Consider the following 72,089-nt stretch of genomic DNA (forward strand, 5'->3'; position numbering starts at 1 on the left):
TGTCTGCATTTAGAATTGAATTCCTTCTAGCCTCTTGCTAATTGTACAAAATATAGGCTAATAATACCTACCTCATAGGGCTGCTGTAAGGAAGAAATTTGACACCACAGTAAAGCTTTAAACAGTTTGCTTTTATTAACGTTATTAATATTACATTAATAATTAACATTATTAATAATGCATTAATGTTACATTCCAAAAGTCCATGGAAACATGTATAAATACCTAACACATGATAGACTATCAATAGCTCTCTTTGTATTATTTCTTTACTTTATGGCTTTGAAAGTAGTCATATTTCTATGATTTTCTATGAGGGATATTTTTATTACTGTCTTTGAGGGATATTATCTAAGAGAAAAATGAAACCTATTATGACATTATCAGCATGTTCGTCAACAGAAGAAAAAGAAGATAAATTGTGATACATCCATTGTTATATTGCCTACAGTGTATTTGAAAACACTTTGGTGTTAAACAGTATTATATATGTGTATGTAAATTAGCTTAAATTCCTGGTGGGTAATTAACCAATGAACTGCCGTAACTTGAGGGCCAGACTGTAGAAATTTCTAAATAAGGCTTTGGAATCCCAAATCTATGACAGAAGAATGATTAATTAGAATAAGGGATGTTAGGAATAATTTTAATCTATGAAATAACTGATAGTGACAATCCATGGCTCCCTAGAAAGTATAAATGGACTAGCAAGAAGGACCTCAGTTCCAAGGTCAGGTGACAGCAGCCTTGCAGACTGGCATAGGGAGGCGGAATTCAAGAGCATAGGAGAGACTGTTCAACCTTACAGGCTGTGGAAGTTTGAATAGTGGCCCTCCCAAAGACGTCCACATCCTAATTCCTGGAACCTTTGAATATGTTACCTTATGTGGCAAAAGAAATTTTGCAGAGATACTCAAGTTAAGTATCTGGAGATTGGGAGATTACACTGGATTATCCAGGTGGCCTCGATGTAATCATAACAATTCTTATAAGAGGGATACAGGAGAAGGCAGAGTAAGAGGAGAAGGTGAAGCGGTGGTGGAAGCAGAGATTGGAGCAATGTGCTTTGAAGATGGAGGAAGGGGCCACAAGCCAAGGCTTACAGATGGCTAGAGAAGCTGAAAAAAGCAAGTACATGGATTCTTCCCTTAAAGCCTCTGTACAGAAAGACCCTGTCCTACAGACACCTTGATTCTAGCTCTTGAAGATTTATTTTAAACGTCTGACCTCCAGCATGGCATAAGAATAAATTTCTGTTATTTTAAGCTGCTAAATTTGTGGCAATCTGTTATAACAGTAACAGAAAACTAATATATAAACTCATATTGCTCTTTGAATAATGTTTGACTCTATACTTTTAATTGGCCTCATCTATAGCCAACCAACATTGGTCTTAGTGGGTGACATCACCACTTGAACTTGATTATGCACACAGTGAGATGGGCACGACAAGCAGAGAGAAAGTGTAAAAAAGGCAGAGGGTGCTCAGAGGGCAGAATCGCCCCATTGTTTCCATATTCTTCTTGACTCAGAGAATGATACAGACACTGGCTATGATAGGCCTTGTTTGAGGGCAGTTAAGCGCAGGATGAGTCCTGAAAACCAATGTTAGGTCGTTCACAATTTTGCCTTGTTCAGTGCTATTGAACCGTACAGCTAGTGTAAGAAACCTGTGTGTAAGTGTGCACATGTGGGGGGTTAGGATGCTCTTGTCCAAATATATCTAATTTTAATTGCTAGTATAATTATGGGGTGTGTTTTTTAACAGCTAGCAGTGGCTAGAAAATGAAACAATTAAAAGCAACAAAGCTTCTGGTCCTTTAAAAGAACAAGTTGTCCTATGTCAAAACAGACTGCCTCATGCAGTAGCTGTAAATCCCCACAGAGATAAGGTGGAGATATTGAAAACTCTTTATATCCAGACAGCTCACTTTTGCTAGTTTCACAACAGGGAGCCTGTGTTCATCTCTGGAAACTAGAGTTTAGCTTTTGGCTTAAATAGCTATGTGAGGCCAGAAACCTCTCTTAAAACACTAGGAGGGTTTGAGAAGCTAATAAAGATGGTGTGTGAAAGATGGGAAAGAAGCACATGTTTAGTTGTTGTGTCAGAAGCCCTCAGGAAGGAAAGGGGAAAATTAGCTTTAAGGAAGACTAGTGTTAGTGTGTGATTCCAAGTGTTGTGTTAAGAATATACCAAGTCAGCCCTGATGGTCTAGTGGTTAAAGTTTGACACTCTCACTGCTTAGGCAGCCCGGGTTTATTTTCCAGTCACCAAACCATACACCTGTCTGTCAGTAGCCATGCTGTGGCAGCAGCTCACATAGAAGAGCTAGAAGGACTTACAAGTAGGATATACAACCGTGCACTGGGGCTTTGGGGAGGAATAAAAAAAGAGGAAGATTGGCAACAGATGTTAGCTCAGGACGAATCTTTCCCTGCAAAAAAAAATATAATAAAATAAAGGAAGATGTTCATAGCCACATCTATTTAAAAAAAAAAGGGATATACCAAATTCAATGGGACCATAAAGAGCCATACTTATGATATGAAGGTCAAGCAGAAATACCACCTAGGAGTTCAGAATACATCAAATATTGAAATTATCTGGTACAGAATATAAAATAAATATTTTCATATGTTTAAGGCAGAGGATGTACGAACACTCATTGTACTATTATTCCAGTCTTTCTGATGTTCGAAGGTTTTCAAACAAAAAGTAAGGGAAAAAGCCTAGGACTAGAAGTAAACTTCCAGCAAGACAAAGCATAAATACAAAAATGTACAGCAACTATCTTACTTAATAGTTAAAATGTTAAAGGAATTTGCCCAAAGCGTTTGTGTCCAGTATCAACACTTCTATTTAAAAATGTATGGAGTTCCCAGCAATAAGGCAAGAAATAAATTAATGAAAATAAATTAATAAATAATAAAATAAAATAAAGGATATGGGCCAGACAGAAACAAAGCTATCACTATTTAGACAATATGATTATGTACAAAGAATACTCAAAAACCAATATATAATAATAAGATATCTACTGGATATGAAATCTGCTAGATATGAAATCAGTGTATAAAAATAAGTTGAATTCCTACAATACAGTAGTTTAGAAAATGTGTTTTTAAATGAAGGTAACATTTATAATAACATAGAAAGTACAAAGCGGCTAGAAATATATCTGACAGAATTTGATGGTGATCTTCCCAAATTCATCTATGAGTTCACTGTAATTCCAATAAAAATCCCAATAGGCTTTTTTGTGGAACTTGAAAACATGATTCCAAAATTAACATGGAAGAATAAAAGGCCAAGAATAGGCCCACTGTGAAAGAGGAACGAATTAGAGGGATCGCCTTACCAGAAATCAAGAGTTATTATAGAGTTGTGGTAATAAATTTAGTGTCTTGCAAAGGAATAGACAGATTGACTAGTAGGATTTTTGTCTGTTTTTCAAAAGCAGGTTTACCCAGATGTTGAAACTTGATCTGTGACTGAGCTCTTAGTACAGGTTGGATGTAAAAGATGGACTTTTCAAGAAATGATGCCAGGACAAATGATCATATAAACAGGAAAAAATGAAATTGGACCCTACTTCACACCATAAACCAAAATTATAAAACTCTAAGAAAACAATATATTTATAACCTTTGGGTTGAATCTAAGTTAAGGGTCTATGAGTGTTCATGGGATATTCTTCATAAACCTTCGGGTTATAAATATATTGGGTATAAGGAAGGATTTTTTTTTAACCAAGTCAGAAAAAAAGCATGGACAGTAAGAAAAAAAGATTTAAATTGAGAGCTTCTGTTCATCAAAAGACATTGTAAAGAGTTTGATGAAAGGAAAACCACAATAGGGCGAATATGTGTGTATTTCACATAAGTGACAAAATATCAGTATTCAGAATATAGAAGGAACTCCTACATACAAAAAAGGAAAAGGAAACTTAACAGCACATGAGGGAAAAGGCTCATGCAGTTCTTCATGTAAGAGAAAACCCAAATGGTCAATAAGGTATGAAAAATTTCTTCAGTCTTACTAGCAGTTAGAGAAATGCGAATTAAAAGCCACAATAAAATACCAACATATTTATCACAGTGGAAAAATGAAAAACATTGGATAATATTAAGCATTGGTGAAGATGTGGAGCAACTGCAAACATATACATGTGGTAGAATGGTAAATCGGCAAAATCTTTTTGGAAATCGGTTTGACACTGTCTAGCTAATTTGAGATGCACATATGTAGTGACTGAGCAATTTCCTTCCTATCTCAGAGAAGCTTTCGTCCAGGACACATGTACAAGAGTGTTTACTGCAATGCTATTAGAGATAGCAAAAGACTGGAAACAACCCAAATATCCGTTCACATTAGAATAGACAGGTAAATTGTGGTATATTCATCTGATGAAATACTAGATCATTGAAAATGAATGAATTAAAACTTGAAGCAAAAACTTCAATGATTCTTTGGAATATAAAGCAGCAGAAGAATACACTGAGTATGTTTACGTTTATATAAAGTTCCAAACCATGTGCAACTAAATAATTTATATTTTAGGGATACAAACTCTGTGGTGAAGTAAGTGTGTGGAGGAGAGTAATGTATAATAACACTAAATTCCAAATAGTTGTTACCTCCAAGGGATCAGGCAATTAAGTGGGATGCCCTGGGACACACAGGACTTCAAAGGTAATGGTGACCTTCTGTAAATTAAATTGGGTCATGGACACCCAGATGATTGTGTTTTCTTGTTTGTTTTGCCTTATGCATATTTAAAAAGATTATTTTGTACATATTCAATATTTAATTTAATAGTTTATAAAAGAAAAATGTGCTGAGGAGAATTTTGATATATCTACTCATTTGCTGAGTGGTATTTTAAAAATTGTCCGCAGTGTTTTAAAAAATATGTACTGCATAAAAAAAAATGCCAATGATTTTTTCAATAGCACTTTTTGGAAAGACTTTCTCCAATATCTGCTTCTCTTGGTGGTTTTCCTTTATAGACACACCTAGACTAGCTCTGTGTGATTTCTACCAGATTCTGGAGAACTAATTCATTTATTGACTCAATCATAATTGACTCCACAGCCTGTAGAGCTTCCTATAAGGGGTACACTTTGCTGGGAGCACTATCTTTGTATTTCCATCTGTGTCCTCCTTTCCTCTTTCCTTGGATAATTACTTACTATTCATCCTGCATATCTCAGTTATTCATTATGAGCTTACTTCCTCTGGAAGCTTACTCTGACTCCACTCCATGCAGAAGGGACAATAAAAATATGTTGAATAAATGAATACATAATATGTGAAGGAATAATGAGTAGACTAAAGAACTTCTCTCAAGGAGCCTGGAGTCCAGTAGATAGTGATAAATAAAAGTAAATGGCATTGGCCTTCAGCATAAAGCGATAAAGCAGAAAAAGTTAAAAAAGAAATGAGTGAAAAAGAAATGATAATTACATGACGAGATATGGGTGTGAGTTAAAGCTCCAGTGGTAAGCATATTGCAATATATAAATGTTTCAAAGCAATAGGTTGTACCCCTTAAACTCATACAATGTTATATATAAATTACATCTCCACTAAAAAAAAAGAGTAACGCGTGGGATTTGGTGATTGTTTGTTAGTACTTGAAATAATGTTAACTAAAGTCAAGGATTTGGTCTCTTTAAAAGACAGTTAGCTTTACAAAAAAAAGGAACACCTTTCTTAGCACAGTCTACTGAACGTACCAATGAACATTACTGACTTCCAAATAGCAATCAGCATTCTTAGCCCCCAGATCTTGGTTTCTAATTAAGATTTTTCCTACTAAAAGAAACTTGAGCTTTTGGATAAATGGCTGATTTCTTGTTTGTGGCTGCAATTTCATGTTGAGCCTGGAACATCTTGTGTCAGGAAGTAAGAAATGACTTGGAAACTGTTAAGGGCATATCAAAAGGACATTAAAGCCAGCCTGAAGGGCTTCCCACTGGCCAAAGTGGGACAACTAGGCATCAAAAGAATAATGATGGTAATGACTTTAATGCATTGAATTAAAAAATAGTTCATAAGTCCATAGTCATGTTAAAAAAAGGGAAGGAGGAGAGAGAAGACTCTTCTTTACTGCCGTATTCTATGTGATATATGTAATGAGAGTCATAGACTAGAAAAACAATCACCACTTTGCTGCCACAAATGTCATAATTGATTGAGGCTAGGATCATCAATGGGTGCTGAAACCTTTGGGTGAAAGTATTGAGAACAGAATGTTTACACAGTTTCAAAGTATCAAAATGTCATATACTTAATTCATTACAGAGGCACAAAAGTACCTTTATAATAAGGAAATCTGGCGCACTTCATCTTAAAACAAGTGAATCTAATGTCACCGTTAATGGGAGAAATAAACAATACTGCCTCCTGACGTGATGCACTGAGAAGAACCAACATCACCTATGTAATATTCTAGCCGAAAATGTTTAGTCTGAATCTATTTATGAGAAAACAATCAGGCAATTTCAGTTGAGGGCCATTCTATAAAGCAACTGGCTACAAAATATTTTCTATAAAAATATGTGAATAAAGAGGAAAGAACTGCTCTAAATGAGACCAAAGAAATATGACAACCAAACGTAATATGTGGTCCTTGATTGGATCTTCAATGAGGTGAAAACAAGAAAGGGAAATTGAGGAATTTCTTTTTTTAAAGATTGGCACCTGAGCTAACATCTGTTGCCAATCTTTTTTTTTCTTCTTCTTCTCCCCAAAGCCCCTCAGACACAGCTGTATATTCTAGTTGTGAGTGCCTCTGGTTGTGCTCCGTGGGATGCTGCCTCAGCATGGCCTGATGAGTGGTGCCATGTCCGTGCCCAGGATCCAAATGGATGAAACCCTGGGCCACCAAAGCAGAGTGCACAAACTTAACCACTCTGCCATGCGGCCGGCCCCCAAATTGAGGAATTTTGAATATGCAATGCATATGTGATAATATTACTATTTCAGTGTTAACTTTCTTGAGTGCATTAATAGTACTGTGGTTGTGTAGGAAAATGACCTCGTTTTTGGGAGATTCATGCTGAAAGGGTGAAGCGTCGTAATGTCTTTCAGATGATTCATCCAAATAGGTACGTGTAGATGTGAATATGGATAGAATGAGTATAGATATAAATAAATGTGGCAATTGGTTGACGATTGATGAATCTAAGTTCAGGGTATATGAGTGTGTTCATAGGATATTCTTTCAATTTTTTAACACATTAAATTTTTCAAAATTGAGAATTGGGGTAAAAAGAAACTTAAAGCTTCCTGAAAGAAAAAGGCTCTATAGCTAGGATAAGTGAAGGTCATCGATAAACCAAAGAATTTTCTAAAAATCAAGCAAAAAAAAGCCTATATTTTAGATTATTTTTTCTTGCAACTAATTTCTGACTTCTACCTGAATAACAAATGGCTGAAACTGATTCCCTGAAAGGGCAATGATCATGCAAACTCTACACAGGTAATTCTTTTTTTATTTTATTTTTTTTAAGATCGGCTCCTGGGCTAACAACTGTTGCCAATCTTTTTTTTTTTAAGGATTGGCACCTGGGCTAACAACTGTTGCCAATTTTTTTTTTTTTCTGCTTTATCTCCCCAAACCCCCCCGTACACAGTTGTATATCTTAGTTGCAGGTCCTTCTAGTTGTGGGATGTGGGATGCTGCCTCAATGTGGCCTGACGAGCGGTGCCATGTCCACGCCCAGGATCCGAATCCTGGGCCGCCGCAGTGGAGCGCGGGAACTTAACCACTCGGGCACGGAGCCGGCCTCCTACACAGGTAATTCTTTACAATGCAGACAAACGGCATATTGTAAGGCATGTGCAGGCCTCCTACAGCCACGTTGAGTGAATTAAGCCTAGTAGGGTTCAGGTAGAAAACAACTTTATGCCTCCACTCTGAAGCACATACACAGCCAACCCCTTCCCTGGATGAAACTTCAGTCAGTTCTTACAGCTTGTCTTCTCACTCTCAGGTAATAAACTATCTCTGTTTTCAAGTTTCAAGATGTCTAATCCAACAGGTATAATATCTCGAACTTCAAACTGCATTGAATTTAAATCTTCTTCCTTTCTCCTACCCCCTTTTTAGGCTGGGAAGCTTGAAATGGGAAGGCCAAGAGGACGTGTTGAGATTTTTTTCCCTCCTTCCCCTATTAACAGCTCTTTTGGCTCCTCCAGACTTAGGGGGAGGAAGGGAAATCTGGAAGATTGTATTTCCAAAGATGGCCCGTGTCTCCCATTCCACAAGCTTTTCTACAATGTGATCTTGCCACTTTCCCATAAACAGATAGAGTCATAATTTCAACCAATGAAGTCTGGCAGAAGTGATCTGTGTGACTCTGAGGCTGGGTCATAAAAGGCCATGCAGCTTCCACCTTGCTTACCAGAACACTCATGCTTGGAAACATAAGCTTCCACTTATGGCCTCTGCCTCCCCTGACGTCCCTGGGCCATGTGGAAGCCAAGTCACAAGGAGAGGCCATGTGCATGTCTGTAGGTCCATTTAGTAATCCTAGTCTTTGAGTCATCTCTGCAGAGGTTCCAGATATGTGGGTAAATGAGCCTTAGTTGACTCCATTCCTCAGCCAGGGAGTCAAACCCTAACTTTCCAGTCCTTCCAGCTGAGTTCGCAGATATCATGGAACAGAAATAAGCCATCCCCACTGTTCCTTTTCTGAATTTCTGTTCTTCGGAATCTGTGAAGATAATAAAATGGTTGTTTTAAACCTCTCTGATTGGAATAATCTGTTATGCAGCAATTGTAACTGGAACAGAGGATAAGGAGTAGGTTCTGTTGATGAACCACACTGGAATCTAAAGTTAGTGCTTCCTTTATGTGGTAGATCCCAAATGTTGATTCTTTTTAAAAAATGGGATATTTTGTGACTGTTTCAGAGATAACCCCACCTCCACCCCTTATTGTTCTGTTGACACAAGGGCTTCTCAGTGTGTGATCAGAGGACAGGAATAGCACGTTCATAATGATCTCTTCTAAGTTCTCCTCCATTGCTGACCTTTTCAACCTCTGCAACTAATTCTAAGTTCTCTTAGCCTGGAGGTGGGTGATGGACTTATGTTGGCAAAACCATTTTTGTTCAACTGTTTGCAAATCTCAGATAGAAGATCTTGCCCCTCACTTTTAGACTATGTGGGTGCTTATCATCTGCTTACATTCTCAGCTTTAACTCTGAATCTCTCGACCCTAGGAAATGTAATGCTACATGGATACTTAGGTTTTACTCCCTCAGGGTATATTTGAAAATCCACGTTGCTTTTCTCTCTATTTTGACCAAAAACTTGGAATTAATAACACTGTGTAGACAAAATCCTAATGTATTATTATTTTGAGATCTCATAATTCTGGTGATAACAAATATTCTTATAGTTTACATGCCAAGTTTCAAATGATTTTTTCATTATGAATGCTCTTATTGTGTGTATATGTATATGCCTAAGTCCCCAATGTATATTCTTAGTATTTAAATAATGTTTTAATTCTAGAGTAGTTTTAGGTTTACAGAAAAGTTGCAAAGATAACACAGAAAGTTCCTCTATCTCTGCACCTTCTTGAAACTATTGTTGACATCTTACATTATTGTACTATATTTGTCATAACTAACAAACCAACATTGTGTATTTTTATTATTTGAACTCCATGCTTTATTCATTTTTCATTATTATTAGTTTTTCCTTAATGCTCTTTTTCTGTTCCAGGTTCCCATTTAAAATGATATACTACATTTAATCGTCATGTCTCCTTAGGATCCTCTGGGTTGTGACAGTTTCTCAGACTGTCATTGGTTTTTATGACCCTGACAGTTTTGAGAAGTACTGGTCAGGTGTTTTGTAGAATGATCCTTCATTTGGATTTGCCTGATTTTTTTTCACTGGTACATTGGAGTTATGAGTTTTGGGGAGAAAGACCACAGCATGTCCTATGAGGGGTACGTGCTATCAACATGACTTTTCACTGCTGATGTCAACCTTGGTTGCCTGTCTAAGATGGTGTTTGTTAGGTTTCTCCACTATAAAGCTACCTCTCTCCCACCTCTCTTTCCATCCTATATCCTTTGAAAGTAAGTCATTAAAGAAAGTCCACATTTCAAGGGCAGGGAGTCATCTTCCACCCCTTTGAGAGAGGAATTTCTATACAAATTGTTTGGAATTCTGCTGCATGTGAGGTTTGTCTGTTCTCACTCATTTATTTGTTTAATCTTTTATTCATGTGAGTATAGGCTCAAGGATGTCTGTTTTATACTTTGGGTTATAGTCCAATACTGTATGTCACTTAGTCTATTGTTCATATTGTTTCAACTTTGGCCATGGGAGCTCTTGCAGTTGGCTCCTGTGTCCCTATGACATACTCCCATTATTTTACTTTGAACCCTTTTTTGCTTCTGGCACAAGATGCTCTAGTCTCAGTTTGCAAGATCGGTGCCCAAACTCTAACATCAGCCATTTCTCCAAGGACTCTAGTTTCTTTTATTAGCCCCAAAGTGTTTCTGTATTTGTTGTACATGTGATGTATGTAAACACACAGTATTTCTATGTTTTTAGCCATTTTTCTTATTTTTAGTGTGTGTAATGGAAGTAATAAGCTGTGACATTTCTGTTATCAGCAAAACTTTTAGCATAATAAAGCAAAGTTAAGAGCCCCATGGCCTCAAGTCTGCACATCAGCTCTGGTTGCACACTACATTCCTGAAGAGATTTAAAAATATACAGATTTCTGGGCTCCTCTGGAAGCCCATTACATCAAAACATCTGGATGTGGCACCCAAGCATGAAAATTTTTTTTAATGTCTCTAAGTGACTCTAATTTGCAATCAGTTTGGAATCACTGGATTAAGTCTTAATTCTATCAAATTCTTACTGGCTAGTTTCAACTCTTAATGTTGTTTTGTTAAAAATAGACTACAGGGCTAATTTCGTTATTTGGAAAGTCTCCCCAAGCATGCAAAATAGAAACATTGAACAGTCATGTTCATCCACACAGCATTTTGTTGCTCTGACAAACTTGAGTCACATAGGCTATGAAATATAAGTATTTTAATGTCAAACAGTGAAATTTTGAGCAATTGCAATGCAAATGCTACAAACTATATTTTTAGGGAAAAGCAATTCTATTCACAACTTGAAAAATATTAATCGTATGTATTGATTAATATGTTAAATACAAACTAACTGATCAATCATAATCAATTATTAACAATTGGTTAATCATATATTAACCTTTATAATTCATGGATTTATATTTAAAGAAAGAAATAGAGGATACTAATTTGATAAATTTACCAAGTATTTAATAGCCCATAGTTGGAAAATTAAGCCTTGTTTAATTATATTATTAGACAATCATCTTTTGAGCACTATGCAAGATATTGGGGTGGTAAGAAATGAAAACCTCTCTTCTCTATAAAACTTAGTAAGCAATGAATTCTAATGAAAATTTTCCATGCTTTGAGGTAAACCAAGTTCTTCTCATTCTCCATGGTTGAAGTAGCTGGGTCTCTCATAGGAGCATATCTGGGTTTTGTAGGGTCTAGAGCTTGCATCATTTGGGGAGTATTCTTCAAGTAAAATAATACAACCTTATATCTTTAATTTAGGTAAAGGTACTAGGAAGGGGCCTGTGCAAGTGAGATCCTGCCCACACGCAGCTCCATCCCGTAAGAAGGGAAAAGGGAATGTGAGTGAGCAGGCAAGTCCAAAGACTTACTACCTAGGTCAGGCTGCTGCGTGCATCACTTTCAGTCTCACTGCAGTGGTGAGCCACACCTAGTTGTAAGGAGGCCTGGGAAATGTAGTCTCCTGCCAGGTGGTCCCATGGCCTGGCAAAAGGAGCATATTGATTTGGAGATGATTACAAGTTTCCCTCTCAGAAGGAAAGGTTGACGACTCAGGATCCCAGAAATTATAGATGTTCTCAATGGAAGGAGGTACTTCAAAGAGGCCCCAGCTGTTCAAAAATCAAAGGTGAAAGTCCCAGGAGCGCGATTCCAATTAGCTGAGCAGAGGTCATATGGAAACGTGCTTGCTGTGCTGGGAAGGCAAATAAATGATATGGGCAAAGGAGCCTCCAGGAGCCTTCAGGTAATGGAATGAGAGGACAGAGCAACTGAAAGTAACATCCCACCATGACTGACACCTACAAGGGAAAGAAAACTCCCCAGAAAGTAACTGGGATGTTTTTAGGGAAGGAGAACATGTTCTGTGTGTCCAAACTGGTACCCAAGTCCACCACACTTTCTTTAAGGGAAATAGAGAATAAATAGGTAAACAAATAATTATAGAATGTGATCAATTCTTTAGTAGAAGAAACAGAATGAAATTTGGAATCATTTCTGGGATGCTTGAGGGTGAGGGGAGGAGGAGGTGAATTTTAAGCTGGATCATAAAGGTTCCGTTGGATTTTTCTAATTGAACAGGAGGGGGATGAACACTTAGGCACAAGGATCACGGCAAAGGAAGAGTTTGGAACAGGAGTAGATCCAGGGGCCCTCTTTGTAAAAAAATAATATAAATTTATGAATCCAAAATTAATATATGTAAGTGAATATGTTTAAAATGAGGAAACGTATTATAACAAATTATTTGAGTGTTGGAAATTTAAGTCCTTTTTTTCTGAGATCCTTTTAAGCAATTTAACAGAAACGCTTACATAGAAATATTGCAACTTGACCTTTTGTCTCTTCCTAGAACATTCTAAAATACTTAGCCACTTTTGGCAAGCACAGGCACAGACTGGAAGCTTACGTTTCACTAACTTCAGGGACAATTGGCTTTGGGGTGTGAAATGGTGTTGTGGGTGTCAGGAATTCCAAGTAGCTTGTCTCCCTGGCACCCAGGCTATTCTGGATTGCAGTTGGAGCTGAGGTTAGACACATAGGCAAAACTTGATGATGAAGGATTTTGTATGCTGTCCTACGGAGCTTGGACCATCTTGTAGGAAATGGAGGCTTTGAAGGATTTTATATAAGAAGTTACATGACTAAATTTAAATTTAGAAAAATGTCTCTGGAACATTTAGGGCTTCGGTAGAAGTCCAGAGCAGTAACTTTAGTAAGTAGTTATTGGGAACTATTTAAAATAGACTAAAATTAAACAGGATTCCTGAACATTGGGAGAAGAGGGGATGGATTAAAAAAAAATAGTCACAGAGTAGAATGGACAAGAACCTAGACAAAGAAGCAGGAATGCAATAATGACTGAATAAAGGGAAACAGATGTCATTTGCGGAGAGAAGGCTGTTAATATTTATTTTGTATTTTTATTTATATTGGTGAGAAGAGAAGGAGAAATATCATGACAGTAAGGTAGGAAACATAGGTATACACAGTTTTAGAAAGGCTGGACTGAAATCTTTCCGTCAGGGTGAAAGTATCCGTCTAATTAGGTAATGTGTTCTTCAATAAGGAGAAAATTATTATGAAAAACAGGGAGTGAAAGATACTACATAAATATAATTATTTTCCAATTTGATACAAGTTTAATATCTATGTTGTATCTTAATAAGCATGACAGCATTTATTACAGCTTAGCAAGGGAAAATAAAAATTGGTCTTAGCAATTAACCTTATCCACATGTAAATGAGATTAATTAGTAGTTTTTCCTTTCTAATCTTTTGGGAAAAGCGGATAATTGTAATTATACTATTTATGCAAATTGTATCCAAATATGCAAAAGGACACAATAGTTTGCAAATTAAATTTCAAGTAAGAACATTATTCTAAAATTTACCTTTAGGATACTAGGAAAGTCAATTGGAACATGTAAATGACATATTATAAACAAATATGAACATTTGCCCAAGAGGACTAACTTTTTATTTAACTTTACTGATGCTTTTGCTCCCCATTTGAGTTACTCAATGAGGTTTAACATATGTTTCAAGTTTTTCTTTTAATTATAATGAAATAAGTTTGAAATTATTTCAAAATGAAAAAATTTTTGAAGTAATATATTTTATTCACAAAAAGCAATTTTGACTGAAAGGTCCTTACAATGTGAAAGCAGAAGGACAAGTCTGATCCCACTTACTGGAGAAGGAAGTAGAAAAAAATATGATATTGTCACAAAACTAAAACAAGAATTTTGGTGTTCTGACTTCTGATTCCGCTTCTTTCTAACACGTTCATGACCTACAAAAGAGGAAAAGTCATTTCTCTCTTGTCAGAATTTTAAGGTTCTATGCTGACTTTCTCTTACTGATCTGTTTTTTTCCTGTCTCCTTTTGTGGTTGGAGAAATAAAATACACACTCCATTTGCAGAAAAACAGAGAACAATTCTTTTGGTCAGTTTCAGACACCATCAGAGTAAATTTTCTGCTCATTCTTTGAGAGAAGTGATTAGGATATGCATTTATTGATTTATTTAGCAGACAAACAATATTTACCATGTGACAAGGTTAACACAGACTCTAGGGAAAGGGCTAGCATCATCTAGTTCCTGTCCTCAGGGAGAAGCAAGGTGACAAAGAATATACATGGTATGCAAATTTCTCTAACAGGTGCATGGCAGGGTGCACAGAGGCAGAACAACTCCTTTCGGGGGAAAGAACATACATGACCAAGAATGTTAGATGGAAGAAAAAAGTGGGAGAGAGCATGTCAGGCAGATAAGAGAACACGTGCAAGACCATTCAGACACAGTGTATGTTTATGGATAGGACTATATGTGGGTCAAAGACTGATGGGAGTGTAATAGTATGTTGGATTCATCAAGCCCTGTTGATAAAGTGTTTTTAAGACCACTTCTGAGTATCTCCATGATAGTTTAGGTCACAATCATGTTTGCTTGGGCTAGTGTATTAGCCACCCTCTTTGTCTCTCTGAAGAAATACTTGTCTACTCCCCCAATCCTTTCTCCATACTGCAGCCAAAGTAGTCTTCACACAAAATGCTGTAGATTATGTCATTTCCACATTTTAAACTCTTTAATGGTTTCCCATTGTCCTGAGGATAAAAACCAAAATCTGAAAGATGACTTACAAGATCCTCTGCAATCTTTCTTGACAATCCCCTCAGGACACACATGCACTCATCCTACATCTCTCTCTGGGCACCCTACCTTTTGTATTCCCCTATTCCTAATATAAGTTAGTTAGTGGGTTGTTGGAGCGAAGATGGGGGAGTCATCTTACTTAGGAACTTATTCCTTTATTTATTTGCAAAGGATAGAATACAGTCCCTGCTGGGGACTAAACCATTATCACATTCACTTCTTATTTGGGAATCTTTTTATACACCATAGCATTAGCCTGATTAAAAAAAAAAAATGAGCATTGCTTAGACACCAAAGCATATCCTCCTTTGGATGCTGAATTTATGATAAAAACCCATTTTCCTTCTGAAAAGAAGGCAATGACAGATATCTACCATTTGTCTTATAGAATCCTGTCCTTCCTACATTCAATTAGTAGTATTTCAGGGACTGTCCTACAGAAAACATCCTTTGTAGACCCTTGCTTATAAAGTCAACCCCTCAGTGCATGAAGTTTGACTTTCCAGAGAGGGCAAGTGTAGTTATATCAGTCAGGGTTAAACTAGAGAAGCAGAACCAGTGTGTGTGTGTGCATGTGTGTATGTACATATATACACGTGTGTGTATATGTATGTGTGTGTGTGTATGTGTGTATGTATGAGTTTCTGTAAGTGGGAGGAATCTGGCCTCCGGTCTCATATGGTTTCCTAGGAGGAGTTAGAACTTCTACCGTGAAGACTTGGGAGATCTCTGTGGTTGAACCTGGGTTTTGGGGGAAATGAGAGCAGTGTGGAACATCTCTGTAGGCTGCCAAGTGCAGCCATGTTAGACAATGGTGGAAGGCCAAGGCTTACCAAGACTTAGTGTAGCAAAAAGAGCCCTGATAGTGCTCACTGATTATGGTTATCTAGGATTATAGACTGTTTGTAGCATAAGAAGCAATGAAAATGATTATCAACGTTTATGGGTATACATCTAAAGATTCAGGATTATCATTTGATTTAATAAAGTGGGAAAGGATATTAGATGACATATCAGCCAGACATGTGGCTAATTAGAGGCAGGTTTTATTTGATTAAGCATGTTAGAGAAGTGTGCCAGGGGCACAGATATTTTGAGTCCCTACCCAAATTACCAGAAAATCAAGAATCTTTTTGCAGCATGTATTTCCACGGGCTGCCACTACAGTTATAACCCTGTTGGGGAATTGGTGTGCAGAGATAAGAGCAGCATCTCAAATATCTCTCCTTGTTTGAAGATTATCACTTGACTGTGGTATAGCTGAATTTGGAGGGATTCTACAAAATACTTAAAAACCCCAATGCAGAAATAGAGTAGTTGTCAGAAGGTTTAGGAGTGAGGAGAGGTTCAGTACAGCTTTATTTGCTAAAATGCTAAATTTCTTCGGAATATGCATGAGGATACTGAGACAGGAGGGATATTAAAGAAGGTTTTAAGGCCCCTATTTCAGACATCAAAATTCCAAAACTACTGGCCTTCTTCCTGAAGAGGAAACGGCACACAGTGTGAGGGAACGGGAAAGAACTGGATATGAGAAAATCTCTGTTCTCCAAGTCTACACAAGGCCCCTGAGACAGGCTGAGGGGTTGGATAAGGTGGCATGGAATGTGTGAAAAGTTATTCCTCCTATAATGCAAAAGGTAAATGACTAGAAACGGTGTGTTGGAGGAATTCCATCTCTGACTACAACATTTTACAGAGTTGTGCTTCAATGTCATGATTTAGAAGACCAGGACTGCTAAGGGTTGATGAACGCCCGAAGACTCCAACTGTGAGGCCATTTCTTTACTCAGAGAGGATGAAGTTTGCTGACAGAGGTGTTGCAGTACACTCTTTAAATTTTGTTTTTGGGCATTAATCGCTATGGTTTCAAGTCACAGCAAAAAGGCCTTGAGTTTTTGTTCTCTGTCTTAAGGCAAGATTTTTGACATAGGATATCACTGTAAGATATCAAATACTATCGGAATCAACTGTCATATCCATTGTTCTGATGCTCTTTATCCCCTTTAAGTTTGTGGCAGAAGATACCAAATCCCCTAGATCCATACCCAACCACAGACAATAACATGAGAGGATGTTTGAGCACTGAAAACCGTGGACTGCTCCTTTCCAACTTGAGATGTCTATAGGAGTCATAACTTTTTGGCCTGATGACCAGACCCGAATTCTGCACTTTTCTCTGTGGCTTTATTGCCTAGAACCTATTCCCTGGTACCAATTTTCATCTAATATTCTTTGGATAAAAGCATCAAAAAGTGATTCTAACTAAGCCTCTCATAAAAGTGATTGGCTGGTGGTTGCCAAACTGAACAACGAGCTGAACCACCAAGTCTCAGAATATACAGGACCACTGTAGTTCTGGAGATCTCGGCACAAGAATTTATAACCTTTTCTCTTTTAGGACCTGCTGTTAGATGCCATCAGATGATATACTAAAGTTAAGGTTCCTAGTAGAAAGAAGCTGGTTAATCTAACTTGGGTCATCCTGTCTACCTTTAAGGCCTGAAGGCTGTGTTGTATCAGAAGAAAGGAAGGCAGGAGTACTGGGCTCAGAATCAGTTGCCACTTTAAGTTATCATGCTTTCTTGCATATCTGAAGATGATTCTAGTGATCCACTATGCCCCGCATTTAAAATTATTTTTCCAATAATAGCAAAGAATATTTCTGGGCCATAAAATTTTGTGGGCTACATTCACTAATAATTAGGGTACACGTATATATAAGATAAGTGAATGGGACTATGTATATTGTCCGTTATTGGAAAAATTATAGCTAACTGGCCCATATATAAATATAAAATCCATGACCTCATCCTGGATGATGATGATGGTAGTGGTCATGATGACAATGATGACAGTGATCATGATAATGATGGTAATAATGGTAACAGTTTGGGTAGTTCCTAATTGTGTGGCGTTTCACAAGTTACATAATTTTTCTGAGCTAGTTTCTTCCTTTGTAAAGTGGAAATAACTGTTGTATATATCAGAACAAAATGTACAAATTCTGTTTCTGAGATGGTTCTCAATGATTGGTAGCTGTCATTCCTTTGGATTAACAACTGACTCTCTTTATTTTACTTCTTTGGATTTATGGAAGTCTCAGCATATTCTTCCAGACATCATTTTAAAATCTGGCCACTGTATTTCTGAGCTCTGCATACAAAAATTGCCTGTCTTTGATATTGCTTCCCACAGGAAGATTTTATCTTTTGAAGTGATATTAGAGAAGGTATTTCATCATTTATGCATATTTTCAATGATTCCTGGATAATTGCTACACATGCATTTAAAGTGGAAGTATTTTCAAAATTATATTGCTACATTATAAGGCAAACTCTATAACATTCATTAAGTAAAGATGATGATAGAAATATTTATTACTGAAGACATTTTTATGGCATGCTTTTATGGTTCTTTATCTGCAAAGAGCCTGAATTCTCAATCTGTTTGCCCTAAGGCAGGCATATAAGTAATCATTGTATGTTTACATATTTGTTTAGTCTTGTTGTCACTGTAATATTTCTAAGTTAACTATTAGCATCAAGGCTATTTTTTTATTGTAGGTCCCTAAGGATCAAGGATTTCTTGATAATTTCATATCTACTACTATAGTTAAACATCATTATATTTGTTATCAGGTACTATATAACAAATCACCCCAAAACATAGTGGCTGTGTTAGTTTGCTAGGGCTGCCTAATAAGACACCCCAGACTGGGTGGCTTAAACGACAGACATTGATTTTCTCATGGTTCTGGAGGCTGGAAGTCCAAGATCAAGGTGTTGGTAGGATTGGTTCCTTCTGAGGCTTCTCTCCTTGGCTTGCAGGTGGCTGCCATCTCACTGTGTCCTCACATGACATGACCTCTGCCACAGCCCTCAGTTAGCAAGCAACTGATGTACCCTAACGAACTTTAGCAATAGCAAATAATGAGATTGTTTATGAGTTGTAATTTTATATTTCCTTCCATTTAAAATAAATTTCCTACTGACAGTTTTAAAAGAAAGAGTGTGTAGACTGTTGGTGAGAATTTAAATTGGTAGAGCCATTATGGAAAACAGTATGAAGGTTCTTTAAGAAATTAAAAATAGAACTACCATATGATCCAGCAATCCCACTTCTGGGGATATATCAAAGGAAATGAAATCATTATCTCAAAGAGATACCCGTGCTTCCCTGTTCATTATAGCATTATTCACAATAGGCAAGATATGGAAACAACCTAAGTGTCCATTGACAGATGAATGGATAAAGAAAATGTGGAAACAACCTAAGTGTCCATTGACAGATGAATGGATAAAGAAAATGTGGTGTATATATATATATATATATATGTGTGTGTGTGTGTGTGTGTGTGTGTGTATATATATATATATATATATACACAATAAAATATTATTTAGCCTTAAAAAGAAGGAAATCCTGCCATTTGCAACAACATGGATGAAACTGGAGGGCCTTATGCTGAGTGAAATAAACCTGACAGAGAAAGACAAATACTGCATGGTATCATTTATATGTAGAATCTAAAATAAAAGCCAAAAAACCAAAAAAGGCCGACTCAGAGAAACAGAATAGAATAGTGTTTGCCAGCGGCTGAGGGTCAGGGAAATGGAGAGAGGTTATAAAAAGAGTGTAAACTTTCAGTGATAAGAGGAATAAGTTCTGAGGATCTAATGTACAGCATGGTAACTATACTTATTTATGCTATACTGTACACTTGAAATTTGCCATCAGAGTAAATCTTCAGCTTTCTCATCAAAAAGAAACAAAATAAAGGAACTATGTGGGATGATGGATGTGTTAATTAACATAATTGTGGGAATCCCTTTGCAATGTATACAAACAGCAAATCATTACTTTGTACGTTTTAAATATATTACAATTTTATTTGTCAATTATACCTCAATGAAGCTGGAAAAAAAATTTTAAAAAGAAGGAATGTGTAGTGAAAAAAAGGTGAACAATACTGTGCTTGTGTATGGCATTGAACAAGAATGGATTTGACCTAAAATTCAAACTATATTAATCAAAGTATATTAACTTATTGGGTCTCTACTACATGCCAAACTGTCCCTGTTCTAGGGATCTGTCATGTATCAGTCAACAAAAATTCATGCCTTAGGGGCCAGCCCCGTGGCGCAGCGGTTAAGTGTGCAGGTTCCGGTTTGGCGGCCTGGGGTTCGCAGGCGGGCATCCTGGGTGCAGACGTGGCACCACGATGCAAGCCATGCTGTGGTAGGCGTCCCACATATAAAGTAGAGGAAGATGGGCACGGATGTTAGCTCAGGGCCAGTCTTCCTCAGCAAAAAGAGGAGGATTGGCAGCAGTTAGCTCAGAGCTAATCTTCCTCAAAAAATAAATAAATAAATAAAATTCATGCCTTAATGTTGCTCTTTTCATGTAAAGGGAGACATAGTAAAGCTTAAATTTGAGAAAAGTGGGAATACTCAATTTTAATATTATATAATACTCTTATGTTTTAAAAATGTAACAGTGTATTAATTTCCTTATTTTTAAAGCCCAAAGATTTATTTACTTCATGCTTCATAGACTTGATCTCCCAGATTGAACCTGGGCAGATTTTCTGATCATATTTTGATTATTATAAAGAAAATAAATAAAGCTCCACTAAAATACTTCTATTATTTAGATGCTGGAAATGCAAATTTATTGGGGAGCCTGCATTTCCTATGTAATTTCTCAAACTCTAAAAGTCACTTGACTCTTGAAACATTGAGAAAGCAGGTAACATCGCTGACATAGAAGCCCAAGACTAATGCTCATGTTCATTTGTGGTTAAGATGCTCAACGTATTATTCAATTAATTTTGGTTTGAATAATTTCTTAGCTGTACTAACAGAATATGTATTTATCAGTCATTTCACTGTAGGGTTTTTTCCTACAACTTAAAAAAATATTTTGTTTTTTTTGAGGAAGATTCCCCCTGAGCTAACTACTGCCAGTCCTCTTTTAGCTGAGGAAGACTGGCCCTGAGCTAACATCCCTGCCCATCTTCCTCTACTTTATACGTGGGATGCCTACCACAGCATGGCGTGCCAAGCGGTGCCATGTCCACACCTGGGATCCGGGCCGGGGAACCCCGGGCCGCCAAAGAGGAATGTGCGCACTTAACCTCTGTGCAACTGGGCTGGCCCTAAAAAATATTTTCTATATTTTTCTTCTTTGAAAACTGAAACTAATTCTAGTTGTTCTGGAGCAAATGTTTTGTGGATGAATAACACCACATTATTACAAGGACGTACCTTCAACCTTGAATTTTAACTGTCATCTTGACACAAGAATATTTATTTTTCTTATGGAACTTTGCACATGTTATTAGGTTTTACACTGTTTTCATCTCCCACTACTGTGTCCTTGCAAGTATTATGGTGTCAAATAGCTGCTTTATTAAATTTTACATTGTAGACCCGAGAGTGGAAACTTTCTAATAATATATACTGTCGTTGGCATAATGATGTTTGGGCTTTTTTTTTTGTTAGGGGTTGGAAATTCAGTCTCTTTTTCTCTGGAATGGAAGGATTATAGCTGGTGTTACATATTTTGAATATTACCTTTTTATTCCTGGGAAATGAAATCCTGAACTTTGCTTAACGTGTTGTATACATTACTTCTGCATACATTACAGTACCTTTGATAGCCCATTTACATATTATTAACTGTTGGATAGGATTTCTTTGAAAGTAGTGATTCCCTATTACATTAGAATTTCAAGAGTGAAGAATCAGGGAACATCATGTCCTTGTAATTTCTCTCAAAGCACAGTGACTCTTCTTAGGAAATCGACTTCTTGGAGATGGGTAGGAAATTTGGGTGGGTTGGGAGAATGGGAAAAAGCAGACAAAGGTTTTAAGGAATATAGAGTATAGGGCATTTCATTTTTAAAAAGTTTGGATGGTTGTTTTCTTTCATTTTTACTGTCCACACTTCTTCAATATGCGGTATTCTGTGCTCTCCAAGTGTGACTGACTGAAAATAGTTTCCCTAATATGTGTGCTTGTCGTTTAGAGCAGTAATTATGTTTTCTGAGTTTCAATATGACATGCTCACCAGGTTGACTATGAAACTTTTTCTTTTCAAACTTTGAAGGGTAGGTAGGTGTCTATTTTATCTATTGCTCACCTTTTGTCTTGCCATTTAAGGAACAGCTCTTCCCTCTATCCACATGGACTCAAAGGAGTCACCTTCTTGGTACACAGCCCAGAGAGGATTGCAGCTCTGGGATGAAAAGATGTCAGCCCAGTGTGGCTACTCTTTTGAACAAAGAAAATACACACGTGGGGGCGGTTTGTAGTGGCTATTTTCCATCATGAGCTTTGGGAAGCAGAGCACACCAGTCTAGACTACTGCAGGCGAGGCTGATGGAGCACAGGCGCAGAGAAAGGCAGAGGAAAGAGAGATGATCCGGGAGTTTGAGTCTAGATTCACTTTATTCTGAGTCCCAGTTGCAACCTTTCTTTGTTTTCGTGGGCCGTTGATATCCTTTTAGTGAAGTCCATATTTTGCCTAAGCTAGTTTTCTCAGAATTTCTGCCATTTTATAGATGTCCAACCCAAAGCACGCCATTTTGCTCCTATTTTGGTTGAGAAACCTCCAGTTATCTATTTCTATTATTCAGATAGAATATTTTTTAGCGTCATTTGTAATGGTATGTGGTTTATTATTTTTTAATGCAGTTCCTGAAGTATATTTAATACTGTTCCTGAAATGAATATTCTTCTTTACAGAGGTTATATATACAATATAGTGATTTTTAAATTCATAATTATTTGGCTAATTCAAAATTTGACCTCATTCATCCATTCCACCAAGTGCTTCTTTTGGCATTGAAAAATAAATTAGGAAACAACAGAGGGAAAAGGAAAAAGACACTACAGTATGAAAAACCCAGTTTAGAACAAGCGTGATAAGATTATTTTGAAAGTAAAAGCTTTGAATCATCTATGTTGAACAAAGAAAAGAAAAGAATGTGGAAGTGCTTACTCTTTAAGACTACAAACTTCTTTTCCTATACCGTCAAGATGATATTGTTGTATAAGAATTATGATTGTGTGGAATTGTTTTTGAGTTTAGTCGAATTTATTTCAAATATTTGAACTAATTTTTATCTGTTCTTGTCAGAATTGTTCTTTCTCCACAGTCTCCCTATTTCTATGTGTATTGGAAAAGCATGAACTTGTTTGATTCTTGTTTTGTTGGCTTCAGAGTTACAGATGATACAGATGAGTAACTGAAGGTGCTTAACTGGGTAATGCACCAGTATCTGTTTCCCAAGCTGATGGACAATGTGCAATTTCTGGTTCTGAGTCTAATGATCGTAGAGATCTTATAATGGGCTAGATTGCAACATGAATTCAGCAAATTCTTCCAGTTCCCTTGAGAGGCCTTTGACAAAGCCACAGTAATACACAAATTGACTCATTTTCCACTGTGAGGGCTGATTATGATATGTTATGCAAGCTGGTGTACAGTCAGCAACAGTCAGGCAGGTCTGAATCATGATTTTTATTTTATTTTATTTTATTTTTTTAAGATTATTTGTCTCCCTTGCAGCCTCCTTGCTTACTCTCCCTAGATCTTTCTAGTAACTGACAATGTGGTGCAGTGGAAAGTACCCTTGACTGGCATCAGACAACCTGTATTTCAACGCCGACTGTGTCCTTCTAACTATTTGACTTTGGATGAGTCACTGAACCTATTTCCTCATCTATAAATTGAGGATAAAAATACCTATGTCACAGAGTTGTTGTAAGGATTAAGGGAAATATAGCTGGTATGAAATGCTCCATTAAACTGGGATATGATTCCTGACAATGCTTTCATTTTTCCAACAAGTAATAATAAAAAAATAAGTTACTTGTAGTTGAAAAGCATGGAATCTGGGCAAACTGTCCCGGTTTGAATCCTGTCTCTGACTTTTGGTAAAGCATTCCACCTCTGTGTGCCTCACTTTATTCATCTGAAAAATGGGTATAATAATAGCACTATCTCATACACTTGTTGTGAACATCAAACAAGTTAATACTTAGAAAGCACTGGCAAGTATCTACATATAGTAATGCTATATGTGTTTGTTAAACAAAGAAACAAGCAACCCTCTAAATAGGTAAAGAGGCTACTGCCTTCCCTCAGTTGATCCAGAGAAGTCCAAAATTCTGAAGTGGACACTGAGTGTGGAGAGCTCTCTGTCTGCTGTAGTGGTTGCTTCTCATGCTGTAGTCTCCCAGGGATGCCATCCAGAGCTGTGCCAGACTGCTGGTGTCTTTTGAGGAAGTGTGATTCTACTCCCTCTGTATGGAATTCAGACAAGGGTATCCTTAGGCTCAGCTCTTCAGTCCCACAAGCATCCACCTCCAAGGGCCCCAGCTTTCCCAAGTGCTGGGCCTGGACTGGGAGCAGCGTCCCGGCCCTATGGACCAGGAACTCCTCACTCTTAACCTCCCCAGAAATTCAGACTTCCAGTTTGGAACAGCTTTTCCATTTTCAACCCTCAAAATACGAATGAACTGATGCCCCGTCCCCACCCCTTCTTCTCCTGGACAATGGATTGCTCTTCTCTGCCCTATTCTGCTAGGTAAATCTTCCTTGAGTAATTCTCAGGCACAAAGGAGTTCATTATACTCCCTTTCCCTGGACACTTTTCTGGCAAGATGTAGCTTGTGTATCCACTTGCAATACTTCCGGCGAATGAGGCAAGTGATCTGGGTGATGGTGGAAGCTGCCCTCAGTGAACCCACATTGATTTTTTGGAAACAGGCATCCTGTAGGTCCCTTTCTGGGTCAGTTCAATCAATTTTTGCCCACCAGGTTTAGCATCTGTGGTTCTGACCGATATGTGCACAGGTTGATATAGCCAGGTAACCCCAGGTAGTATACACCTCCCCCAAATTTAAATTATTCTATGCATAGTTAGCAGTCTTATCTTGGTTTAGGTAAATTCTTAATTATAGTTCTTATTTCATCTGAGACCTAGGGTTTAAATTCTACAGTTTCTTGAATACTTTGCTTTTGGAAAAAAAGGATCTTTAGAAGCAAATAGCATTTAGGAGTTGTTAAGAGAGCGCTTTAGGAAATGCAGGAAGTCTGGACAGGGTACAAGGAGAGAGGAATTGATGGAGGTACAGAGGAGACAGACTGGAAGGATAAGGGGGATGGAAGAGCTAGATAGAGGGAGCCACCAGGAGGGCAGGGACGGGGCTTTACTGAAGAAATGAGTCAAGTTTGTTTTTGCTGAAGTTTGTCAAATTCCTCATTAGCTTTTGCCAAAGAATCTTTCAGTGAAGCAGTTTTTGAATCAGAATTTTGTTTTGAAAAATGCTGCCCATTGAGTCTGAGATATCTTATTCCTCTTGCTTTTTAAGGTGCTTCTTAAAGGAACAATTTTGTTTAAGTCAAATGTTCCTCAGAAGTGCCATGGAAGGCTCAGTAATCCTTGCTAAAGTTATGCCTTTTACGGAGAGAGGCATGAGCGCTAGGAGTGTAATGAGAGCACATATAATGTGTAGGAGTTTTCACTGTGAGGAGATTTGGACGTTGATGACCTCATGAGAGTTGGCAATGGTCAAGTGAAAGTGATGTGTATACACTTCATGTCTTGGACCCCCAACCTGAGGGTTGGCTGCCTCTGCACATCGACACCAAAAATCTGCACCCCTGGCAGGTAGAAAACCAAAGAAAACCTGCTCTCTGGAGCAAAGACAAACTCTCAAGGCAAAAATCGAGACATAACAAGAACTGATCAGTTTTATTGGTGACTCATAGCAAAGCTTGTCCAAATGGCCAGTGAGAACCACAAACTTATCTATCTGTGGGGCTGGTTTGAACAACAGGCTTATAGGACATGTATTGTCTTCTTCTGCCTGTCTTCCACCTGTGATTCTCCTTCTTATGACAAATGACTCTTATAGGTAGTACAACACAAATCAGAAGCACAGAAGAGTGCAAAAAGAAATGAAAAGGAATGTTCTGGTACCACCAACGAGGCCAAACAAATTGGAACCAATAACAAAACTTTGGTACCAAACTGAGAATAACTAGTGAGGAACTCAACCCAAAGAGAGTGGACTTCAGACCCAGTTCTGACTTATCACATCAGCACAGACTCAACAAGCCATGAGGAGCAAGGCATAAGGAACCTCTATGGATACTGCCCCTAGTCAAATGCCCGGGTCAGCGGCAGCAGGCAGTACATACCATATCTCGATGGAACTTCTAGTAAAACTGTGGAAATATATGAAAACCACTCAAATGAAAACAAACAGAGGCCATTTCTTCAGAGCTTGCTATAGCAAGGGAGTCGGCCATCACTTGCACTTGGCAGAGAGTCAATGGCAGCCAGAGGAAAGGAAAGCTTTATGGTGAGAAAAAGAGAAGGCTTCAGGTATACTCTGATTGGAGGTTGTTGGCCTGGAAAAGCTGAAGGTGGGTTAACTAGAATTGGGCATCTTATCGGACTGGTTTGGAGAACAGATTTGACTTTCTCTAATTTAGCCTGGATTGGAAATAGGAGCAATAAATAGCGAAGCTGACACTCATTACCCAAGCCCTGGCTGTTCTGGACTGATTACTGTAGAGCTTGTGGTTTGGTTTCCTGCACCGGTTGCAGGTCACACTTCTCTTGTCATATATGGTCCTGCCTCTGTCTGTATATTCAGTCTCTTGTAGTTTTCATCTTAAACTTCCTTTTGGCCCTACAGACACATAATACAGACTCATCAAACTCAAAGTGTTCAAAATTAAGTTCATCATTTTCGTTAAATTCACCAACCTCCATGCATGTGATAAAACTATAAACCCAGGAGGCAATCTTTCCTCTCCTGTTTTACTACTCATATCTAATCAATCACAAGTTGATATCAATTTCGGATTTTTAACCTCTCTCCAATCTTACCCTTACCTTCATCCCAGTGGTCACTGCCTCTGCCTAAAGTCTTCATAATTTCCTCTAGAGCTTATTACTACAGTCTTAGTTTTTATTCTCTTCCAATACATTCTCTATATTTCTGACAGAGTAACCCTTTTTGAACATACAAATCCCTTTATGACTATAAGTCAAAGTCCAAAATCCATACCGTGGCTTCTCAGTTCATCCATAACTCAATCCCTGATGAGCTCTCCAGCTTAATCCTTCCCTATTCCACGCCTACAACTATGTTCCATCATGATGGGCAAATTTAGCTCCCCACTTAAGTCATGATGTTCCTGTCTTCCGTTCCTTTGCATATTGGCTACTGTAACTTGAACTCTCCTCTCACTCCATCTCACCTTCCTCATGCCTAAATTTTGCCTGGATAAATTGTACTCCTCCTTGAAGGCTGAGCTGAGGTGTCACCTCCTCTGTTAGGCCTTCCACGATTTCTCCCAGCTGAATGAGATTGCTCTCTTATGTGCTACCATAGCAACAAGTACAATACATCTACCACAGGACTTACCATGCTTTCTGCTTGTTTAACTATGTCTCGCTTAGAATATTAATATCTGTACAGCAGAGATTATTTTTTGAAGTCCTTTCTCTTTAACCACAGTGTCTGGCATAGAGGAGGTGCCAAATACATTTTTGCTGAAAGCTTAAATGAAATACTGAAGTTACAATGAGTTGCTGGATAACCTTTGTGCAAATAAGTGCAACTTTGATTTCTGCCCCCCATTCGCATGTATGTCTCTTCAGAGGACAGCTTTCTCTAACGTGGGTGGGATAAGCAGGATGTTCAGTTTTATTGTCTCTCTGGCATTTCCACACAGTGCTCCTCAGGAACTTGTGGTCCCTGCTCACTCTTCCCAGCATCACCGTATACTGATCACTTGCTGGTCAACAACTATCACACCACCCAATAGACCTCTTGACTTAAAGATCTTTCTTCTCCACGAGATCGCAGAAAAAGAATCAAGGGGAGCGTGCCTCATTTCCCTTCTTACCATCTTCCCTCTTTATAGTAGAATGATGATTTAGGAATGAATAGCTAAAGTTCTAGACAACTTGGACTTTCCCAAGTGTCCTAGTGGGAAAGCATCCAAAGGCAGTGGCAGCATTGTGAATATGCCTAACCTTCTACCCTTCCTCAGCTTCTCACCCCTCCACCACACGCCCCTTTCTAGAGAGCTCTCTTTGTGAATCTCTACCCATGGGAAACTCATCCCTGTGCACAGGACAGGATCCTGGTCTCCGATCCAATGCTTCACAGCAGCATTTCATTCTTTTTAAATATGGAATGGAGGAGGAAGGTTTTCCTAGGTAATTCCATGTAGGTTTTTTTTTTAGGACAACAGTGTTTTAAGACTTCTGCTGTGATGTCTCTCAGGAAAGCATCGCAGCATCACATTTCCTTCAAATATACAGGTTGGCATTTTGTTTACTTAGCATTTACCTTGAGTGAAGACACTTCTTGGGAATGGCTACAGTTAGGCCGCATTGTTTACTCACTAATGTGAATCATAGATAATTTCTATGTTTGTATTCCATTGTTCTGCTTCCCAATGTCTTTGACTTTCTTCCCAAGAAGTCAGTTAAAAAGGGGCTGAGCGCTGAGTCAACCTGTCGCTGTATTTTTCTTATATGTGTTCTCTGTCTTAAAATGCAATTAAATGCTGCTTCCTTAGAGAGTGCTCATACCAAAACAAACAAAAAACAAAACGAAAAAACAAACAAACAAAAACCTCACAAAGAGCGGTATTCTTCCCTAACACAGGTTTTAGAGATTGCTCATCCTTTTCAATATTCCCACAGGTGTGAGAGTGGGCACACCTATTTGCTTATCTGTGGAGCCTATTATTTGTTCCAGCAGAGCAGGCACAGCACATTTCCCAAGGACAGTGCTCATTCTTTTCTTTTCTTTCTTTTTTTTTTTTTTAAGAAAAGAAGGAGGGGCCGTCTCCGTGGCCGAGTGGTTAAGTTCGCGCGCTCCGCTGTGGCGGCCCAGAGTTCGGACCCTGGGCGTGGACATGGCACTGCTCCTCAGGCCACGTTGAGGCAGCGTCCCACATCCCACAACTAGAAGCACCTGCAACTAAGATATACAACCGTGTACAGGGGGGGTTTGGGGAGATAAAGCAGAAAACAAAAAAATAAGATTGGCAATAGTTGTTAGCGCAGGTGCCAATCTTTAAAAAAAAAAAGAAAGAAAAGAAGGAAGTAAGGTCTAACCCCATGTTGGGAATGGAAACGTTTCCATAAGTAGCAAAGCACTGCCATTGTTCACAACAGCATTTGGTTTCTTTCCGATTCTATAAACAAACTATATTGCCCTTTAATGGAAGCTTCTGTTATCCTAAAAAGGTTTTTAACATTGGGGTAAGGAGTAAATTTCTTATGAGTATAGGATGAAATTCTTTAGTTCTCCTACAATGGGATGTGGTCGGGCGAGGAATGAGTCACGCTGGTGGTGGTAATTCATCTTCTTCCATCTGTGTGATGTTCATGGTCAGAGGCTAGATAACACAGCATCGCAATGTTTTAATAACCTCTAGTTGTGTTCTGGGAAGAACATGGTATGGCTGGATCATATTTTTAACTGTTAAAATTTGTTAAGTACACTTAGTATTTTCTTTCTCATTCTATTTTCATTTCACCATCTAAGCAACTTGACTTGTGTTTCACTATCTCAAAAAAGGAATGCATAAGGCTGAATGTAGTAGTTGGATAGAATTCCTGGCTTTTCCTCCCCATAAATTATTCTTATTACAAATAACTGAATTTGCAGGACAGAAAAAGGGCTTCTTTTGAGGTTGGAAACAAAAGTCCTGGACAAGAGAGAGGGAAATGGTGGATCTGGGAATAGCAGGTCCCTGTTCCTTCCTGGTGGAGCCCTTGGAACAGCTCCTGGAAACTTGTGAAGAAGTTATGTGATAACAGAAGACACCCGCCTTCCCCTGGACTACAACTCTGGAGGAAACCAAGAAAAACTTAGGTGCGATGTCCTTTAGCTCAGTGCGATGGGGGCTCAGACACAAAATTACTTTTATTTAAAGAAGCTGTGACAGAGCTGTGATATTCGGACACATAAAGTTAGGGGACTAATTGTAAATTAGCTTACTACTTTGTGGTGGTAATTCAGTAACCTGGGGCAAGTTTCTCAACCCCTCCAAACCTCATGTATCTGTAAAACAGGGACAATAAACTAACCTTGAAGGATTGTTTTAAGGACTAAAGTGAAGGAGCTGATGTTTGTCAAGGACTAGTAGGGTATCATTAAATGGCATCTATTATTACCTTACTACTTCTACTTGTAATAAAGTGACAATTATGTTTATATAATAGTTTGATAAAAGGCTTGTTTGATCTGATATGAACCTCTCATTACTATGCTGTCACTCTGCCTGAATACACATTTACATTCTCGTCAAATTTTTAAAGCTATAAATACAGTTTTATTGAGTAAGAAGCTCATTATTGGAGATAATGTCTGAAATTTGTAAAACTGACTCAGTCTTTAAGCCAGAAACACGAGTAATACATGCCACTTCTTGAGGTTGCAAAGGTTTACTTACACTAAATTCTAATTTATTGCATGTACATTTCAAATAAATTTATGAGAAATTCATTAAAAACCATGAAAATGTCAACATAGAATTTTAATTGTTGTGCTTACTACATACTTGAAATGTCACAAAATATCAGGGTTATATGAGCTAAACAAATTGAAAGCATCTTTAGGGAATAAACCATTTCTAGTATAAAGTCATATGTCCTGATTCCCTTAATGATTTTGTTGTTCAATAAATGCTAATGGATGCAGATACAATAACATTTTCTGAATTTAATTTTCTCAGTTTCTCTCCTCTGGGAAGGTGCATGAATAGTATGTTTTAAATGATTCTCTCTTTGATTCAACTCATCCAACTTCCTGTTAAAACTACTTTTGCCTTTGGAGTGATTTTCTAACCACTTGGTGCTTAGTGCCCCACATCAGAGCTTTCTAACCAGTGATGTACTGTGCACCATAAATGGGTTATGAGTGTGCCCTCCACCTTCAAGTTGCTGAGTGGGGTCTCAGGGTGGCGTGAGTTCCACGGTCCTTGCAGCTAAACCAGTTGCTTCCACCTACCCCAGTGTTCTGTACATATATTATTATTATTGTCTGTCTGTGCTATGACATGAAAAGCATAGAAAGCCTGGGAAACAAAAATCATAATTTACTTCTAACTAATTTTTTTTTATTGAGTTAATGATAGGTTACAATCTTGTGTGATTTCAGTTGTGCATTAATGTTGGTCATTCGTGTTGTAAGTTTGTATGTGTTGTATGTATGTAGGTACACCTAAGTTTGTATAGTGTTGTATGTATGTAGGTGCACCACTTCACCCTTTGTGCCCACCCCCCACCCCACCTTTCCCCTGGTAGCCACTAATCTGTTCTCTTTGTCCACGTTTTTAAATTCCTCATGTGGGTAGAGTCATACAGAGATTATCCTTCTCTAACTGGCTTATTTCACTTAACATAATTCCCTCAAGGTCCATCCATGTTGTTGCAAATGGGATGATTTTGTTCTGTTTTGCAGCTGAGTAGTATTCCATTGTATATATATACCACAACTTCTTTATCTATTCATCTGTTGATGGGCACTTAGGTTGCTTCCATGTCTTGGCTATTGTAAATAATGCTGCAATGAACATTGGGGTACATAGGACTTTTGGAATTGCTGACTTCAAGCTCTTTGGATAGATACCCAGTAGTGGAATGGCTGAATCGTATGGTAGATCTATTCTTAATTTTCTGAGGATACTCCATACTGCTTTCCATAGTGGCTGCACCAGTTTGCACTCCCACCAGCAGTGAGCAAAGGTTCCCTTCTCTCCACATCCTCTCCAATATTTGTTGTTTCCTGTCTTGTTAATTATAGCCATTCTGACCAAAGTGACGTGACACCTCATTGTAGTTTTGATTTGCATTTCCCTGATAGCTAATGATGTTGAGCATCTTTTCATATGCCTGTTGGCCATCCGTATATCTTCTTTGGAGAAATCTCTGTTCAGATCTTTTGCCCATTTTTTAATTGGGTTGTTGGTTTTTTTGTTGTTGACATTTTAAATATTGATTTGCATCATTTCTTACTGTTCTGTTTCTACATAAAGATAGTTTCATTTCAAATGGAGGAAATACTAAAATAGAACACAATAATTTATGAAGGACAAGGATGAATAAATTCTAAAAGAGTTTATTGAATGAGTTATAGGTTCAACTTCTGTAAGAGAGACCCAAATAATTGTGGTTTAATTAAGATGTAGAGTGTTTCTTTTACAAAAGAATTCAGGTCAAGCATATGGCTCTGAAATCAGGGATTCAGGCTCTTTTGTCATGCACTGTTCCAGTATCCTCAAAAAATTATTTTCACTAAAGTTTAGTGGTGGGATAATAGTGACTAAAACAACTAGGTAGTTCAAAGAAAATTTTATTAAGGATGCAATACTTGAGCTGGGTCTGCATGGTGAACTTGTTAGTTTTCACCTGTTTCTTGGAAAAAGAGGAATTACATACAACTTCAGCTTACTAAGGAATAATTTCTCATCCTTATAGCCAAAAGATCAGGCAGCAAGAGCAGGAGAAGCCTCCAATTTTGTCCATGTTTGTAGAAAGCTGTCTGTGAACCACCATTGAAGATGGTAGCCCTGTTGGACAGGGCCTTCTCTACACACAGCTTTCTCTTCCCTCAGATCTGGGGCTGTAACTTGCTTTTACTAGTTCTGGAGTCTGTGTTAGCCTTTGCGATTTTCCTACCTTGCCAAGCCTTTTTTTTTTTTTTTTTTTGAGGGAGATTAGCCCTGAGCTAACATCTGCTGCCAATCCTCCTCTTTTTGCTGAGGAAGACTGGCCCTGAGCTAATATCCATGCCCATCTTCCTCTACTTCATATGTGGGATGCCTACCACAGCATGGCTTGCCAAGTGGTGCTAGGTTCACACCCAGGATCTGAACTGGTGAACCCTGGGCCACAGAAGCAGAGTGTGAGAACTTAACCATTGCGCCACTGGGCCAGCCCCCACCAAGCTTTTTTTTTTTCAAATGGTCCCTTAATTAAACTTGCCTCAAATTGTTCAATTTGATGGTATGTTTATTTCCTACTTGAATCTGATGAGTATACTGTGTAATTATATATTGAAAAAAGGTAAAATACACAATAAAAATAAGGGAATAAAAGCCTTCTTATTATAAATTATGAGCACAATATCACACACACTCAAAACCAATCAGTTAGTATGCAAGTGGAGCATATAAGATCATGATTATAGTGAGATAATTTAATATAGCATTCTTGCTTAGGGGTATATCAAAATGACAAAAATACAGACATTGAAGATCAGATTCTTACAAAATGTTGAACTAAAATATATGCATATAATTTTGAATTTATATTCTAATATATTTATGTCGAATTAAACATATAATTTTAAATAATCATAAAACTCTTAAAATTAATCATTATTAGAACATTGAGAAACAATTTCAATTGTACTATGGACAATTTCTAATTTCAGTTCAACAAATCAAGACATAAAATGACAAAAAACAAAGCACAGGGGCCGGCCCGTGGCCAAGTGGTTAAGTTCGCACGCTCCACTGTGGCGGCCCAGGGTTTCGCCGGGTCAAATCCTGGGTGCGGACATGGAACCGCTAGTCAGGCCACGTTGAGGCAGCATCCCACATGCCACAACTAGAAGGACCTACAACTAAGATATACAACTATGTACCGGGGGATTTGGGGAGATAAAGAGATAAAGCAGGAAAAATAAAAGGATTGGCAACAGTGGTTAGTTCAGGTGCCAATCTTTAAAAAAACAAAAAACACAGTGATCTTGTGCTACATAAATACTCCTTAATTATCACTTCTTAATAGGAGAGATTAAACTAAAATCACAGATAATGGCACATAGTCAATAATAATTGATTAGGATATTGCTATTCAAAAAATATATGGCAGTGCTAAAGTGATATTCATAGATAAATGCATGGTAAAATATTTTCAATATGTAAATGGAAGGAATAAAAATAAATAAGCATTAAAAGGAAGAATCAAGAGAAATTTTTAAAAAGCAATGTAAGGGAAAGAAAAGGAAAAAATTAATTAAAAAAATGGAAATGTATATTAAATAATGAATAATTCCAAGAGTTGTCTCTTCTCAAATGCATGAAATAGCAAACAACATAATGTATTCTGGTGAATCTAATCAATTTAGAGAGAAATTGCAGAAAATATATTTGGAAAGAGAGCAGACATAACAGCAAATCAGAAAAAGCATTAAACTTTTTTTTTTTTTAAGATTGGCACCTGAGTTAATAACTGTTGCCAATCTTTTTTTTTTTTCTGCTTTTTCTCCCCAAATCCCCCAAGTACATAGTTGTATATTTTAGTTGTGAGTGAGGATTAAACATTTTTGAGTTCAGTCTTAACATTGTTTTTAAAGGTATGTATTATCTTATGAACAGTAAAAAATATTAAATAAATTCTAAATGAATAGAAGATATAATTTCATTCTAGAAAAATATAAATTACCAAAATTGACAAGAAAAAAATAAAATGCAGAAAAAAATAGTAGAAGTATCTTAAATTATAATCTCTAAACAATTTTCAGATTCTCTCTGGGTTAAAAATTTCATTAAAAACACCAATGTCCTTAAGAAGGAATAGAAAGACAACAGGATTGCACAAAATAAAAGATGAAGTATCACAAATGTTAGGAGACTAAATTGTTTATTCCTATGTTAGAAAATTTGAGACTGGATGAAATGGATCATATTTTTTTCTTTACAGAGTATAAGGAGAGAAAGCTCATTTCCAAAAATAATGTTTATAATTTTCTTGACAAATATTTAATGCACAAAATAATCTCCATCAAACTATTACATAGTTTGACTGTTGCTTCTGGTCATGACGGAGTAACAGAGAACAAATTTACGCTCCTACTGACAAGGGGATTCAAAGCAGATCGTTACCCATTTGGCTGAGCTGAAGAGACAGGGCCTGGATTCCACAGAGGCTGAGGTCAGCGGAATCTTAAGGGTGGATCCAGGGAGGAGAAAGCTCTTGACATTTTGGAAAAAATAATACCAAACATATACATATTTTTCCAGAGGCTTGAAGAGTGTGAAACACCCTCGAGCTCATTTGATGAGGTCAGCCTAACTTGGAGAACAAAACTTTACAGGAACATTACTGACTCATGTCTATTACAGTCATTTGACTCAAAACCAGTCATGCAATGATTCTAAGTAAAATACCAACAAACCGAATCTAACAACATATGATTCTATATCATGTGAAAGGTTACCTACATTTTTTTCAGGAATGCAAAGTTTGTTCAATGTTAAACATTCTCTACACTATTCTCTACAGTCACTCTATTAACAAAATTATGGAGAAAAATGTCATAGCCACTGAAACAGCTGTAGAAAAGCTTTCGATAATATTAAACATTTGTTCACGAAAAAAGCTTTTATAACATCAAGAAAGGAATTTAATTAACACAATAAAGGGTATCCAAACAAACAAACAAACCCAAATCTCTAAAGCCAACGCTATGCTTAATGGTAAAATGTTGATAGCTTCCCCTTTGAGAGTGAGTGGAACGAGGCAAGTATGTTTGCTACTATCACTTATCTTCAATATTGTACTGGAAAATTAGGAAAATCCATGAAATAGAAGAGAAAAAGTTCTAAAAAATGGATAATTTTGATTGCATTGAATGTAAAACTTCCATTCCTTAATATAGTCCTTTATGAAAGTGAAAATCAAGCCAAATAATAGAAGTTATTTGCAGCCCATATAACTATAAATAGCCCAGAATTCATAAGTAATTCATAAAAATAAATTAGGTAAAAAATCTACCTAGTAGTAAATGTGTAATGAATTTGAACAGGCAATTTGTAAAACAGATGATCACACATGCAATAATTACACAGTAGAGTACATAGTACTACTTTTATTAATAGTAGTTGGGAAATGTAAAATAAAACCACAATTCGATTCCATTAGACATCACCAGAATGTCCAACATTTTAAAAAGCCTGAAAACTCCAAGTGTTAGCAAGGGTATGGAACAACAGGAACTTTCCTACAGGATTACTGGAAGTAGAAATTGGTGCAACCACTTTGGAAACCAGTTTGACATCAATTAATTTGAAGATATGCATACCTTAATGCTCATAGATGCTACACTTTGGATTTTTTCACCAGAAATGTATGCACATTTGTCCTAGAGGATACACACACAAATCTTCACAGTAACACTATTCATCACAGGTTCAAACTGGAAATAATGTAAATGTCTATCATGTAGTGGGCACATGAATTGTGGTTTACAATTGCAATGGAATACTATTCAGGAAAATGAATGAACTTAAGCTATAGACAAAAACATGGCATAAAATAGATGTATAATATAAACATATTGTTGAAAGAATCCAGATACAAAAAATATACACTATATGATTCAAATTACATAAAGTTCAAAAATAAGTTAAATAAACCATTGTGTTTAGGAATGCGTTCTTACAGGTATATAAAAAAGGAAGACGAGAGGCTATAAGAGAATTATGGGGGAGAACATGTGCTGGGGGCTTCTGGAAGTTGCTGGCAATTACTGACCCATCTATTACAGTCATTTGACTCAAAAACGTGGTATATACTTTATCTTACCCATAAAAACTAACGAAATAAATTCATTGTCTCTAGTATCCATCACTTTAAAATGTGTTCTTGCATGCTGATAAAAGAATTTCATCTTCTTGACTTCTATGCTAAGTAAATTTTATTTCTGAGGTACAAAACAAATAAATTTGCAGCTTCATATTGATAGAGACCGAAATTAGTCCATAATCATCTCTTTGTGATAGTGTTTTAAAATTTATGCTTTAAGTCACAGGGATTGTATCATTTATTATTATTACTATATAAACTCTTTTTGAAATAGTAAAAGGAAATTTCCATTCATGTTACAAGTTACTTATTTTTAGTCTTCAATACACTTCAATATTGTGATTCAAAGTGATTTTGAGAATAATTTCCTTGTCTTCCATGATATTTGTTTTACTTTTTGCTAATGAAGAAAATGTGTAATGTCAAAAACTCTTCCCTCCATTTAATGATGGTTGCAAATGAATTTGTAATTTAAAAAATCATATCACCAACCAAAGACCTTTGAAAAGGAGCAGCATATAACAAACCCTCAACTTTCTTGTTCTTTATCACACTCGCTTTGGAAAACCAAATCATTGTTTAAGTACCACTCTGCATACTCTGTGCCTGAACTGCGACTGGAGAAGAAACAGAAAACAAAATAAAAGATGCTTACTTAACTCACTTTAAATTTATGATCACTAAACTAAGAGGTTTCTTCATGCTCCCTATTGATCAGAATATATATCCCTGGTCAATTTTCTTTTTCTCACACTCCTTGTTTTCTCCCCTCTCTTCACACTTGTAACTTGTTTTCCTTATCCCCACTATCGGCTGATAACCCGTTTTCCTTCTTCATTGAAAAAATGGAAGAAATTGGGAGAAAATTTCCAAGAGCTCCAAGCACCACGTCTACTCAGGTGACTAAAGCTCAGTTCATGGAGACAACACTGCCCCTGCTACTGTGAATGAACCCTCCACACTCTTCACTGAGGTCAACTTGCCTGTTGTGCCCGCGATCCTATTCTCCCTCACTCGCTCAAGGATAATACTCCAGCAATTGTCTCACCTCTCTCTAGCATCATCACTTTCCCCTTTTTTCTAGATCGTTCTCATCAGCATGCAAATATGATTTTTTTTACTACCATCGTAAAATGATATTGTCTTGACTCTGTATCTCCCTCCAGCTATCACATCAGTTTTCGTCTCCTCTTTTCAAAGAAAAAGACTAAAATAATCGCCCTTGCTTGTGCTCGCCTCTCATTCTCTCTTGAATTCATTGCCATCAGGTTTCTTCCTATACCATTTCACTAAACCTGCACTTTATCAAGATCAGCAGTGAGCTTCAATTGCCAATGATCATTTCTCACTCATCTTGATTTACAAGTAGCATTTGTCATAATTGATCACTATGTCTGTCTTGAAACATCTTCTTCACTTGGCTTCCAACACCACACTTGCGCAGTTTTCTTCTCACTGCTGTGGCCACTGGTTCTCATTATCTTTCGCTGGCTCCTCTTCACCTTCTCTATCTTTAAATATTGGAGTGTCCCAGGGTATAGTAGCCGAACATCTTCTCTCTTCTATTTACGCTTACAACCTAAGTTATCTACTTCAGTCACATGGCTTTACACATTATCTCAATGTTGATGACTCCCAAGCCCTGGATTCCAGAAATGCATGTGCAATGGTTTTCACCACATTTCCATTTGATGTCCAAAGCATTTCAAAGTTATTACCTCAGGACACTGGGCTGTCCCCACTGTAGTCTTCTCCATTTGAGCTGATTAGTATTATATTCTTCTAGTTTCTCGATCTAACAATCTTGCTGTCAACCTTGGCTCTTTTCTTTCTATCACACTCACTTCCAGTGTTGCAGAAAATCTCTCCAGGTCTGCCTTCAAGATATAGCCACACTTTGATCTTTACCCTGTCTGTACCACCACACCTGGTCAGAGCCTCCGGCATCCTTTATCTAGATTATTGCATTTTGCTTCTGACTGGTCTCTCTGCTTCTGCCCTTACCCCACCCACTCCTGCCTACCATTAACACTGCAGAGTGATCCTGCCAAAATGTAGATTTTCTTAAAATCGTTTCACTACTCCTTACCTCACTCAGAGAAAATGCTAAGGCCTTCATATAGGAAGAGTATAAGGATGGAGAAAGATAAACCAAAATATTCATTCACCAACGATATGATTGTCTTCATAGAAACCATAGAAGACTCTTAAGAGAAACTATTAGAATTTTATGACCTTCAAGGCCTGACAGGATCTGACCCTGCGTTACTCTTCTGATTACATTTTCTACTCTTTTGTTGACTTTCCTCTAGTTAGCCTGAATTTCTCACAGTTCCTGCAATACGCCAGGTACTTTCATACTCAGGGACTTTCACTTGCTGTTCCCTCTGTTTAGAAGATCCTTCCTCCAGATAACAACAAATTTCAAAGATTATATCTCTGAAGTATATATGGAAACTCCATATATGTTTAAGTTTTAATATCAACTTCTACATTACTCATGGGATAGAAAAGAAATCAAAATGGAAACTACAATATATTCAACAATAAAAAATTATAGATAATTCATATCAAAATTTATAGGATATAGATTAAGCTTATATGGGGGAAGTTATAGACTTAGTTGCTATATTTAAAAAAAAAGAATGATGAAAACTATGAATGAAATTTCCAAGGAAAGACATTAGAAGAAGAGGGGAAATCCTCTAAAAAAGTAGAAGAAAAGAAATAATAAAAGTAAATAAGACACTATGAAAAATGAAATGAACACTTAAGATAGAAAATCATAAGGCTAAACTGGCTTATTGAATAAACCAGTAAAATCAGCTAAATGTAGAAAAGATTAAGTAAGAAAATTGAGAGTAACTGAGCAAAAAGGATGTTAGGAAGAACGGCACAACTACAGAGGCTGCAGAGTTTGAAAGATATTATTATGAAGAAATTTTGCCAAACATTAGAAAACTCAAATGAAGTGAACAACCTCTACAAAAATGGAACCCAAACTGAAACAAGAAGAAATATAAACTAAATAAATCATACAAATACGAACAAAATCTAATTAGTAGTTAAGGTATTCCTTTCCTCACAAAATATCAGACCCAGGTTTTGTATAGGTAACACTTCTTTAAAACAAACATTTTCAATTTTGTACATAATCCAGAAAAATATATTGGCTAAGGTATACATTTTGTCACAAAACAAGGCACATATAGTGAGAGACATGAAATATACAGCTCAATCTCGCTCCTTTGATTTTTTGAATTTTGTTTTTTTTAAAGATTGGCCCTAAACTAACATCTGTTGCCAATCTTCTTCTTTTTTTCTTCTTCTCTCCAAAGTCCCCCAGTACCCAGTTGTATATTCTAGCTGTGGATCCTTCTAGTTCTGCTATGTGGGACACTGCCTCAACATGGCTTGATGAGCAGTGCTAGGTCCACACCCAGGATCCAAACCGGTGAACCCTGGGCTGCTGAAGTAGACCACAGAACTTATCCCCTTGCCACGGGGCTGGCCCCAATCTCACTCATTAATATAAGGGCAAAACCCGCAAACAAAATATGAACAAATCAAATCCAGCAATGTATAAAATTATGGTACATTTTATCAAGCTGTACTTATTTTCTAATGCAAGGATGGTTTTGCATTGCAAAATTTAGAAACGTAATTCACATTAAAATGAAACCCATAGACTAAATATCATTAAATTCAAAGAAAGTGTTCAATAAAATTCAATACCCATTCATGAGAAGAATTCATAGAAAATGATAAAATACATACCAAAAACTCGACAACAGATTTATATTATGTGATGAAACATTGAAAGCATTTCCCCAAAAAGCAAGAACATGGTCTTAGATGGCCATTATGAGCATTTCTTTTCTGTATTTACCTTGAGATTCTTGGCAGAACATTACAAGAAATGCGAAAGCAAGAATATGAGGATGTAGAAAGATAAACCAAAATATTCATCCACCAATGATATGATTGTCTTCATAGAAACCATAGAAGACTCTTAAGAGAAGCTATTAGAATTTTATGAGATTTTAGCAATATTGTGTGATTCAAAAATCAATATATAAAAAGTGATTTAATTTCTACACATTTGTAAACTATAATTAGGAAACACAAGTTAAAAAGGTAAATAGGGGGCTGGCTGGAGGCCGAAGGGCTAAGTTCCCCCACTCTGCTATGGCGGCCTGGCGTTTTGCCGCTTCGGATCCTGGGCGTGGACATGGCACCGCTCGTCAGGCCATGCTGAGGTGGCGTCCCACATAGCACAGCCAGAGGGACTTACAACTAGAATATACAACTATGTACTGGGGGCCTTTGGGGAGAAGAAGAAGAAGAACAAGAAGATTGGCAACAGATGTTAGCTCAGGTGCCAATCTTTAAAAAAAAAAGGTAAGCAATTAACAATAGCTATAATAATGTGTAGTATTTAAGAATAAATATAGGCAAAAATGTACAGAGATTTCATACATAAAACAATAAACTTTATTTCCAGATATTTAAGAAAAACTGAAGAGGGATACTTTCCAAGTACATGGATTCAAAGACTAAATATTGTAAACATGTCAGTTCTCCTCAGATTGATCTACTGACTCAATGCGATTTTATAGAAAATTTCACTTATGTGTATTTTTGTGTGTCTATGTGGAATGGACACATTGATCCCAAATGTCTTTTATGTAATAACAAACTGAAAACTAAGAGTAAGTTGGTGGAAATTGCTATATCAAACGTGAAGATTTGTTAAGATGCTTTAATATTTAAACATTGTGTAGTACACACACAGTACAGACAAGATGATTAATGCAAGAGATTAGTGATCTTAAAGGAAGATACACCCCACAAATATAGAAACTTGGACTCTGTCAAAAGGTCCACTGAAAATTTAGTGAGAAAAATGTGTTTTTGATAATCAAAACAAAATAAATAATAAGAAAGAAAGTGGATTGCTAATTCACAATGTATCCAAAAAAGGAAAAGAAACAATTCCAGTTAGGTTAAATGTGAAAAATACTATAACATTTTAGAAGTTAACAAAAGACAGTATTTTCTTGCCTTTTGGGTAGGAATGGATTTATTAAAGACAGAAGTGCAAAGCACAAAGGAAAAGCTTAGTAAGTTTGTCATGATGAAAACGAAGAACTTCTAGTCATCAGGATATACCATAATGATAGGGAAATTAATAAAAAGCCATGAAATGACATAGAGTATTTGTGACAAATATTCAAAAAAGTCTCAGTATCTAAGGGTCAATTAGAAAAAAAAAATCTTTTCCTACTTCCTATGCCACTAAAGTGGGCAAAAGATGTGAAGGGGAGATTTCAGGAAAGAGAAACAGGAATAGCATAAACATATCATATCATGGGTAACTCTCTGAAAACACCACAATATGATAGTACTTGACACTCATAAGACTGAAAGAAGTTAGAAGGTCTGACAATGTTGAAAGTTGGCATCTGGTACGGAAGTGGAAGATGCCATCTGGAGAGGCTCATACAGGTGGTTTCAAGTTCATGTGTATGTTTCTTAAGCTGAAAGATAGGAGAGCAGATGTTTTAAAAAAAATATTCAATTTTCTTTACACATATATTATAAATATTACTTTTATGTACTCAATATTTAATAAAAAATACCATAAAGAAAAAATGTCACCAGAGCTCAAGGGGTTTTATGGGAATAACAAAATCCTTTAACACTCTAGATTTAAATAAGTCAAATAAATGAGGTAAATGGGAAGATTTCCCAGGAAATCACAGAGGTGCCCCTTACAGTGCCCAGGCAGTAACTTGATTCTTTACTACCAGCACACATTGGTTATCCCGGGGCAACAGGCCAGTAAGCAGAGGTTTCCTCACAAGCTCTCTAACATTGCTTCTGCCCTCTCTTCCCCCTCATTTAAAATTTTCAAAACATTCCAATACTATTAATAAATTTAACTAAAGAGATTTTATAAATTGAGTGCCAAAGAAGGAGAACGAGGGGCAGAGAGAAAGCAGGTGAGATAGCATAAATTGATAGAGTAAAATTGTTTCCCAGAAATTCAAGGTTATATTTCATGTCATTTTTAACACAGTAAATTAATCAATTAATTATACCCCCCAACACCCAATATTGTGGTTTAGGGAAGTGGTCTTACTTAATGGTAGATATTCTATCATTTGGAGTGAGACAGACATTGGCTTTGGATTCCGCCTCCAGTATTAATGAGCTGCTAGCAAGAACAAATTATTTAACTTCTTTAATAGTCTTATAGTCTCGGTTTCCTCATTGGCTACATGGGCAAAATATTACCTACCTCATAGGATTGGTATGAGTTTTAAATGACTCGGTACATATAAAGCCCATTGCATAGAACTTGACACTTTTTAAACACTTGATAAGTGATAACCATAATAATTGTATTTAATTTTACATTCTGAATTTAAAGAATTAACAAAGCAATCTGCAATTCCTAATTAAACACCAACTCTGGCGAGGATTATCAATTAGTACAAAGATTACTAGGTTTGATGGGAAACTGAATAGTTGAAGGATGCCAAAGTGAAACCACAGAAATAACTTTCAGGTCCCAAGGGGGAGAACTAGCTGTACTTTAAGGAGTCAGACTGTCATGCCCTAAATCTAGTGGCTAATCTTGGTGTCATGAATGGTGAGTCATCCAGATGTCTCCTGATGTGATGATTGGTACTGCATCATCTGAGATGTATTCTGAATCTTCCAACCATTTAGAACTAAATTTGAGAGGAAGAACAAGCTAAATTACTCAGTTACACACCTAGAAGATGAGTTATTCTTCAGAATAACTGGCAAGGTCTCATCAACATCATTGCTATGAGGGGAAATAAAAGCAGAAGGGTGAGGTGTGTTAGATTAAAAAAGAATAGTTCAAAGACTATAAACAGATGCAATGTGTGTTCTGGTTTGGATAAACCAACTATAAAGAGCTTTTCTGGGACAACTGGGGAAATTAGAAAATGGACTGTATGTTAGGTAAGATGAAAAGCTATTGATCAGGAAAAGTAGAGATTAGGTAACTGTAAAAGCGTGTGTGTGTGTGAGAAGAAAATATCTGGAAAAGTCTAAAGTATGTGTATAGTAATCAATGGATGGTAGAAATATGGCATTTTTATTTTCTTGGTGGTGTTTATCTGAATTTCCTTACTTTCTGCAATGCACACAGATTACATTGAGATAATAAAAGATGTTACCTTTGTAATTAAGCAAATTTTGAAATATTTTTTGAGATAAATATCATTTCAAAGGATATGTCAATGCACTTCATTGGCAGTGTGTTTATGTTGCATAAATTAAGAATCATTTAAATCAGATACACAGGCTTGGGTGAATGTGAAGTCCTAATATTTTCTTATTCCTAAATGTGTGTGCTGACACTTGAGGTTCACAGTCATTGACAGTTATTTGGATCCCAATCTTGGCCATAGCTGGAACAGAGCTAAGTGTACAGTAGAGAAAATAATAAGCATCATTGTTTCCAACTACTAATGAAATTATAATTTTACTAAGATTTCTCTAGAAAGCATATTTAGTCTTGCATTTAAATAATTAAATAAATTCAAACAGCGCAGCGCTGTAAATTGTTTTTATGTAAATCACCTAACAATAAATAGTATTTTTTCATAAAGTAATTACCAGGAAATTGTAACATGTCTAACTTGTCATGATTCTTCAGAATTTATTTGCTAAAATGTTGCTCTTGGAAAATCACAGAGCAACTTCACATTTATAATGTTGTGAATTATACTTTCCTACAATTTTCTCTTTCCAATTATTTATTTTCTTTATTGTCAAAATGTGGCATCTCTAAGCTTTGCATTCATTTCTTGCAATTTTGAATTCTTTTCTATGAACAGTTGGTAAATACTCTAATTGTTTGCCATAAAATTATCAAGGAACAGGTACAGTTGGAGTTTCAGTATGGGGTACTTTTGTGGTGTTGATTTGTGTTTCCCTGATGTTAATCATCTTTTTCATTTATCTGTTGGCCATTTGTATGTGTTTTTTGGAGAAATGTCTATTCAATTCCTTTGCTCATTTTTAAATTGGGTTATTTGTTATGGAACTGTAGGAGTTTCCTATTTATTTTGAATATTAACCCTTTATTGAACATATAGTTTGCAAATATTTTCTCCCATTCCATAGATCTTTTCTTTGCTGTGAAGAACTTATAGGTATATTTGACAGCAACTTGTAAAATGCAAAAAGGTAAGCAAGTATTTGTTACTTGGTTATCATTATTATCTGTCTTATATGATCATATCAGAATATTGATCAAGCCTCAGTTACTCTATTTTTTAACAGGTAAAGCCCTTGTCATCCACCCTTTTCATATTCCTTGTTCTGTTCTCTGAGACGGGGATTCTCAAACTTGAGCGTGCATCATCTCCGGAGGGCTTCTTAATACATGGATTGCTGAGCCTCATCCCCAGAGTTTCTGATTCAGTAGGTAGGTGGGGCCCAGGAAATTGCATTTCTATCAGTTTTTCAGGAGATGCTAATCCTGCATTTCTGAAGCCCATGGTTTGAGAACCACTGATCTAAGATAAAAAATTCCATTTACCCAAACTACTGAAACAAAGCTCTGGGCCTACCTCTTCACTGTTTCATTCTTTCATCCAAAATGACATTTTTCAACATCCAAGTTCTTAACTTATCAGAACCCTTGACCTCGTGGGTAATACCACCTCCCTGCCACGTCAGCCACGTGTGGAACTTCTGTCAAAAAACACTGCTCCAAATCACTCTGAAGTGTCAAATTCAGCTCTTCTGTGCATTTTCTTTTCTCCTTCCTCCACAAATGTTGAAACTTACTTCTGCTTTGGGAATATGATACTATTCAACCCAGCCCTTTTTTTGCTAAGATCAAGCTTCTCTCATCAGACCAAACTTGACTCCTTTCCACTTTGTATTAATGGTCAGCTGGCTCAGTGCTCTTCCTCCTAGCATTGTGGACTCCCTCGTGGGCCCTCCCCAGCTCTAGCCTTGGATATCTCCATGGTGAGCCTTCTGCTCGCAGACTGCAGAGCGCTGCTGGAGAAAGTCGTGTGGCTTGGTGCAGCTGGCTCCCTGGTAGAGCCTGCTGTACAACTTCAACTTGGCCAGTTTCTCCCACTCAACACTCCTTTTATTTATCCCTCATTGGTTGCCAAGATTATTTTCTGCTGAAACTTTTCAGTCCTTATTTTATTTCTTTAAGCCCTCAATTCCATCAGGTCTCTCATCTTTAATTTGATTTATGTATATCTATATTTAATCTTCTCTCAAATTTCAGGGGAAGATATATCCTTCTCTCAAAAGTTAATGTCTGATGTTTCAGACGGATGTCTGGTGTTCTTTGGCTCTCATCTCTTCACACTTTTAAAGGAACTCATTTGACTCCTACGTTTACTGTCTTTCCCTTTAACTTTTCCTGCCCTTTCCTAATTTCTCCTTTCCCAAAATTGGACTTCTTTCCTTCTGCTTTGAAAGCTGCTTCAATTTTCACTATTAAAGTGAAATTTTTACTTCATCGTACTCCTCCTTCCTAATATCATCCCTTTTATCTTATCAATCAGGTTCTTTGAAGGAAAGTTCTTACTAATTCAGTTCATAATTCCCTCACTGACATCATTCCTCCTCAATTTTTTGAAATTTGCAGGGAGACCGGATCACTCCATGAAACCACTTTCTCTGAAGTTAGCAATGACAAGCTCCATCTCTCTCCTCTCTTCCTGTCCCAATTGAACTGTCCTCTGGGTTGATTCTCCTTGATTTCTCTGCTGTAAATTATTTCTATTTACCTTTTCTTTCTTTTAAAAATATTTTTTTGACCTCTGAGACACGTATATTCTCCTTTTTCTAGTTCTCTGTACCTTTCACTTTTCCTCTCCTTATCCTGATCATTCTTTTCTCTACCACCTTCCCAGCCCAAACTTAACCTTTGGCTTCCACTTTCCATTTCTCTTTTGAGGAGACAGCCACCTTGTCTAAGATTTTCACTCTGAAATTCTAACCTTTGGTCTCAATTTCTAAGATGTCTACCTCCTTATAGAACTTTTCATCTGAATATTTCAAAGCTTTGTTTATTCCCACCAAGATTCCCACCAAAAAAATTCCCCTTCTTGTCTCCCCCCGTTTTTTTTTCAGAAGTAGCATCATTCACAGTGTCAATATCTTGGATGGATTTCTGACTCATTGCTGACCTGTGCCTTCCAAAGCCTGCCAATCAGCAGGCTCATTTAGTGCTTTGGAATCTCTAAATCTTCCTTTCTTCTCCAACATGACTCTCTAAACTTTTATGAGCTTGAGTTTGGTTTTCTCCAATGGTCACCTAACAAGAAACATAGGACATCTTTGTTTCAAATAACAGTCTAAATTTCTTTTCACACTGCTTGTATCGTGTCATTGAATTCTAAAAAGCTATAATGACTCCTTGGTCCTCTTGGTGATCAGCTACATCAACATTTGGCAAAAGCATGTGTCGACCCAGGAAAAATCACTACAGTTTAGACAGCAGATATTTCTTTGTGCTCAGGAGACACAGATTCAGGTAGAAACCCAAAACATGTTCCAATTACAGGAGATGGGTTTAGTAGGGTTCTTATGGGAAAAAGGGAGGATGAGGTGAGTTGTATTAAAGAAGAGCTCAATGGTGCTGGGTGAGGTAAGACTACGCTTGTACTTCATTGATTGGTTAGAGATTTGGTAATCAGCGCAGTCCAGTTTTATCAGTCCTTACAAATAGGGTATTTGTCCTTGCTGGCTTCTTGGAATGTTGGTAGTTTGGTCCAGTTTGGAAGATAAAGAAAATGAGACGTGCAAGGCAATTCCTCTGAAATGGCTGCTCTATCCCTATTTTAATATGGCCATACTCATGTCATCTTTTACACATGTATTAACTGGCCACCTCACTTGTTTGGCAAGTGTCCTGCCCACCCAGCCAAAAAGCTTCACCTGTGGTCAGGATTATTACATCACCATTTGCATGAGCTTGTGTTTCACTTCCACTTCTTAGGCTCATCCCCTGTCCTCAGTTGAACTGCCTCCTTTCTCCCTTTATTCACACTTGTCTGTGATAATCCAATGCCTGTGCTTCTTTTAAGATGGATACTCCTTTCCCATGAAGCCTTTACTTATGACTGTAGCCTACTGCCATTGTTCCTCTACTTAACTTCTAAACCTCTCTTAGAGCCTACCATTTAATTATACACTCAATGTAACTTTCTAAAAATTTCGTATATGTATATCAATTTCTCACTGAAAATATAAGTACCCTATTCCTGAATTCTATTCACTGCAAGTACGCACAGAGTGGGTGCTCTGTGGCCTGTTTCATTAGGCTGTGGCTCTTAGCCTTGCGCTGCATAACAAAAGAGGCCTAAATGGATTGCCGTGCTATGATTTAGAAAGGCAGAAAGGTTTCCTTCTGACTCCCCTTAGGTTTTATTTATGTGCAAATTTGCATGATTGACTTTTTAAACTACAAAGTACTAGGTAATCATTATTTGTAGTTAGTTCTTAGCTTAATACTAAAATATAGATCAGCATTGTTATTATCAGAAACTCAGCCTAGCTAACTAAATAACTTTTCTTAAGGCACAAAAATTTGCAACATGGATTTTGCAGACTCGTCTTTTTAGAAAAATAGAGCTGAAGTCTGAAGTCTCTGACTTCAGCACCTGGGGCATAGTCAGACCTTAATAATCATGTCTCAGCACAAACCTTCTTCACTACATTCTAGTGAAATATGCAGTATTTTAAATTATTACCTCGAAAGAACCTAGAAAGAAAAATTCAGATTTTTTAGAATAGCGCATATTATTAATACCATATTTGATAATTTTATTTAAATAAAAGTACTCTAAAGATTTGTGAAAGCAAAATACTGCTCAATAGTGTAAGCCATGTCTGTTTAGAACTTTTTTTTGTTTTTTTTTTAAAGATTGGCACCTGGGCTAACAACTGTTGCCAATCTTCCTTTTTTTTCTTTTCTGCTTTATCTCCCCAAACCCCCCTGTACACAGTTGTATATCTTAGTTGCATGTCCTTCTAGTTGTGGGATGTGGGACGCCGTCTCAACGTGGCCTGACGAGCGGTACCATGTCTGCGCCCAGGATCCCAACCCTGGGCCGCCGCAGCGGAACGCGCGAACTTAACCACTTGGCCACGGAGCTGGCCCCTAGAACTTATTTTTAAATATAACTTTTGTTGATTAAATATTTTTAAATGTTGAGAGACATTAATTCATTAATGAAGGTGAAGTGAAATAAAGCTAAATGTAACAACCTTTATTTTTCTGATATATAAAGTAGTTCAGTTTATAAATAACAAATTACCAGAAAGTATTTTACTACTCTTATGTTAAAATGATCAGTCATCTAAGGATATATTGTCTTTTTCCTATGTTTTAGATAAGAAGAACATAGTAAAGATACTCTGGAAAGACCAGAAATCCTGCCATTGACCTGTCATGGCCACTGGATGTCACTAAGACCAATAATATGGATACAAGCCAAATGTTCATGAAAGGCTTAAATACTAGCATTTCGTTTTATTTTAAATTTATTTTATTCTCTAAAATGGAATAGTCTAAATATTATAAGACACAATTGACTTATAGAGAGAGACAGGAAGAATAGGAACATAGTGCAATGAAAGTATAAAAATAAAATGGTAAAGGAAAAAGGAAGACATAAATTATGGCAAATCTCAATGAGACTCCAATAGGTAGGTTGAATTTTAGTAGGGCAATCATTTGTCTTAATTGATGCAGATACAACTTTAACTGAGCATCCAAGTTATCCTCCTGAATGAAGAAGCCAGATCTAAATTATACCTTGTATCGGTTATCTGGGTTCTTGTTTTCTTGAACAAGGTTAAGTCCTTTTTAGTTCTATAACCACAGGTCCTCCACGGCAAGTTGAACTGACCCCATCTCTCATCAACAGAGTGATTAAGAATTGTCTTTCAGAAAATCTGCAAAGTCATATAGCCAGAGAGTGCACAAAGGAAGAAATCTTGACCTGAAATGACCACAGAACCAAAGATCCGTCTTCCCATGGAACTCAAGGACTGGGACACGACCAGAACTTGAAAGTCAAACTCTAATCAAAAGTGAGAGGGTCCCTCTTTCAGAAAGATCTGGTGTTAAAATTCCTTCCCCACCTCATCAAAATGTTTAGATCCCTGTCATAAATGTTTAGAACCCTGTCACAAATGTTTAAAACCTCACTATAAATGCTTGATGCCCCCCAATCAAAACCTGTCCCACCAGCATTTCTGCATGCCAGCCCGTTCTCCCTAACTTCTTAAAATTTCGCCCCAAATCTTGAATCAGAGAGGCAGATCTCAGGGCACATGCCCCCTGTTCTCCCTGCAGATTGATCTTGCAGAATAAAGCTGTTCTCTTTTCCCAAAGGCAGGTACTGTAATTAATTGGCTTTTTATGTGCATTGGACAAGAAAACCCCAATTTTGTGTGGTAAGAGTGGTGTCTGTTATAGGTTGAATTGTGTCCTCCCCTTAAAATTTACCTATTGAACTCCTAGCCCTCAGTACCTCAGAATGTGGCCTTATTTGGAGATAGGGTCTTTACAGAGGTTATCAAGTTAAAATGAGGTCATTAGGGGAGACCCTAATCCAATACGATCAGTGTCATTATAAAAAGGAGAAATTGGGACACAGAGATATGTATAGAGGGAGGATGACATGAAGAGACATAGGGAGAAGATGGCCACCTATAAGCCAAGGAGAGAGTGCTGGAACAGATCCTTCCCTCACAGCCCTCAGAAGGAACTATTTAACTTTCAACACTATCTTATAAAGTAGGCATTATTCTCTCCTTTGTTCAGGTAAAGCTTAGAGATAAGTGAATTATGAAAGGCAGACTTTATCTGAATCCAATTACTCTTTTCATGATCACAATGCTTAACTATTTTTCTTTACTATTGGACTTAAAATTAAAAGGAACATCTACAGTTTTTATGAATAGTTAACATTTATAATCATATGAAGGTAATAGTAAAGAACTTTTTACTTATGTTTCTAATTTTCATACAAATGTAAACTATAAACAATAAATCTAAAACACTTTGTAAGTCATAATCCAAATTTAAATGTTATTGTCCAAAGAAAATCTCATTTACACCATATAGAAGATATTTTCTAAACATTTGCAATAGTAGTTATTTGGATTAATGAAATTTTGATAGATGGGACATTGTGAAAATTGTGTAGCACTTTTTAAAATGAAGTGCACAACAACAACGAGGAAGTTGGTTGATGGAAGTTGCTAATATAATGCGTTTTATTCTCTGAATGTGTCAGATTCACAATGATAGAATTGTACATATATATTATAGGATATATAAATTCACCATTACTATTTCTAATATGATAGGTTAAAAACCTATACAAACTTAAATATTAACAATAATGAATAAACTTGTGGTTTGGGACTTACACACACACTAAAAAACCCCAGTTACTCCTAATTACCAGAATTATGCTTACTAAAAAAAGATTGAGATGATAACATAGGAAATGCAAACAGTTCTGCCTTTGCAATTTCACTGCCTACTATGCCACCTGTTACTAATGCTGATGCCAACAAGCTAAGTTTATGCCAATGCCCAATCCACATCTGAGACCTTTCTTGCAATCATTGCAAATTTGGAAGCATCTGTGAGCTCTTTCTTTTAAGAGCTTTGGGCTAAAAAGTGGAATTAGCGATGGACTTGAGCATGTAAGTCAGTGTACTCGTATATGTTTTTGCATTTATATAAAATTTTCAATAACACTTAAAAATTCTAGGTGGAACATGGAAAATTTTGCTCAGAGATTCACAAAAGTCTTTCGCTGGTCAAGAGAAAACTTCAGGTTTTTTCATCTGCAAGGTTATCTTCTGTCTTAATAGACTGATTTGATATTGATTTTTAACATTTGTCTTCTACTTATTGTAATTGGTAGATGCCTTCTGAGAGCTTTTCACTTTGCTATTTTAAATAAAGGTAAAATACCAATCATGTCCTTAAGACTTTGTCCAGTTCCAAAATATATTTCAGAATATATATTCTAATATAACAAAATATAAATTCCAATGTAGTGTATTCCATAATTATATGACTGAAATTCTTTATTTCAGTTTTCTTAAGGTGCCAATCTTAGAATCTGTAGAGTTATTTGACATCCTTGGGCAGTAAAGAGCAAAGTTCTCAAATATTCAAAAGAAGAAAAGTCTCACATGAGTTTTTCTCTCATGAAAAAGCTTGTTATTTCAGGAATTTGAATAGAGTATGAAACATTAGATGAAGAATTTTGTTTCAATAAATATCAAATCTATTTGTGTAGACACTCCAGAATGTTATCTACAGATCTAGGAAAAGCAGAGGAAGATTTTGAGCAATGGACTAGATCGGATACTTAACTCCCGTTCAAACGTTGTGCCCATTTCTTATTTCAGAGCATTAGAGATGCAATAGTGCTATAGAACCGTTCAAATAAATGGGGGGCAGCCAGCAAAAGGAAAGCATAGCAAGACATGCTATGCCAACATGAAAGTTAGAAGATCCTCCGATCTTAAGACGCTTTACGGTGGAAAGTGCCTTTAGTATTATGGAGAAAACTTCCTCCTCTTTATACCTCTTGGCTAATCCCTCAGAGAATCATCAGTATGCTTTGCTGGCCCGGGGCAGTGGTTAGCACATCTACACTGAGGAGGAATTTCTATATCCATTATTTAGTCCACAGTCCCTCAGCTCCTACCCTCAACTGTAATTATTTTTACCTGGAATGACAACAACCGAAAATCTAAGCTGGCCAAGAGACTGAAGGAGGAAGTGAAACAAGGACAAAAGTGTGGAGAAGCAGAATAATGTATCTGTTGGGAAAAGTATGGTCTCCTAGAAAAGGGTTTTGGGTTCTTTTCTCCCTTTAACTGACTAACAATGTGTTACTATCATTTGTGGAACTCAGCTTCTCTGTTTGTAAAATAAAAGTGTTGGACAAAGTAATCTTTAAGATTATCTCCAACATTAAATTTCTATGAATTTTTGAAATGAAAGATTGTGGAAATAAATTTCCAACTTCTGAAATAATAGAAATGGCATCAAACAAATGGGTTTGTAAGTCATGTAGTTACTATTCAAGATCACGTCCAAAGCTTACAGGTCAGGTATGAAGCTGTGAGTTTTGAACATTGGCAAAATCAAGGAACAAAAGTTCCACTCCATAACATTTATTTATTTATTTATTTTAACCTTTTCTTTGGTTTTTCTTTCTTTTTTTTTTAGGCAGATTGGCCCTGAGCTAACATCCATTGCCAATCTTCTTCTTTTTTTTTCCTCACCAAATCCCCAGTGTATATTTGTATATCTTGGTTATAAGTCCGTCTAGCTCTTCTCTGTGGGATGCTGCCACAGCATGGCTTGATGAGTGGTGCTAGGTCCACGCCCAGGATCCAAACTGGTGAACCCCAGGCAGCCAAAGCGGAGCACGTCGTGAACTTAACCACTACCCCACTGAGCTGGCCCCTCCATAACATTTAATATAAGCATTACTTATTATCATAGAAGCATCTATTTATTATTTCCTGAAAAAGTTCATTCATTCTGCAAGTATCTCTGGAATTTCTGTATTTTTTAACACATGGTTTATTTATTTGTAAGGTTTTAGTTCTGGTGAAGAATGTTTACATTTATTTTAAAATTTTTGGAACAGTGGGAGAACGTCCTGAGATCTAAAGCAAACAAGGGTAGTCATTTTGAAAATGAAGCTCTATAAAATAAGTTTCAGCTAGATATAACTTCAAGATAAACTAATCTAGAGTTACTAGTGAATGTACTTATATTTTTACTTCTATCTTTATCATTTTGATGGAATCTTACTCATTACCTAAAAATATACTTTATATCTGAATAAACACCATACATTAATTTAATTCTAAAGCATTGTGGTTTGTTGATTATATCATGATTGAAAACGAGACCAATAATATAGACATTCCAATTAGCCTTTATACTTTGAATTAAATATATTAAATTCAGAATAAAATATATTATCCTTTAAAATGGTAATTTATTTAAAAGTTTCTTTATACCATAAATGTGGCTAATAAAAGAAGGGCTTGTTCAGCTACCTTTTCAGGCTCAGAAACCAGGACAAACAGTAAATGAGGTTAACAAAATACACACAAAATATATTGTATATATTTTTACAAAGTAATTTATTTATTTGTCTAAGAAAGCACTGTCCAACAGAAGTATAGAGCCACAAATGTAATTTTAAATTTTCTAATAGCCATATTATAAAAGTAAAACAGCATAGCTAAAACTAATTTTAATAGTCACTTTATTTAACTCAATATATCCAAAATTTTATCATTTCAACTAGCAACCAATATAAATAATATTAAGGAAATATTTTGCTTTTTTTTGTACTGTGTTCAAAATCTGGTGCACATTTTACACTTATAGCACATCTCAACTTGCCCACCAAATTTGCATCAGAAAAACTTGATCTGTATTTAGATTTCATAAGTTTTGCAGTTGAAAAGTAGATTTACATACTGAACTTGTTCTAAACATAAGTTAGAAGTTTTCTAACAACTGAATTGAGTATCAAGAAAACATTCCCTTTGATATTTGCATCCATGTTGACCAATGTGGTTTGTCTTTTTTGGAAGAAATGATTTGACTGTGAAATTTTGAAGCAAAAGCAGATCAGTTTCAAAACTACATTTAAGTTCATTAAATTTATTAACTGTTATGCCAATTAATACCGGTATTCATAATATTAAATTCAAAGGGATATTGCATAAATTAAAAAGCAACTCTAGATTTATCAATATTAACAAAGCCTTAAGATTTTTTTGTAGTTTTGTAGCCCATTTCTGTAATGCTGTCGATTGTAGTTAATCTTCTGCATATTGATTAATGTTAGAAAAATGTATAAAAAATAAAGAGTTTTTAATTTTAATATAATTTTTTGTGTCTATCTAGTTAGGCCACAGCTAAGCTTTTCCTTTCCTTGAAGATTCAAATTTAGTTCATTTATGTGCAGTGTGAAATAATAATTTCTTTTTCTATCTCTCCATTTAAAAATGGTTTTGCTTTTTGGGTTTGAATCTGTTTTATGGTTGTCCAAAATTACGAAGTTAGATCTTATTAAAAAATCATTAGAAAGTTTTTGAATTTTATTTGGATTTTAGGTGACTTTCGTCAATTTGTTTTGACTCTTGAGAGCAAACTGTTTTTTTTTGGAGGAAGATTAGCCCTGACCTAACTACTGCCAATCCTCCTCTTTTTGTTGGGGAGGACTGGCCCTGAGCTAACATCCATGCCCATCTTCCTCTACTTTATACATGGGATGCCTACTACAGCATGGTTTTTGCCAAGCAGTGCCATGTCCGCACCCGGGATCCGAACCGACGAACCCCGGGCCACTGAGAAGCAGAATGTGCAAACTTAACCACTGTGCCACTGGGCTGACCCGGAGAGCAGGCTTTTTATCAAATTCATAACATAATTGCTGTTAAATATCTCTTTACATTGAGCATTTTATTACCTTTAAAGAGAGTTTTACACAATAAGCAAGAGCTTTTTCAGTTTTCTCTACTGCAGGAGATCGCATAGGCCTTTGTCATGAAGTTGCAGCATACCTTCTACCAGACTCTCTTTTTCTTTACTGATCCAGTTTTTTTTTTTTTAAAGATTGGGACCTGTGCTAACAACTGTTGCCAGCCTTTTTTTTTCTTAATGCTTTATCTCCCCAAACTCCCCCATACATAGTTGTATATCTTAGTTGCAGGTCCTTCTAGTTGTGGCATGTGGGACGCTGCCTCAATGTGGCCTGATGAGCAGTGCCATGTCCGTCCGTGGCCAGGATCCGAACTGGCGAAACCCCGGGCCGCCACAGCTGAGGGCCCGAACTTAACCACTCGGCCACGGGGCCGGCCCCTTTACTGATCCACTTTTAACATGAGCTTCTGCATCTTGAGTTGATTCTGCATCAATAGTGTGCCTTTGTTTTAAATTTAAAAAATTGTAATACTTAATTTTAATTAAAAAATATCTTAATTATAGTTAAAATAATAATGAGAATTCCACCTAATTACCAGTTATCATTTGATAGGTATCACTCTAACTTATGTTAACTGTAAGAGAGATTTAAAGAAACAATATAATGTTACATCCTATGTGAATGAATATCCCAACTGAATCAATCTGTTGATACCAACTAGACTGTTGATGTTTATAAGGCATACTAGAAATGATGCATGGGCCCCACCCCACATACTACAATAAACAATAATATCTCATGTGATGTAATGTTTACTGTAAAATGTATTTCTAGAAAACAATAATAATGTCTTTACCAGAAAATAATTTAAACTGCCTCAGTTTCTAAATTTAAACATGTTTAATTAAAGTGAAAAATCAGGTAGTTGTACTAACCACATTTCATGTTTTCAATACCCATCTGTTGCTAGTGGCTACTGTAACAGACAAGGCAGGTCTAAAAGTAGTGGTACTACATACGTATCATATATATATCATATTGAAAAGCATTATACTGATATTCCACTGTGCTAAAATGTTATACATATAGTTATAGACTGAAGGTTGTGTGCCCCTAAAATTCATATGTTGAAACCCTACCCTTCAATGTGATGGTACTAAGAGGTGGGGCCTTTGGGAGGTAATTAGATTAGATGAAGTCATGAGGGCAGAGCTCTCATGAATGAGATTAAACACCCTATGAGAGTGAGGAGAGAGCTTGCCTCTCCTCTCTGCTCTCTGCTGTGTGAGGATAAGAGGAGAAGTAGGTAGTTAGCAATTGGAAGAGTGTTTATGCAACCTTGCTGGCACCTGATCTTGGACTTCCAACCTCCAAAATTGTGAGAAGTAAAATTTATATTGTTTATAAGCCACTCAATTTATGGTATTTCGTTAGAGAATCCCTAACTAAGACATATAGATATATATTCTAGTATATATAAAATACATATATTCCGATATATACATAATCCTATAATATATATATATATAATACGTGTATACATAATACATGTATATAATACATAAATATATTTTATATATGTACTATTTCATGAATAAAACTACTGAAACCCAATTACTATTATGGAATCATGCATTTTCTTTTAAGATATCAGGTCTTAAACTTGGAAAGCATATAACAATAGTTATATTTTATTAAACAATTTTTGAAACTGTACTTTACATAGAAAAATACAGTAATATTTAGTTACTTAAAAAGAATAGCTTGCTTAAGTAATCCAAGAAACACACTGAAAGTACAGAGTGTGTTCTATTTGAGAAAAAAGTTTCCTACTAATCTCCTTTACTAGTGAGTCTTAAGCATACCTGGCCCTAGGGAAAAATGGGATAATAAGTAGCAGATATTGATGAAATGATCTGTCAGAAACTTTATGGGTGGAACTAAGGGCGACTGTGATTTTTAAAGAACTTTATAAACTCAACACTGTGTCTACATTTGTTGAATTATTCATTCAAATTGTTTTTTTATGGAGGGAGGTGACAAAATAGTAGCTGTCTTAGTGGCAGAACTCTGTTCAATCAAAATCACCAAGTGTTAGTAGTAAACATAACATATTCAACTTTTTTCTGTTTTGGAGAAAAGATAAAAAGGACAGTCTAAACTTTTGCATTATATTGCCACAAAAGTTAAACCCAGTCTTTAGATCAGTCATGGCAATTTCAGCTGAAATGGTGTTTTTACTAGCAGATAAGCATTTATCTAGTGTGTTATTACAAAACTTATTAACCATATGCTTTTATTCAAAATATCAATACTAAAACTAAGAGCCTAATGTTGTTGATGAGATGCTGTCTTAGGGACACAAAACAGTCTAGAAATTGACATTTACTAGAACCATCTAAATGTTGAGAAAAAAAATAACTCAAGCTCTACCTAGATGACAGCTAACATCCATCCAGATTTTAACAAGTATCTGGATGTTTGGCATCATGTATGAAAGTTCCAGATGGTTGACTAGACTTCTCACTTTTCATTTAGCTGTTTTTCCCAAGAGTTCCATTCAGTTTTAATGTTCATTCATGGAGACAATTTGTGGCAGACACATAACTTTCAGTGATATTCTTATCTTCTATTAACAGAACATGAGTCATATTTGGGCACGCCATCTTTCAGCAGATTTAAATAAATTAGTATGCAATTAAGTTACTTGCATATTTGTGTTCCTTGGTAACCACTGTTAAACTTAACCTTATGCCTTACAATGATCTCAAAATACCAGTTATTCTGTTTCAAGTAATAATCAAAATCTGAAAAATAGTGGACACTTAATAAGTGTTTAATAATTGTTTGAACAACAGTAATTGCAGGTAGTTTCAATGGAAAATATCTATAATAGGTAAAGTGTGGAGACGGTAAGTTAAAGGGGAGAAACTTACAAAAATATAGAAAATTAATAAGATATATAAAGGAAATCCAAATATTTGAATTACCAGTAGTCAGGGATGTTATGTTATTTAGTCTAATTTGATGATTTGTCTGTCTGGCCATACTAAATAATCATCAACTTTCTTTGTTTACTTTTGCTGAGAGGCAGCAGATATGGCATGAAATACAACAATCTGGGAGTATTCCACTTTACCTTCTGGAATACTGGCTGACAGCAACTGGATTGGGATTTTTTTTTTAACACATGACATGAAAAATTAACAGTTTATAAATATTGTTTTTCATGGGAATAGAAATGATTGAAAAGCAGCTCCCTTTTATGTCAAAAGGTATTAAACTGGGGCTGTGTTAATAAACAAGGTCCAATGCTAACAAAATTGAGAGTGTTTGTGTAGAAATGCTAATTTAGGTTACCGAATGGGCACGGGAATCGGGAAACTGGATTCTGGGCAAGCTATTCAGTATTTCTAGGCTTCAGTTTCCTTGTCATCTCTAACACATACTTAGGAGGTATGAATATACAACTTATGCTGATCAAATGTGTGTGGAATTTCTTTAAACAAACTCACCATTCAAGCATAAGATATCTGTCATTAATATGGAAGATTGTACAACTTTCTGCACTGGCGATTCCACCTAATTTCCCTCTAGACTAGCACTGTGAGGACACGTAGAGGAATTTACAATCCACTGGTCTCTTGCACCCCTGTGTAAATCACCCATACATGCTGATATGCAAGCATCAGCTTTCATACAGAATGGCAGCCAATGGTGCTGCTGCTGGCTGGCAGTTCTTTCCAGCCAAAGGCAAACTGGTGGAACTAGTAATAGTAATTGGCTCTTACTGGATGCCTAGCTACCCATCTCAAAATTTTATGTTTTGTTAATGAATCATCGACACCTCTTGTTGGCTCCCAAGGTTTGGCGTTGCCCTGTTGGCAGGCAAGAATCCCACATTTCAATTATTTTAGCTGTTAGCTCACCACATACGTTTTTGGCATTGTTAACTTAGGAAGGGAGAAAGTACAACTTGGACTGCAATTAAACCAACATTGTACAAAGGAATCGTGTATGGCTTTTTATTATAACCATTAAAATCACTGATTTTCTTGTTGGGGTTGTGTAGTAAACGCAAGATGCTATTTAAAGACATTTAATCAATATAGATCCTAAACATTCATATTTTTCTTTAGAAGTGAAAGTAGATTGTACTTAATTTGAAAACAAAAAAGCAGAATACAGCAATCCAATCCTTGGAGATTCAAGAATGAATGCGAAAAATTATATGCCTCTGGTATTTGCCAGCAGCAAGAGGAAAAATTTGTGAAAGAATCTGATAAATATTAACTAAGACCATTTTGTTTTAAAATGATTAGGTTTGGGTTTGGTAGTCAAGAAATGATATGTTCATCTTTATTGACAGTGGTTAATTAAAAAAAGAAAACAATTACATCAGTAAAGTATAAAACTTTTTATTTCTGAAAAGAGGGTTGGATTGTTATAGTGACATCTGCCAAATCACCTTACCCAGAAAAGCAGAAATCAACATGGACTCCGACTTCTTCCCCACCCCAAACCACATACAATCTACACTAAGTTCATCCATCTTTGCCTCTTTAATAGTTTAACTATCTGTTTTCCTCTCCATCATTTCTGCTATTGCCTAATTCTCATCTTCTACTTGCAAGGCTCTAGCAAAAATCCGTAACTACTACCCTGGTCTCCTGATTTGCCCTTCATACGCTATCCTTCCTCTAAAAACATTTCCATTCAGTTTTCCCATTGTCTTAGCAATGATTTTCTCTCTGACCATTCTTTTCAGCCTTATCATTTGCTATCTGTCTCCACCTCTTACCATTCAAGCTTGTCTTGTGTCACCTCTTCCTGTGAACTTCTGTGACCAGTCAAGTGGAAACACTTGTAATTTCCTTTTGCATGCCATGCTCTTTTTTGGTCTGTGCTCAGGATACACTTCTGGGATGGAATTATTCTCCCATTCCTGTTTACCTGGCGAACATGAGCTCCAGCGTTCTCTCTCTTAGACAACCTTTCCTGATTCCCTGATTCTTTACATGAAGAATCAGCCATATTCCTCTCCTATGTGTTCCAAAGTACTTTGTAATCATTTTCTGCACCTATTTATTTTAGTTTCTGTCTCATACTTTCATTAAGCACATTTTTTGGATGTTTGCCATGCGCAATACACCATCTTATTCATCTTTGTATTCCTGGCATTGAGCACAGTCCACAGCATACAGTAGGTACTAGAGGAAAGTAACACTTGATCTGAGACGGGAATGGTACAGCAGTTCACTAGTCACAAAATAGAGTTGTGACATGAGGAGATGTTTTATGCAAAGTAAGGACTTTATAATGGAAGTGAGCTTGGCTGGAAAGTTCAGAGTAGGGGCCCTCTGTCTGCATATAAGGGTCCTGAGGTTGAGAGGGAAGAGACAGTGTGGGAGACTTAGTTGGAAGCCAGGTCATGGAAGGACTTGTTTATGTTGAAAATTGTACAGGTTTGTTTCTGTAGGTTATGGGGAGGATTTTCCGGGAATGTGGGTGCTATGACATAGAACTTTTTTGAAATGTCAGTATGGTGGATGTATTTGAAATGGGCATGTTGCAGAGAGAGCATGAAGCAGATTGATGCAGCGATATAAGGCAAGGTAAGAAGCAAATTGATCGTTAGGAATCCACTGCAGTATTCCAGGTAAGAGAGAATTGTGCTTTGAGCAATTGAGATAGAGAAAAAAGGGGTGTATTCAAAAGATACTTAGATGGTCTAAAATGCTCAGGTGTATACTTTGTTATGGTAATTTGAAGACAGATGAATCTAAAATGATTCCCAGGTTTTTAGCTTAGATTGCTGAAAAGAAGGAAAGCCTATATATAAATCGGAAATAATGGAGGAATGGCAGCCTTGGGGAAGGATATGGATTGAGTTTGGAGAATGTTAACTTATAGACGCTTTGAGCTCACCAACTGGATATATCTAGTGGACAGTCAAGTATTATTTATTGTTCAGACATCATGTGAAAGAGTAAAGAAAGAGACTTGGAGATCATTATAGTCTACAGGTTGAATCTATGTTGCATAGGAAAAATTGCCTGGGAATAATTTAAAATGTGAGAAGAGAAGAGGGTTAAAGAAAGAACCTTGGAGAATGTATTTAGAAGCAAAGAAAAGAAAGACCAAGATGGAGACTGAGAAGTCCCTCTCTTCCTAAAGTTTAGACATCTAGAAAATATTAGTTTTATTGAACCAAGAGAAGAAATATTTTTGAATAAAGGTGTAGTCTGTAGTGTCAAAGAACGAGAAGATATGAAGTAAGAGAATAAATTGAAAAAAGTCAATTAGATTTTGATCTTTTGGTTCTCCGAGATTTTAGAGAGTGGTTTCGGAGGAGCACTTGGATATGGTTCCTATGTAACGGGTTGAAGTTCAAATGGATTTCCGGTACTAGGGACATGGAGCAAAATGTTTCTTTTCTAAAAATGTTGCTATAACTAAAAGGACAAATGGTGTGATAGCTTGGGACTTAGGGTACATTAAGGGAGGCATATAAGGTCAAGTGAGAATTTCTTCTCTTCAATATTGTGTTTCCCTTTCAATGTTTCTGACTGCTCTTTCTCGATCTAATTTGCTGATCTCTTTTCCTAAAGTTATGACAGATTATTTTCATTTTAAATCTTATGTCTTTCTCTACTAGCTCTTCCTTCAGAGACTTTCCACACACATGGTTTTCTCCAATATTAACTTCAATTTTTTAAAAATGTTTATCTCAAATTCTAGTTCCTGATTTGAGACTCCTTCCATTTTGTACTGTGAACATTTCCTCTTGGATAACATTTTGGCAGTACTAATTTAGCATTTATAAAATGGAATTCACCGTTTCCCCATAAGATACTTGACCCACTGCCTATGTCACTTTCTTGGCTTCTGTCTGTCAAGTCACTAGGTTCTATTTGTACCTTGCAATGTCTTTTCCATCTGTCCCTTTCTTTCTCTTTCTATTGTCCCTATCCTAGTTAGTTTCTTTTCATCCTTGCTGGGATACTGCAAATACCTCCCTGACAGCAATCTCAAAAAAACAATTCAAAAGATTTGCTGGTCTCAAATGCATTATTTTGACAATATCTCTTCCTTATAGAAGAACCTTGAATGGTAGACTATCTACAGTACTGTGTATGTTAAGGTTAGACTTCCAAAAAGTTAATTAGATCCAATGATGGAAAAGGGTTTCATAAGTAACTTACTTAGGGAGATCAACAAATAACGCAGGCTTTAAATAAGCATCTATTTAAAAGAAAAAAAAATTTCTTCACCAACAGGGTTATTCACCTGTGATCACATTACTAGGTACAAATAATGAAGATTTACCTTCTGCTGGTAACCAGACATCTCCCATTTGGTTAGTTCACCAAAACTGTCAGAGTATCCTTACTGCTAAAAAAAAATGGTTAAAAAATATGGCTGCGATTATCTGAGTATATGGCTCTTCACCCTTCACCATTTTAAGTTCCCATTCATGATTCTCAAGCCACAGTGCTCTGAATTTAGCTTTCAGAAATATTTAGCAAAACAAGCCCATATCTAGTTCTAGCCACTTCCTCTCCATTCCTACTATTTCCTTCAGACTTGAACTGCAACTTCCACTCTTTCTTGGATCTTCAGTCTGAAGGCCTTTGGACTTGACCTGCAGCATTGTTCTGTTCTCTTGGTCTCCAGCCTGCTGGTCCACCCTGCAGATTTTGGATTTGCCAGCTTCTTTTATCACATGAGCTAATTTCTTAATCTCTCTCTCTTTCCCTCTCTCTCTATCATCTATCTAACTACCTATGCATCCATCCATCCATCCATCCATCCATCCTCTTGGTTCCTTTTCTCTGCAGAATCCTGACTAACACACTAAGCAAGAAATGCTGCCTCCCACCAGATAATGTTATGTACAGGGAACCCCATTCTTATAATCTAATTTGTTCGAGGACAGTGGTCACAAGATCAAGTATGGAAGTTAAGAATTTTCTGTATTGATATTTGCAGTACTTATTCTTTGGCCTTGCCATTTCTAATCCATTTTGTACACTGCAGCCAGAGGATCTTTCTACAAGCACAAATTTGATGATTTTATTACCTTGTTTTGTAAAATTCTTTAAATAACTCCACATAACCTCCTGAAAAAGCCAAACTCATCAGTATGGCCTACATAGCCTTTTGTAATCAGGCCACTGCATGCCTTTCTTGCCTCTCCCCTTCTCATAGTCCATGATCCAGTTGAGACAAACTACCTGTGTGTTCCACAACTGCTTATCCTGTCTTCCTCTTGTAAACTGTTTTTCCTTCAAGCTGTTGATTTTGCCTGGTATAATCTTCCCTAATTTGTCTACCTAGTAAGCACCTACTTTCAGTTTCCACCGTAAGATTTCCAAATGACATCTTTTTCTACTTGTTTTGGCTAACATTGAATATTTTCTATTCTGTGCCCTCACAGAGCTATTTTAGGCATCTTGAGTTCCCTCTACAATCTTATCTTTCCATATTCAAGACTATACCTGCAGTAGAAGTGATGACCCATGCTCATTTACCATGGCCTCAGGACTTGATGTGGACACTAGTCCCAGCCAAGGCTGTGTATAAAAAATCTTACACCCGCTTAATCAAGCAGAGACAATCCGTATACCACTGAAGCAGTCAATAATTTTAACAAAGGCAGTCTGTATGTGGGAAAGGTTTAAGAACAAAGATGATGATAGAGTAAAGGAAAATGTTTTCAACTTGAACAAGAAGAATTTGATCACGTTAAGAGAGAGTGGCTTGATATAACAGAGTTCAGGGTGAATTGCAAGTGTCATCTAGACTTACAATTCCTTATGATCTTTGTTCAGGAAACAAGTTATAAGTTTGGAGTCATCTGTACATTATTCATTTAGAAGTTATTTAAGACTTTCCCACTTTTTGTTAACAAATCTGTTTATCTCTAAGAAAGTGAAAGCTCTCTTAAGGGAAGGGAACATTGCCTAAAAAGAAGGATAGCTGAAGAAATATTTGTTGAATAGACGAAATAAAGTATATGATAAAGCAGATAATAAAAGCTTAACTAGTCAGACTTTGGTCGATTGCTCTAGTAATTGAAAGTCAGCAATTTCAGTTGGTAATTGAAAACTGAACCTCAGTAATCCCCAGGGTCTAGAGAATTGAAGGAATGGACTTTTCCCTGTCTCTTATTGGTTGTCTCCCATTGTCCTGCCAGGATGGGAGGCACTTAAAATTATCTGCTTTGACCTTGACAACAAATATAAGAAGCAAATGTTGTTATCTTAATTTTATAGATAAGGGAAATCAGGCTTAGAGGAGAAAATAATTGTTCAAAATCTCACATCCGGAAATAGCAGAGCTCCAGAGCTCATGCTCATTCTTGTGTACATTTAAAGCCTGTCCACTCCTGTATAAAGCCCTTCACTCGAGTTAGGTTGATCCACTTAGCACCCCTAATGCTTCAGCCGCTCAGCCCTTTGTATCTATGACTCTTTACTTCCCTCTGTCACATCTTCTCTCCTCCATCCTTCAGCACTTCAATAAAATCCTTTTCATGAAACGGCCAAGCTGTAATCCAGGGTTTCTCAATCTTAGCACTACTGACATTTTGGTCTAGATAATTCTTTGTTGTTGGGGGCTGTCCCATGCATTGTAGGATGTTTAGCAGCATCCCTAGCATCTATCCACTAGACACCAGTAGGATTCCCCCTCCCAGCTGTGACAGCCCCCAAAATATTATCAGGCCTTTCTCAACATCCCTGAAGAGCGAACTGGGCCCAGCTGAGAACTACTGCTCTAATCTATCCTTCCCTAAAAATCTTTCTGAATTTCTCAGAGGCCTCCTCAAAAACCGGAGATTATTGGTAATCTCTTTATTTGCAATTAAACATGAGCTTCCTAAAAAATCTCTCTTTCCTAATTTTCTTTATATTTTTAGTCACATGTTACTATTTAACTTTTCATGTATATAACTCTCTCTTCAACTTTTGTAAACATTTCTTTAAAATAGAAATAAAAGTCACTAGATCTTAATCAGCTCTTGTGTTTTTCACAGAAGAGACATTAGAAGATTTGATTTGATTATTTTGTGGCTTGAAAATTTGGATCAACTTATGATATGAAATTATTTAAAATACCTGATGAAGCTGAGCAGCAACACAAGTCACAGTTGTCAAGTCACGAGAGGAAAATGACAAACGCCATCCATTCTTTAGTTACACTCAGCGAGCCAAGTTAATTTCTTGAACGACAACAAAAACTGGGGTTTCTACATAGTCTCTTTATTGTATTGGAAAAGGCAAGAGATAAAAAAAAATGGTGAGGTGAATTAATAAATCATAAGATAGTGTTTTATACCCTCGTGCAACAGCAAAGTCTCTGCTTGCCAGGGTAGGTATAGAAGAATTTTTGTAAATCTGCAATTTTTTACCTTACTGGAGAATACGTTAACCTTTCAGCATTTCCACAGGTGTGAACAAAAAGCAGCTTCTAACAGCTTTCCGGTGCTTGGGCCCATGGCCCATTTTAGGAATCTTGGGTTTAGGTTGTAATCACAATTTTGTAGTCTCATATAATCACTTTAAGTTTTGTTAATGTGGTGAACATTCCTTCAGCACAGGAATAGAAGACTTCTATTAAATTTATTAACAATTTTTTTTAATTGTGGTAAAATATATATAATATTTACTATCCTAACCCTTTTTTTTTGAAAAAAAAAGATTGGCGCCTGAACTAACATCTGTTGCCAATCTTCTTCTTTTTTTTTCTTATTCCCCCCAAAGCCCTCCGGTACGTAGTTGTATATTCTAGCTGTAGGTCCTTCTGGTTGTGCCGTGGGGGACGCTGCCTCAGGAAGGCCCGATGAAGAGTGCCATGTCTGCACCCAGGATTCAAACCAGTGAAACCCTGGGCTGCTGAAGTGGAGCGTGTGAACTTAACCACTCAGTGACAGGGCTAGCCCCTCCATCTTAACCTTTTTTAAGTGTATAGTTCGGAAGTGCTAAGTACATTCACATTGTTGTGAAATCAATCTCCGAAACTGTTTTCATCTTGCAAAACTGAAACTCTACACCCAATAAACAACTCCCCCCACTGCATCTACTCAGCCCTTGGAAAACACCATTCTTCTTTGTCTCTATGTATTTGATTGCTCAAGATATCTCACGTTAGTGGGATCATACAGTATTAGTATTTTTGTGATTAGATTATTTCATTTAGCATAATGTCCTTTAAGGTTCATCCATATGTAGCATATATCAAAATTTCCTTCCTTTTTAAGGCTGAATATTATTCTACTGTATGTAAATACCACATTTTATTTTTCCATTCATCCTGTTGATGGACACCTGATTTGCTTCCATCTTTTGGCTATTGTGAATAATGCTGCTTTGAACATTGGTGTACAAATATCTCTTTGAGACCCTGCTTTCCATTCTTCTGAGCGTATATCTAGAAGTGAAATTGCTGGATCATGTGGTAATTCTATTTTTAATTTGTTGAGGAACCATCATACTCTTTCCCATAGTGGCTGTACCATTTTACACTCCTACCAACAGTGCACAAGGGTTCCAATTTCTCCACATTCTTGCCAATATTTGTTATTTTGTGATTATTATTTTTGCAGTAGCCATCAATGAGTGGTATCGCGTAGTTTCTATTTGCATTTCCTCAATGATTAGTGATGCTGAGCAATTGTTCGTGTGCTTGTTTCTCATTTGTATATCTTTTTTTTGGACAAATGTCTATTCAAATCCCTTGCCCATTTTTTACTTGTTTTCTGTTGTTGAGTTGTAGGACTTCTTTATATATTCTGAATATTAACACCTTATCAGATACACGATTTGCAAATATTTTATCCCATTCTCTAGGCTGCCTTTCAACTCTATAGATTGTGTCTTTTGATGCATGGAAGTTTAAAATTTTGATGTTGTCCAATTTATCCCTTTTTACTTTTGATCCCTATACTTTTGGTGTCAGATCCAAGAAATCATTTAAATCCAATGTCATAAATGACTTCAATTAAATTTGTCTTTCTTACAGAACACAGAACTCATGAATTACTTCCTTTTTCATTGACTGAGGATTTAAATGTTAACTACCAACCAAATCTTCATAAAGTCTCCCCACTCAATCCCCTCATCTGTATAAACATCTCTATTTTGAAAACTGGAGGAGTGGGCTCTCTCTCTCTTTCTCTCTATCTTTCCCTCTCCACTCTGGCTCGGGTGCTGTCTTGTATAGTGCATACGCTCTTATTCTCTTTTAATCTTATAGAACTAGTGCAGCTAGTGTGTTTATAGCTACATCTTTTTAGACCAAAAAATGCACCAAATAGTATAGTACAATGGTCAACAGCTGAGCTGAGTTTGGACCTAAAATCTGTGACTAGATTAGGGAGGGGTCTATGTTTGTCTTGGTTGCTGCCTGGACATATTAAGAACTCAATAAATGTCTTTTGAATAAATGAAGGTGTAAATGGGGAAGTTACTTAACCTAAGTCATACCTGTAAAGAGATTAATATTATCAATCTTATGTGTAAAAGATAATTATACTTATTATCTAAAATTTTGTGAGGATTAAATGTAGGTGCAATTTTGGCAATACTTGGCAATGGTAATTGCTCATGAATGATGGTTATTAATTATTGACTAATAAAACATCAGATTTGCAGGACCTAGAAAAGTCCTTAAAACTAGCAATACTGATACTAAATATCTGCATGACACTGTTAGAAGGGAACCATGTAAAGATCTTATACTCCTGTTGAGAAGACAAGATTAGATAAAAATATGTACATAAAAAGAAGCGTGATCATCAGTGAGTGAAGCAAATACTGATATTTGTAGAAGTTCCAGGAACAGAGAGATTACTGTGGCATTGAATAGCCAGATAAAGCTTCATAGAGAAGATGAGCTTGAGCTGTTCCTGATGGACAGCTGAATTTAGATGACGGGAAAGGAAAAGAAGGACATGCCGAGACAGGGAACATTTGAAGTATGGTTAGTCTGTCAATTTGTCTTCAGAGAGTGGAAGGTCTTCAACATCATGCTTTGAGTTTTGTACTTGCTCTTATGAACCAGAGGTTGGCACAATTGTTAACTTATTCTGTAAAAGGCTAGACAGGAAATATTTTAGGCTCTGTGGCCACAAATGGTCTCTGTTGTCGTGTATCTTCTTTGCTTTTTCTTTTTTTTTTTAACAGCACTTTAAAAATGTAAAAACCATTTTTAGCTCTCGGGTTGTACAAAAACAAGCCACAGTCTGGATCTGGTATAGTTTGCCAACCGCAGGGCTCTATCAGAGATCTTTTGAGCAGTTACTTGACGTGATCAGATGGACATTCTAGGGAAACGGCTAGTGGCAGTGAGAGTCACCTTGCACGTCTCTTTTATTCTAGATCTTGTATCTTCAGAGAGAACACGTTTTACAAATTAAACTATAGGGACAAAGCTTTACGTTTTCTGGCTGTGTATATAGAGTAGAGAATTCTACTATCACCAAGAAGACGACAATATATAAGTTCTTTAGTAAAACATTTTCATTGCATCTCATCCTCTTGTTGGCTACAGTTGGCATCATAATTGCTATTAATAACATTACAAATGGGTACATTGTAGGCACTTAATGGCTACTTTAAGAATTGAATTTAGGAGGTGAAAATACTTCATGGACTCTGTAATAAAGAAGTTTTATTGCAGCCAGTTAAGAAACAAATATTATGAGAAGAGCAGATTCTTCTAGTGTGTTTCATAAAGTATGACAGCCTTTATGCTGGCAGCTTAATTCTACAAGCTTCATGTGTTTGTGTTTAAAGGTATTTTTAGCAAAACGAAATATGGTGCCAAAGATATATCTTGTCCGTTTGCTGATCTCCTTGTCAATCAATGATTAACATGGAGAATTGGAGTATCTTTATAGAAAGAGTGATTAAGTATTTTGTTATATGAACAAAATAACTTCCTTTATCTTTTAATGCAGTATAGAAAAACTCAAATGCCTGGACTTTGTGATGGTTAATTTTATCTATCAACTTGGCTAGTCTACAGTACCAAGATATTTGGTCAAACATTATTCTAAATGTTTCTGTGGAGGTAGTTTATATATGAGATTATATTTATATCCTGTTGGTTCTGTTTTGCCGAAGAACCCCTGACTAATACAGAGTGTATTTGGGTGTGTGTATGTGTAGTGTCTGACTTAGAATATAGGATTTGTGGCATATACATAATTAACTTTGCCAATGGATGGGTAAGCTGGCCGGTAAGGAGGCATCTCCAAGAATGATTGAAATGGAAGCCTGTTACCTGCATGCTCTTGTGTACTCTATGTATTAATCAACTGGACAAAGAAAACAAAGAACAATTTCAAATATAAGCCCTCAAAATTAAAGTCATATGAACAGATGTTGGAGCATTACAAGCTTTGGTATGATGTCAGGTTTTCCTCATGGAGAGTAACTAAGTAGTGTGCTTTTAGGGAATAGTGGGAGGGATTTATTCATTGATATCTTGACGGTTAATGACTCTTCCAAGCCATCCAGTAAACTTGAAAAATTTTGCTCTTGCGGGCTTGTTAGCCATTATCAAGGGCAAGGGTTTTCCATCAATGATACACAATTTTGGACTAAATTGGAGGTAATTCAATTAAGTTCAATCACTATTTATTGAGTATTTTATTTTTCAGTTAGAGTAACTAAATTTCACTGATAGGGTGGGTCTCAAACGCTTAAGGGATTTTTAACCATAGAACTATCTTTTGCACAATCTCCGTTAGAAAAGTAACACCATTCTGGCAATTTACTTTGTGGGAAGAGAAGCAATTTTATTTGTTGAATACCGAGACAGGCTAAGAACCCATTGGCTCTCACCACAATTCTAAAATAAACTACACTGCTATTTGAACCGTGGGTACAATTACCTATTTTCCACTTCTGTTCAGAGGGAATTCAGATAATTGTGAAGAAAAAATATTGAATGTCAAAGTGCATTTGCCTTTGCAGAAATAAGATGAGGTGTTATTAACGAGGATCTGCAAATAACCACAATTTTGCACTGCTGAACATTCATAAATAACTACCAGTTAAATCAAGGAAGCAATTTCTGCTCCCATTATATCTTGCATATGCGGTGTACATGTTATCTCAACATCAAAGTGTGCATAGTGCTACCAAAGCAAGGAATCTGATGATAGCAGCATTTTGAGCCATGAGTTATCTGTAGATCACTTAGCAGTATGGCAGTGTGCCAACCAGGCATAGTTTCTTTTATGCTGCAAACAAAGGTGGTTCTTTTGCCCGTGTTTGAAATCCACATTGATACACATGACTTATTCTGCTAGCCTGCTGGCTGAGTTAAGTAGATGCGTATTTCTTTTGATTAATATTGTGAATATACACACGTGTGTGTGCATATATATATTTATATATAAAATTGTGTGTAAGAATATATAAAAATATAATATATATATCATTGATGAATAATTTCTAAGTAACAGTAGTTACCTGGCTGTGTTCAGAAATCTGATTGTTGGGTAGCAGGGAATGTTTCTCCTTGTATAAATCAAATACTGTTTACTTATATTAAATCGTCTCTTTTAACATTATTTATATTTTGATGTTTTAAGCTTGCAATTGGCAAAGACGAACTGCCATTAGTTAAAATGGCCCTGCTCTTGGCTTAGGTTACAGTAGTTTAAAATTCCTGCAAATATACTCAACTCCAAATGGTTTAAACATATAATTTTCAGTTGGGTTCTTGATATTACCAAAATTTGAACTTGAGTGTGATCATGAATGCTCCAACTGTAATTCTAACTTGAACTCATACAAACACTAGTTTTTACTTTTCGTTTTAGTTTCCTCTGTTTTAATTCTATTTTAACTGAGGTCATAATGTTTTATAACATTGTGAAATTTCAGGTATACGTTAATATTGATCAGTTGCTGCATCGTGCTCACCACCAACAGTCTGATTTTTATTTGTCACCATATAAATGTGTCCCTTTACCGCTTTTGCCTACCCCCCGTCACCCCATTCCCCTCTGGTAACCACTAATCTGTACTCTCTGTCCATGTATTTGTTTATCTTCCACATATGAGTGAGATCATGTAGTGTTTGTCTTTCTCTGTCTGGCTTATTTCGCTTTACATCATACCCTCAAGGTCCATCCACATTGTTGCAAAAGGGATAATTTTGTCTTTTTTACAGCTGAGTAGTATTCCATTGTATATAAATACCACATCTTCTTTATCCATTCATCAGTTGATGGGCACTTGCGTTGCTACCACATTTTTGCTATTGTGAGTAATGCTGCAATGAACACAGAGGTGCACAAATCTCTTTGGCTTGTTGATTTCAAGTTCTTTGGATAATTACCCAGTAGTGGGACAGTTAGATTGTATAGTATTTCTATTTTTAATTTTTTGAAAAATCTCCATACTGTTTTCCATAGTGGCTACATCAATTTGCATTCCCACCAGCGATGTTTGAGGGTTCCCTTTTCTCCACATCCTCTTCAACATTTGCTATTTTTTGTCTTGTTAATTATAGCCACTCTGACTGATGTAAGGTGATATCTCATTGTAATTTTGTTTGCATTTCCCTAGTAATTAGTGATGTTGAACATCTTTTCCTGTGTTTCTTGGCCATCTGTATGTCTTCTTTGGAAAACTGTTGACATCCTCTGCCCATTTTTTGATCAGGTGGTTTGTTTTTTTGTTGTTGAGTTGTATGAGTTCTTTGTATATTTTGGATATTAACCCCTTGTTTGATATATGATTTGCAAATATTTTCTCCCAGTTGGTGGATTACCTTTTCTTTGAGTTCATTTTTTCCTTTGCCTCGCAGAAGATTTTTAGTCTGATGTAGTCACATTTGTTAATTTTTTTGTTTTGTTTCCCTTG

This window comes from Equus quagga, chromosome 6, assembly GCF_021613505.1.
Source record: "Equus quagga isolate Etosha38 chromosome 6, UCLA_HA_Equagga_1.0, whole genome shotgun sequence".
NCBI lineage: Eukaryota > Metazoa > Chordata > Mammalia > Perissodactyla > Equidae > Equus > Equus quagga.